Raw genomic sequence first — 72,089 nt, forward strand, 5'->3', positions numbered from 1 at the left:
CCAGGAATGGCTCCTCCCCTAACACCTAGGTCCGGTCACCATCCACTCCCCACCGTACCTGATACTGGGTGATCTGATCCCCACTGTTTCCTTCCTGGTTTCTTGCAAATCCATTGCTGACTATTGCCCTCTCTCCCCTGTGGTTAGATCCCCATTTCCTTGTTCTTCTGCTCCCTAACCTTGTTCTTCCCCCTAAAGCACTCTGTTGCTTCTCGAAGCACAGAGCCTGGGTGGATTAGGCAGGAAGTACCCTTGTCCCCATGTCTTGTGAACGCTACCTCGCCGTCATCAACAGAAAAGAGGGACAGCACAAAGTTTTCACCCTTTAATTATATCCATCTTCAGAGCAGATGCTATCCATACTCTGCTAGCTTCAAAATGTGCCCATCTCTCCAGGATTAGGGAAGTCAGGTCGCAGCCAGTTTACGCGTGAATAAGATGTGCATTCGCAATACAGCTAGCTGCCTGGAACCGCCCATCTCTGCTCACTATCATCGCTGATGGGCTCTGCCACATGTTCCTTGACCAGATGTGCATGTAGCAAGTCGCATCATCCTCCCAGAATCGCCTCTGTCTGCTCTGATCAGAGGGGGCACTTTCAAATGTTTGACCAACACACAGATAAGGGGGGGGGTTCTGGGAGTGACTCTCTCTACCGGCCTATATCCCAGGTTAGAGTCTCAACCAGATTCTTTAGCTCACCATCCCTTTGACAGAAAATAAATGTCCATACATATCCGTCTTTGTCCTGGCCAAGGGCAGTCCAGCACAGAAATGCCAGGCCTTCTCTTCTGACCAACACACAGAGATATATTCAAAGAGCCTTCTTGATAAAAGGGGTTGCAGGCAGAATGGTATAAATAAAGCATGCCGTTAAATTCTGTATAACTATGATCGAGGACACCTGCAGAGTGGGACCTCGTTACAGCAAGCCACTGCTCCACCCACAGTGTCCACCCTGAAGAAACACCAGGGTATAGAGATTAAGGGCCTCATTCCGAGTATGGCGGTAAGGGATAGCGGCCACCGGTAACGAGACCGGTGGCGGCTATCCCTTACCGCCATACTCTGAGTTCCCTTTGCGCCCTCGCCCTTAACGCCTGCTTTGAGCAGGTGTTAAAGTCGAGGGCGCAAAGGGGCCTCCAAGCCAATAACGGTGACCGTAATGAACGGTCACCGTTATTTGCATCTTCCCCATTCCCATTGAGCCCTATGGGGGCTCATTTGGGAATGGGGAAGAGCCTTGGTGAATGGGGAATTACCGCCCCGCCAACCTTGGAATGGGGCGGTAATTCCGCCATCCACCAAGGCGCTGCCGGTCCGGGTACGGCGTCAACCAAGGCGTTAATAGCGCCATTGGTTAGCACCGTACTCGGAATGAGGCCCTAAGTCTCATTAAAGGAACACTGCTGTCAGTACCGTGGTATAATCCAGTAGCACAATGCACCCCAATTCATCGGCATTCCATGCATCCAGCTGCTCACTCTTTGCAGCCCATGAGTAGTCCAGAAGCTCTGCTGCTCTTTCCCACTGCGCAGAAGCTGCGCAGACTAGAGTGGACAGCCAGAAAGAGTCCTATGCAGAGGGATGTGTAACAGAAGTTTATGTAAAGGGTGCAGGTTACTTGCCGAGAGGGCCTGGACCAACAAGGGTTCTTACTACAGAGTTCCTCCATGGAATTGTTGACAAGGAGGTAAGCCGATAAATGTTCCTAGTGAACCTGTAGGTCCATTAAGATGAGGTAACACTCTACAGGGTGGATGGGGATGGAGAAATTACTCAAACATCAATAATAACACCGACTCAGGATGTTGGCAAAGACTTTGGGGGTCATTACGACCTTGGAGGTGACCATGCCGCAATTTGCTCTGTTAACCCCTTACCGCCAAGGTTGTAATGACCCCTTTTGTCTATTTTAATAACAATTATATAAAACGGAGAGTACAAGGGACATCATCGGATGACATGCAGTAAGATCTCAGAATATTTCAGAAAAACACACTTATATACTAAAAACTCATCATCATTAACGTCACACTACATGGCAAACTAAGAAAACATATGTGCGACTGTGATTGGGTAACAGGGAACATCTATGTATACTTTTTATGGGGTTTGGTGTTGTGATTGCGTCTCTACTGGCAGGTGAACAACTGTGCCCATCCCTAGTGCAAGTGATTGTGAGCGTCATCAAATACACAATGTCTAATTGCATCTCTAACTATAAGGCCCTTTATAATTGGTTGGCACGCTTGTACCCTTCTGGAATAGTCCACTTGTGAGCAGCATGCAAGCTGGTACCCCAGGTGCCAGTGGGTCGGACGTGTCCATTCCTTCCCACCCAATTAGCCCATCATCTATCATCACTCAAGCTGTCTGCCATGAGAATAGTATTTTGAGCTTGGTCTTGCAAGTATCACTGCTCCTTGGAATAGAATGGAGTGTGAGCATGGCTTTATCTTCTGGTCTCCATGTAGCTTGCCCAAAGTCTATTTTCATCTGACCATGTGGCATGGAGACCACGGTTTGAGCTCCTTCATAGTATTTAATACCATTTAATGAATAAAACTTTGCACTCATTGTGCTTCCGCTGCACCTTAATAGGAGCTCAGCTCTCCCCTTCTCGTTCATTGTATCTTTCCATGATAGATAACCAGTTTCTTGGCTGCACCAATCCTTGACGTTGGGCCAGGCAAACCTTCTCGATTCTCCTGACATCTCCAGCCAGGCTTATTCTGTGCACCAAACTTCAAGTCCTTTCATTCACAGGGTTTTCCGTTCGCTAAAAGTATGATGTGGAACTTCCAGATTCCTATGCATATATATACCTTGGCAGAACTGCCTGTACTATTTACTACATGTAGCCAGCCTTATGATAACTTTGTCTACTTGCGTTACTGCCTCTGTACAATTATAAATTGGTTTTCATTTTCTTCTGTGCTTTACACATGCAATTTTCATTCCGCATATGAAAGTTTACTTGATTCTTACTTCGTCATCAGATCCTAAATGGTCTTTCCACCTTATTTCTTGCCAGCTCTTCTGAGGAGTGTCATTTTCTTCATGTGACGCCACCAGTCTCTCCTTTCATCCGTCTTCATGTGCTCTACAGGGATCCTTCCCAAAAGACTGTCAGCTTTTTGTGGATACATAAAGAATGGTTTTCTTAATGGATACTTTGCTTCAAAGGCTGCTCATGTTATAGGCATCATTACAGGTGTCGCCTCTGTCACTATTTCTGTTTCCCAACAGATAGGCAAGTTAGGGGCAGGACCTCCGATGGAGGCATTTGGCTCCTCCTCTACACTCCCCCCTCTGGTTGATTCATCAACCACTCTCTCACTAGACTCCGCACCTAGACATCCTCTCTTGAAGAAATGCTTTTCTGGAGTCCAAATCTTCATCACTCCTTTCAAAGATCCTGCTAATTTTACATGTTCATCAACACTCCATGTCATGTGGCTGCACTGTCCACTCGGGCTGCAGTGGATCCATCTTCCCAAATACTTCTTGTGGTCTCTTGGATACAGGAACTTTGTTTCCTCTGGTACATGGACGCTGGCCTTTATATAGTCTCAGATCTCTTCATAGGTCAGATCCCTGGGTTCAAATTCAGATTCAACATCAATCATAATCTTCATTCCTACTGCTTTCTTTGCTGTCTTCTTGCACTGTTTGATTATTATCTTGATCACACAGAATCCAAACATTATCATCAGCAATAATGCTCCAAGGAACTTGAAGATATTTGCCATCCATTGTGGTATACACGGGAAGATTGATGCAAACCAGCTGTCGTCTGCAATATCTTCTACTTCATCTTCCATCTTGGTATGCAAGGTTGTCAACAGCATTATGGCCTCTGTCAGGATCCCATTATCTTTGTCGTGAGCATGTTTGAATGTGCAACATGATTCTCTGATTTTGGCTCAAACACCTCGATCCATGGCTGTAATCATATCCAGGACATATCTGTTCTGGAGAGTCATCACTCTTATGGCTCTCAGCTCTTCCTTGATAGCATTGAATCCCTTTATGGCAGTGTTGATTGTCTGCAGAAGCTCCCATCTGGTTATCTGTAACCATTTGGCATTCATTATCACTTGGATCCTTGGCATGAAGATTGTCATGAATATTGCTGAAGTCTGACTGAACAATCGATGTTCATATGGAATGGCATCAAAAGCTTCTATTGATTTAGCTGAGAAATAGTTCTCCCTCTTTGTTCGATCGAGAACTTCAAGTGATCTTTTCTTCCTCAGATGAGCATCAGTCTTTGGAAACTCCACAATGTTCAAGTCACTTTTTGGAATCACTAGTGCTTGAATGTGAATAATCACTATGGAACACAGTCTTCCCCAGTCCCTGGGTAGCTTCATATAATCTCTGGATCCACAAGCCCAGTAGTGGTCCATTATCACTACTGTCCCATCCTTCATTCCTGGTACATCAAACATTCATCCATGTTGTTGGTATTCTCCAACTTTTCTTGTACCATTGTTTCTGAAGCACAGCTCTGCGTTTGCCAAAGGCACAATCTGCACTGGGCCTCCTCTATCTTCAACCCATGTCAGCAGCTTGGCAAGCTTCAGCCAGAGAGGTTTGTATCCCTTCTCCACGCGCGTATAACTGGCTTGTGGTGTTCTGTAACTGCCACTGCTCTGCATACGACTATGCCTTCTTCCCAGCCATCTGGCAAAAGTGCTGTTCCCCAGATTTGCATCTGGCCTCTCTCCTGATATATTCATATTTCTTCAGCAGTCTTTCCTTGGCAATTAAGCTTTCTGTTAATCTCCCATCTGATTCCTGTTCCTTTCATTCTAGGCTGTTTGTATCTTATCACATGATATCTGGTGTGTGGTCTTGCTCTTGTTTTCAAATCTTGAGCGTGGTCATCTTATTCTGACCTTTCTGTCATCAATACCAAGGATGCTGTCCGACCCTGGAATTGACCTCTTGTATGGCAGAGTGTAAGGTGCATCAGGGAATGAGCTGTCTGGACGTCTATTTCTATAGCTATGAATATCTTAGAATTGCCCAATGCATAGGGTAGGACAGCACAAACATAGCAACTCTGCTCAGAGGTTCTTTTTCCCACTTCTTTCACGTGTTGATACCACAGTATCCCCAAGTGTGCTGTACTGTGTAGATATTTATTTAACTCATAATCATCTTCTCTTGCACTTCTCTTGGGTCTCTTTCTTTCCAAAAGAATATGTGCAAGATGCTCATGAAGTACATCAGAAATCATCCTTCTTACAGGGGGGATCATAGGGACACTTGTCAGAGAAATCAGTGACCTTGCACGTGGCATTGGTGTAGGAAGAATCACATATGGTCTTGGCCTTCGTGTAACAGATATGTCTGCAAGGGTCACTGATGAGGGAAGGATCAGGGGGACTGTTGCTGTGTTGCTGTCTTAGTCCAGTAAGGTAGGCAGCATGCATTAGTAAAAACAGGAAACCAATAATAGATTCTGTGCAAACATATATTAGGCACCAATACCTTAGTCCCTACAGTGGCGATTTTTCATACGTCGCTGAGCTTGCTCGTTTCCTGCCACTGTATCACTTTCAGGATCCCACATTATGCCTGTGTACTATTTTTTAAGGAAGGAAAAAAACCTTTCTAATTAGGCAGATTTGTTCAGTGCTCTGGTAATTTCAAAATTTGCTCAGTGATCTCCCCAAGTAACTGACTGATCGCAGGACGATTTATAGGATCTCGCTTGAAAACATAAGTTTTGGTGTTACAAGATAAGGATGAACTCGAATTATGTCATAAAAGACTATAATAAGTAGTTTGTGGGCATCGACAACAGATAGGACCATTTGGGTGTCCAAAGAGAAAGAGTAAGAAATGAGTCGGGAAACTGCTCCCTCTTCCAATTTTTAACCAAATGTTGTCATTCATGCATAATCGTGTTACATCCACAGCTATCTAATGTTCATTTTCAAAAGATTCATGTGGCTCAAGAACGATTGCTTTCACACCCCTGCTATAATATCTATAAAGAGTGTCCCATTAAACCACAGTCCAAATGCACACTTGCATTTATTCAAGCAATACTTTCAACGTCCTTCTTCCTCATCATCGAACGAGTCTGCACATGCTGAACTACTTTGTTTTTACTTGCTTCCGAATTGGGTGGGGGTGTTCCGGTTTCCCCAGCATATGGCTTGACATCACCAATGTGAATCCATGTGCCTCGTTCTTGGACTTTTACTGCTGAGGGAATGACGTTTTCCACAATATAGGGTCCACTGAAACGCGGCCTGTGCCACTTCCTAGTGAAGTATCGTACTAGAATGGCATCTCCCTCAAAAAGTTTAGGTACTGATAAAAGTTTTTCAGGTCTGGTTGATGAATGGTCTTCATCTGTGTCCTGTGACCGACACTCCTTGCGCGTGAATTGATCTGAATTGACACAGATACTAGCGGTCATAAATGTCAAAAACACAAGTAATTCATTTCCTAACATTTCTGCTGTCTTCTGGGCATCACTTCTAATCCTCGATGCTGGAGTAAGAGGCGTTCTCATCCGCCTCCCTGTTACTAGTTTGTGGGGTGTGAGATGGTGGTCCGACCCAGGCTGATTCCTTACTGCATATAATGCTAACGGCAGGAAATAGAGCCACCCCTTTTTCAGTGACAATTTTGATTTAGCAATTCTCTCTTTGAGAAGACTGTTGAGTCACATACCCCATTCGCTTGCGGGTGATAAGCAGAAGAAAACTTGTGTTTTATGTTCAATAACAAGCATATCTGTTCAAATAATTCATTAACAAAATGTGGGCCATTGTCAGATCTTAGCACCTCACATACTCCTCATCTTGGAAATACTTCTCGTACTAAAAACGTCACTGCTCAAGTGGCGTCAGGGTGTGTACATGGACCTGCTTCGATCCAACTCGAAAAGGGACACTCCACCACTATCATATACCTGGATCCACAACATACTTGCAGCATGTCAACATAATCGATATGTAAATGCTGAAAAGGACCATTTGGTCGAGGGATTACTCCCCTGATGGTTCGCAATGTGTGCCCTGCAGTACACTTTTGACATACGATGCAATTTACTACATAAAAAGCAACGTGTTCTAACCAATTTGGTACAAACCAATCCTCCGCAATAGTTGCTGCGAGGCTTTCCCTAGTTACATGTGCAGCTGTTCAAGCACCACCCTTAAAAATGCTACTGGCAATACTGGCTTCCCAGTGCTATCTTGCCGTCATAATGCTTCAGACGGGGATAAGGAGCACCCCTCCGTTTCCGTAATGCTTGCTCTTCCTGCAGTGCACTGGCTTAAATTTCCATGAACTGTGTTTTCGGCAAATGATTAAAACCTTCTTTCATTATCACAGCCATAATTTCCCCCTTTCTTATATAAGGAGCATCAAAACTCGAGATGTCTGAAGAAGTTGCAACCCTTTTGACTTCTTCATCCATGGCGTCATTTCCGCGTGAAATAAAATCAGCTCCCTTAGTATGTGCTGCACATTTAACTATTGCAATTGCTGCTGGGAGCTGTAGTGCCTTAATAGGTCTGTCCAATAATGTTGCATGTTGCACAGGAGTGCTGTCCGCTCAGAGGTAGCCCCTCCTTTTCCAACATGCTATCCCTGCAGGCACGGTTGATGTCACATAGGCGAAGTCACTGTACACGTCACTTCTTTCCCTTTGTATTTCGCAATCGCGATAATAAGAGTCACCAATTCTGCTGCCTGTGCCGAAAAGTGAGATGGCAGCCTTATGCATGCCACAATTTAAAATTCCCCATTTTCTCTATGCCTCACTACAGCTGACCTTTTCAGTCTTTCTCCATTAATTTGATCGATTTTTGACAACCCATCAATAAAGAGAATCTCCCCTCCTGACAGCGCATTTTCCTTTACACACGGTATGTCATCATACGACTTTTTTATAACTTGCGCAGTCATGTACATGCTCACCCTCTGTCACTGGCTCAGCTACGAATGTGGCAGGGTTCACTATTCTGAACCTGACTATCTTAATCACAGCATTAGATATAACAACTTCATCTGCAGATGCTCTCTGGGATGTCAAATTATCCTTAGGTTTTTCCAAAATGGCAAACAAAGCATGATCAACAAATAATGTCATGGAACACCCCATTACAATGCTCATAGATTTCTCAATGGCAAATGCGACTGCTGCCTAGTGATTGTTCGCAAGGAAAGTGTCCTCTCATAACTGGATCTAAAATCACACTGTAATATGCCAGAGGTTTGTACCCCAATGTGGTCCTCTGTGGAAGCACTGCACTCATAACTGTCCCATTCGCACGCGAAAATAGGTAGAACTCCTAAGAATAACTCGGAATTCCTAAAACTGGAGCTGTACAAATTGCTTTCTTTAATTCTTCAAACACCCCCTCCATTTCCTCAGTCCATTCTTTTTTATCCTTGTTTACCTGTGCCTTTTTCAGAGCCTGCAGCAGAAGTGGTCTTGTGTATGAGCTATAATCAAATACCCATGCTCTAACATAGTTGCATAATCCCTGGAACTGCTGAATATGCTTTTTTGTGTGTGTTTTTGCTGTTTTCATAATTGTCTCAGCCCTTTCAGGTGTGACTTTTTTTCCTTCTTGTGAAACCAACTGGCCTATGTACAACACCTCTTCTCGACAATACTGTAACTTCTCTGTGTCCACTTTATATGCCTTGTCTACTAGGATAATTATTAACTGAATTGAGTCTGGTCTGCACTCATCTTCTGTCATGCTACAAACCAAAATATCTACGTACTGCAGCACAACACTTTTCAAATCAATATTGCCTAGGTCCATCTGAAGGACCTTATTAAAGATTGATGGAGACGCACAGTACCCTTGAGGTAAACAAGTGCTTTTCAGCTTAGTTTGGTGGAAAGTAAATGATGTCAAATCTTGGGAGTCTTTATGCAACAGGATTGATACAAAACACATTTTTCAAGTCAATCACTGTAAAATATTGTGCCTTAATGGGGATACTACATAGTATCATCAAAGGATTTGGAACTAGAGGAAATTCTGCCTCTACAATCTGGTTAATTGGCCTCATGTCCTGGATTAAATGCCATGATCCCCCCTTCGATTTTATCACAGGGTACACTGCAGTATTGCACAGTGACTCTGACATCACTGAGATACCCTGTTTCATTAGGGCAGAAATAGTTTTAAAAATACCCTCATCCGCCTTTCGAGACATGGGGGATTGTCTTGCTCGAGGTAAAATTGCTCCTGGGTTCAGTTTAAGTTTAACTTCTCCTACCCCTTCAATAGGCCTACAGCATAGGGGACTGTAGTCCATAACAAGACAGGCACTTTTTCTAAGTCCTCGTCAAAATATGCTGGTCGCTGCCGTACTATCATTTGCTGTGGGACCTCTCTTTTCTATATTCGGATCCAATATGTGATATTGATTCCAAAGATGATTTCATCGTCTGCTGGATCATCTTTAAACATATCCTCATCTGTGATGTCAGTCAGTCTATACCATTCCCCAATGGCAATCACTGTTCTCCATAGCCTGCCTTTACCAAATCCTTCAAGCATGGCCAATTCCCCTTGTACTATGGCTGCAACTAGTTTTAAGGGAAGAATCCGTCCCCCCTCTTCGTCCATAGGTATCTGTGGCCTGAGTAAAAACTCATCAGGTATTCTCATAGTCTTTCCCACTAAACCGGGTAGCCATGTTAACAAAATGCATATCCCATAAAGGAAGACCTCAGGTTCTATTGACACTCCTCACAGAGCCATATGCCCTGTAAATACCAAAATAAATTTGTCCACATTTAAATTGTGTATCCCTGGAGTAGAACACACTATACCATCATCATTGAAAGAGATCATCATATTAAGCTTTGTCATTAAATCTCGTCCCAGAATATTGACTGCCATCTGCCATTAATACAATAATGGAATAGACATGTCACATTCTCCTATTGAGACTGGTAATTTATCAGTAAAATGAACTCTACTTGTAGATCCAGAGAATCCCTGAGCATTCATGGCATTTCCCGATAATGGACATTTTCCCTCTCATATACATGAGAATGTTTTGCTTCTTCTATCGTCACATCAGCCCTTGGTTCCTCTTGAGGGTCTAGTGTTACTGATAGTACTGAACACATCAAGTCACCCTGTGAGCTATCCTATTGTGAATATATGCTCATCCATGTACCTGTCAATGGACTTCCTCCCACCACAGAAGCTCCCCCTATTCTAGGAGTCAATAACTGCCCTGTGTTTGCGTTCTGCTGTATCCGCATGGGTGCATGCTGTGACTTTCCTTGCGGTGCATTCAATGGTGCTTGTGACTGTTGTGCTTGTTGCATTTGCAGCGCTTGCGCTTGATACACCGTCTGATCTTGTGCAAACCCAGTCCTAGCCTGTGGCTATATGCAGGAGGATAAGCTGTCCCCCTCTTAAAAAAGGGCCATTCTGTGCAAACCCTTGGCTTCCGCACATGCGTGCAACGTGTCCTGCCATACCACACATCGAACATATGGGAGGTGTTCTTCTAACTTGCCCTCCTTGCTTAAACCCTCCTTGCATATTTTGATTATCATTTTGCATACTCTGAAAGCCACCTTGATTATTTTGAAAATGACCTCTCCCTCTTAAGCCCATCCCTCGGCCTCTCGGCATGAACCCATTTCCTTCTTGGTCCATCTGGCGTCGATTATTTGCCTGTGATGCACCCATTGCCTGTTGCTGCATTCCAAACCTTTCTCCGCTTGTCAATACCGCACCCTCTATGGCGTATTTTGACAGTTTCTTCTGAACTAAATTGGCGTCCTCTAGCTTCCTAGCCTCTTCCTTCTTCTTATTTTTCTCTTGCAATAGTCGACAGTGGTGCACTTTGGACAACTGTATCTCTGCCCAAGGCCTTGCCTCCATTCCCACTAATTTCTTGAGCTGTCTCTGTACTTGCTCCGGTAGACCCCGACATAAAATATAAAATGGGGTAAAATACTGTCACTGATTTCCCCCACGGCTCATGAGTTTCCAAAGTCCACTGTTCCTGAATATTTTGAATGTAAGCAAGCAAATCTTCGCCTTCTTGCATCTTACGTGCCATAATTGCACCCATATCTGACGTGTCAGGATACTATACCCTACGAGCCCTACACACGTCTGCTCTACAATTATTAAATGGTGCTCCATCATGAGCTGTATTCTGTGCCATGACACTTGAGTAGCCTGCTCGTGTCCAAATGTCATCAGCTCTTTCCCCAAGAATGGCTGCTAGGAGACCCTTGATGCCCCCTATGGTGTTTCCTCCTGTCATTTTTTCCAGTTCATAAATCAATTTTCCGGCACCTGCCATTAATCTAGGGAGTTTACATCGTAAATCATCCTTATCATCTGCGGCCATGGGATATACTGTGGCCTAGTTCCTCCCTTCTCCCATAACGGGAACTGCGTGAACCCAAATTCGCAATCAGCTCCCATTGTCTGCCTATCCATAGCAGGGACAATGTTTCTGCATCGCCTTCTACCTGGCAATGACCTTAACTTGTATGTAATAGGCCATCTGACATGTAATGTGTGCCAAATATTCATCTATCAGACAGCACACCAAGAGTGGTTTTACCCATACAGTAACTGCCCAGGGGGCACAGGCAGTCCGGAAATATATAAATATAGGTCATCACGGAAAAGTACAAGAACAGCACATGGAGGCACCTCAGACACACTGCTCTGACATCACACAACGCCCATACCCCCCACAGCTCACATTAGTGAAGTGGCCCTCGTGGAGAGCCTATGCACGCAAGGCTCTGGTAGGCCGTTTTTCCCTTCCTGTTTCCTATTCCCTCTCTTCCCATTGTGGTTCACTGTATTCACCTTTTTACACAGTGGATCCTTGGCTCTGTAACCTTTGACAGCTCTCTTGGCAGTGCCGGATTGCATAAATGGGGCTATGCAGGGAGTGCTTAAGCTACTAAGTCACTTCGCGAGCTTCCCAGGCTCGTCTATCAGGTTAAGTTCTACGGTCTTGGTATAGTGCAGCTCCCACCCGAAGGCATCTTGGCGCTGTGGCAGGATAACACCCGCAGGGAGCACATCTCACCACATAACCATGCGTCTGTTCATTCGTGTTCTAACTGAGCCTCCCAGTTTGATGGTACTTATTTTTACAATACTTCCATCTGTATGTGTCCACGTTTCTTTTTTAGCCAATGTAACTGTATGTGTCCACATTTATATTTGCTCTGTAAAAAAAACATGTGCAACTAGTGCTATAACACATGAATTCAAATGAAATTAAAACATCTGCGCTTTGATACATGAAATGTGGAGCTACTCATAGAGCTCGGTTCCTGCACAGAAATTCAAGATGCTTTTTCACCTTAAAAATATACTCTTGCTCCTTGTGTTAATGTGATAGACAGCTCGATAGCCCTGCAAAGGGCAATAAATCACTTTTTTAACCTCTTCATTGTGTTACTTGGATAGTCATTGGCCTGCCAGGTGTAATTGACAACCTGAAGAGCTAATCAAAATATTTGAATTTCAAAAATACAAAAATACAAAAATACAAAGGAAGCAGTGAAGCTCAAGGAATTGTTCATATTGCCTGCAGAGAGTTCAGACCACTATGCTCCAAGCTTACCAGCAGCCAGGGTGTACCCGCAAACTAATCCCCGCGACTGCCCATGCTGATTTATTAAAGGATAGTTCCGGGACTTTTTTTTTATTGTCCCTACGGGTCGGCCATGTGTTTGTAAGCATAAATCGGTAGATCGTAGGAAACTTTCCTATGGACCTTACCCGACTTTTCGCCCATTATCGCACTCGAAATCAGCCTCCATTTTGTGATAATCCTATCATTCCGCCGCATCGACCTGGCTCACCTGCCTTTGCGGCACTAAATCAAATCCCCCGCCCCTGAGCCTGACATCAGCAGACGCGTACTGCCCATTTCAAGCACGTCTCGTGTCAACAATCGCTGCGCCTCAGCTATTGACGTGTTGCCATGGAAATGGCAGGACGCCTCTTTCCCCAATAAGTATAAACAGACCGTTTCACAACATACAGCAGCAGATTTTCGATTCCATTCCTCTCTCTGTGTTACTTTGAGTATTCTGTGACTCGTTTCAGTGCTCTGGTCAGCTACCTTCGCCGCTTGTAGCCCGTGTGAACACCTGTACCATCTCTGTAAATTATTTTACTATCTTTACCGCACAATGGCCACAATAATGCCGTATATGTACGAGCCCGAGTACACCGAGGAGGAACTACTGGAAAGGCAAGCACGCGAAAACGATGAGGATTCGGACGGCAGTTGGGAGGACCAGTCAACGGATGAAGAGCCTGGACCATGTCGCATGGACGGCGTCTCCACCTGGTGCACGTGCAATCGGTGCGAGCTAATGCCAACTGAGGAGGAGAACTGCTGCTGCCGTGAAAATTCCGGGTGCTTGGCCTACATTTCGGAAAGCGAGCAAAGTCTGCAGGAAGGCGAGCAAAGTCCGCAATGCATCACCGAGCTGCCAGAGTTCAGGGAAGCCTGCCTCTCACGGACAGTGTTGAGGATGATGATGGTGCTTATGCACGAACTTCGTGGCACTGTTCGTCCGCGTAATCCGAGTAACGAGTAAGTATACTCTGTTTGTGATGTCAGTGATGCCACCACTATTTCATGGTCGTCTCCCACATATAAAATTACATTTACATATCATTCGAACGCATGTAAATTGGTTCCATATAGTGCATTTTCTAGATATAATTTTTTTCTAAGAAAAATGACATGTGTTACCTGAATCGACATTGATAAGAAAGTTTGGTCAGTTTAATACAGTTTGCATCTTTTTTTTTCACAGGTGGTACAGGCTGGTGGCCTATCGTTGCTTCACCTGGTGGCTTCACGGGAGGCTCGGACACCGCGTTCGGAGAGTAATACCTGCCTGTGCGGTACTTGCCATTAGACAACATTTCCCCAGTGACAGTGGACAATACCGCGGATTTTCCCTCGATGTGCTGCAACCTCAACTTTACAATGTGTAATGTTTATTATTTATGTTTAATTAAAATCTAAAATAAAGCCCAACATATATTTTAACAATGGTTGTTTTGATTTTTTAAATGAATCTAGTGTGTCTCCGTTGAATAGCCTTCCAGTGCCTTGTCTTGTCACACCACATGTCTCCGGCCAGCATCCTCCCTCACGCTGGCCGCACACCTTCAATCCACATAACCGTTGAACCCATATATGCAGCAGTCATACATATATTATTTTGTGGGTTGGCATCAAGCGTTGGCAATAAAAAGCTGTTGGATTTTATTGATACAAAACATGGTTATAGGTAAATAATAAATATGGTTGATCATAATAAATCCTCTTTTTGGGCACCGGGTACAGAGATGACCCCCATATATTCTCCTGGGAGGGTGAGGTATTTATAAACTCACCCCCCTGCCTTCCATTTAGTAGATCCTGCAGCCATCCTCTTACATTCAGTTAGATGGCCTCTCCTTGGTGAGGCCCTGCGGCAAACGGGTCTTGTCTGCACGACCACCGCCCGATCCACCCCCCGCCCTATCAAAGGCAGTTCGCACCAGGGTACTTGCGCTGCTGGCAAGTGGAGCTGTCAGGGAGCGATAAAGGCCAAGAGGTGCCAAAGACCATGTACACTTCAAAGTGGTCTATAGAGCATGGGTTGTTGTTCCCATGTCTACCTCCAGACCCCGTGTCTCCTGCCAAGCATCCCCCCTCACGCTGGACGCCCCCCTGCAATCCACATAAGTGTGTCTCCATTCACGAGTCTTCCTGTGTCTTGTCTGCACGACCACCGCCCCGATCCACCCCCCGCCCTATCAAAGGCAGTTCGCACCAGGGTACTTGCGCTGCTGGCAAGTGGAGCTGTCAGGGAGCGATAAAGGCCAAGAGGTGCCAAAGACCATGTACACTTCAAAGTGGTCTATAGAGCATGGGTTGTTGTTCCCATGTCTACCTCCAGACCCCGTGTCTCCTGCCAAGCATCCCCCCTCACGCTGGACGCCCCCCTGCAATCCGCATAATGCCACGACATATACACGTCATTCATTCACAAACACACCCCTGTTTCGAATTCTTTATAACCCACTTCATATTTCTAATGAGAACTTCTTTGCGCTTTGCTAGTCAACCCGTGAAGGTGCTGGTTATCTGCTCTTCGTCTCTGTGAACTTCCGTGACCACTTTGAGCAAACTCGTCAGTTTGCAACCTGTGAACTGCTCCCTGTTCTACGACAAGAAACTACTCTGATCCCTGCATCTAACTGTTTGTTCGTCAAGGTAAGTCCATGTACCATAATCATTTTGCGTCCAATTTTTTAATTTATATCTATTTGCTAGTAGTCATCAAATTGCATCCATGTTTTCTTTTCGTTCACGACAGTACATGCAAGGAACTAGTCACATGTTCTGAGTTTAGTCAAATTACTTTTTCTATTTTTTGAAAGTTATTGAAATACTTATCCGCATGTGAATAACGTGTATAGTTCCAAGAACCAAAACGGACCTTGCATTGAACCTTTTATGTGTCATTTAATGTTTTAACACATTGGTATTCATAGAGAATTGTTGATCTTTACTTTTCAGAACTTTCCATAATGCCTGCCTGTTCCATTGGCGGTTGCCCTTCGAAGACCCATAACAAATCTGAAGATACTATAATGCATGTTTTCCCTAAGACAATAGATCAGATAAGAGAATGGGTCCGATATTGCGGATATCCAGCCTCTGAGCTAGAAAGTAGAGTCCTTGAAGTCTTTGCGGACAAGAGGGGTGATCGATACCGCATCTGCAGCAGGCACTTTAGCCCAGACATGTACTCCACATCATTGCTAATAAAGAAGAAAACACCGCGAGCGAGGCGAAAATTGCTCTCAACCGCTATTCCCACTCTATTCGTCCACATCCCTCCACTGGTGAGTCAAGTTTACGTATTTGTCTCTCGGCCTTGCGGTAGTGTGTAGCATTAGCTAACAATAATTTCCCCATTTATGTATCCACTCAATATGAAGGCGGAAGATTCTCCATCCGTGTCGTTATTGCAGTCATCAGCCACTTCAAGCGCCTATCGGGTAATCTTACTTAGCTATTCTGACACTGACTTGTTTTAGGCATGTAAATCAATAGTTTTAATTGATCGTGTAATCATTTTACCTAATGGTACACCACAGTACTCGTCCTCTAGTCTTTGTTTTCAGTTATAATTATTGTTATCCAAAATAATGCAAGTACTGTCTTTCAGGGAGATGCTGAGGAGTCCAACGCATTGACGACAACCGTAGATGTCACTCAGATGCTCGAGGTACGTTTCCGGACAGTTCCATCGATGGAGATCATCAGATCTTGCATTCTTGTAGCGTGATTGTTACACACAATGTTTCTTTCGTTTTTAGCCATTGGTATGTCCTTCTGTCGTCGCCCTCCTATGTGTCTTCTTTTTTCAATATTGTGTTCATTACTAATGAAAGTCCTATGTTTCAGGGAGTCGATGGAGCATTAGTCCAAGAAGAAGGGGGAGCATGCAGTTACGGGTCGGCGCAACAGCTTGCAGAAGTGTGCACCGCAGTTACAGCGTCCCTTGATGTTCTTATGCATTTCGAGGTATGGATACTGACAGATCAATCATGCGAGATCAAATGACGTGATTACATCCGCTATACTTCCTTCTTTATTAACGCAAGTACTATGTTTCAGGGAGCTGACGGAGCTTCTTCAACAAGAACATCACCCCTAGTAGTTGATGCAGATCTCTGGGTGGTGACACTTCCAACGATGGAGCAAATCGAATCATATTTAGATATCCATTATTTATTTTAGACAACTGATCCTTTGTGCAGGTCTATTTAGATGAGCCGTTGACGCCTGCAGAAAGTTTATGTTCTTTTAAACAAAATAGAAAACCATACTAATGCAATTACTGTGTTTCAGGGAGTTGCTGAAGCGTCATCTTCAATAATATCATCAATGGAAGTCTATGCGGAGCCCGAGGTATGGATCTTGACAGTTCCATCTAACTAGATTAACAATGCGTGAACTATTGTCGTTTGAATGTTCTACACAATGCGTTCATTCGTGTTTTGCTATTGAGATGTACGTATGGGTATTGGTCCCCAAGTACATTTTGTGTTTTCAATATTATTATACATACTAATGAAAGTTCTATGTTTCAGGGAGTCGATGGAGCCTCAGTGAGTGATGGATGTGCTTATCATGAAAATATAGTCGTTGCAGCGCGAGAGGAAGTGGAGACATGCACACACGAGTCGGAGCAACAGCGTCCAGATGTTGAAGTTCGAGGCAAGAAAGTTTCAAAGAAAAGAAAGCAAAAGAAGGTTGGTGTCCTGTTCACTATATTATGTTGTCTTTCACTGTCAATAGTTCAATACTGTAAGTTGTGTTTAAACTGAACATCCCTTTCCCAATCTGTCCTCTAGTTGCGAGTGGGTGTAAGAACTAGATCTACACAGACAGTGAAGCGAACGAGAGATGTTGCTTGTCAAACCTTTTGGCAGGGACTTGAGACTGGAGATGCATCGTGCCAATGGGAAGAATATGAAGTGATTGACAACGGAGCTATACCACCACCAGCCATTGATAGTGAATGTCCTCCTGGTAGTTTGGATGCAGTCGGAGATCAATTCACAGAATCCACACCCGCAAAAAATAAGAGCGCGCGAAAGTTGAAGACATTGTTTTTTTCTCCCATCTCCGGACAAGGAACAGATGTTGCAATGGAAGAGAATGAAGTGGACGACAATGAAACACCATCAATATCACTCAGCATAGCGGAAGACGATATCAGAGATTGTACCTTTCATGCGAGTGACATGTCCTCAACGTTACAGGCCGAACCAGCTGGGATGCAGAGTGACAGTATAAGGAAAGAGGCCAAATTCATTGTATTCGATAGCTGTTTGATGGATATTATTATGATGATGAAATGTGGGCATTGGGTTGGTGGGGAAGTATGTGGGGAGCCATTGATTAATGTGACTCGTGCAATTCGAGGCACTAACCTTAAAATACATGCCACCTGTACACAATATCATCCGTTCGCATGGTCTGCACAACCCATGCTGGGGCAACTGCCAGCAGGCAATCTACTTTGTGCAGCGGCCGCACTTTTTAGTGGTTCAAGTTTTAAAAAGTTACAGTATTTCTTTCAGTTTGTGGGAATCCATTTCATTGCGAAAAGTCAGTTCTACAAATACCAAACCGATTATCTATTTCCAGCCATCAGCGAAGCTTGGAGAATGGAAAAAATGTCAATGGAAAGTACATTCGCGGGCAAACGCTTCAGGCTAGCCGGTGATGGACAGTGCGACAGCCCAGGATTTTCAGCCAAGTACTGCACCTACCACTTTCAGGACATGGAAAGTAAGAAAATTGTGAGTTCGGTGGTCGTGCAGGTGTCACAAAGTACATCCTCAGTGGCCATGGAGAAAGTTGGCTTTGTAGCATCATTGCAAGAACTACAATCGCGGGGAATGGTGATCGACCTGATAGCCACGGACAGACACGTTTCAATTGCCAAGACAATGAGAGAAGAGTACAAAAATATAAATCACCAATTTGACGTATGGCATCTTGCAAAAACAATCAATAAAAAATTGTCGGCTGCAGGAAAAAAAAAAGATATGCAAGGTATTTCACAGTGGTCCAAGTCAATCAGCAACCATCTTTGGTGGAGCTCAAAAACATGTGAAGGGTCGTTGGAAATTCTACTGGAAAAATGGCGGTCAGTAATGTTGCACTGTAGCAACGTACATCGATGGTCGACAAATGAGCATTTCCACAAATGTGAACATGGCCATTTGTCCACAGAGGAGGCACGGAAGAAGAAGTGGTTTATTCCTTCATCACCCACTCACAAGGCCATTGAAAAGATTGTATTTGATAAAACTATAACAAGAGATTTGAGGGGACTCACGGAATTCTGCCACACAGGAGATTTGGAGGTGTTCCACAATATGTGCCTAAAGTACAGGCCCAAAAGATTGCATTTTGGCATGGAAGGCATGATAAATCGGACTCTTCTAGCGGTCTTGGCACATAACCATAATGTTGGCCGTCAACAAAGTAGGACGACCGGAACTTTAGGGACGCTTCGCTACAATAAGGCCTTCACTAAAAGAAGTAAACAATGGGTGATCAAACCAGTGTTTGAGGATATGCAATATGAGTTTATTGAGAGACTTATCGTAGATGTCCTCGATAGGCACATACATGGAGTGGTGAACGAACCTATGCAGGGGACAACTGCATTGCCACCCAACATTGCATCTGTTCCATGTCCACCTAAAGCAGAGCTCGTTGAGAAATACACATCACGGTTTAAATGATTGTAATTTGATTGTCTGTTCTCTCGAGTCTCCTCATGTTGCAGGCCCATTGCAATTAAACCAAACAGTAATATAAATCATTTTTACAAAAATTATAGAATGTTTCCGTATTACAAACACATGGCCGACCCATAGGGACAATAAAAAAAAAGGCACGCAGACAAGATGCCCTTACACTAACTGGAGCTAACTAGAAATGTGTGCTCGCTCAAAGTGAAGGTCAGCTGCTTTGATGTTTTGCTCGGGTGGCGGAACGGCCCACGACCCAGTATAAGGTTCTATTGTGATTTGACCTTGACAGGCCGGGACCATCCTGAAAGACTAAGAAAAGATAATGAATAAAATTTCAGAAACGAAACGATGAGCCACGTTCATTAGAAGAAGTAACGTCGGCAAAGAAGGAGTGGTGTTTCGGGTCTGCCCTACACAGAGACACAATGGAAAATGCAAATATAATGTAAGTAACTTTTGATGAGTTTATACCGCAATTTCATTACTATACAGTGGCTTTAAAGACGGGTTCAGTTGTACTTGTTCGTTCTATGTGGCATAGTGTTTTCTACCGCGCACTATCTTGAGGAGAAACATCTGCTTTTAATGAAGCACCTCAAAACCTTCCTCTTTGCTTCTGCTTTCTCTCTCCCTCTCCCCTGCTACAACTGGTCCACTGTCTGCGACCTCGGTCCTGGGCCCTTCCACTCTCCACCTGCACTGCCTCCCTGTCAACCCCTGCACTGGGGGACTGTCTCAGTATCCTACAGCCCCCCCTTCCCAGCACTTGTTCTGCACTTACCTTGCACTTGCCACCAGCTGGCCCTATTTATTTATTATTTTATGCTACTTACCTTGTACTCCACTCCCCCCCCCCTCCCTGCCTCGCCACGCCTTTAAACACTTGTGTACACCCAGTAGCGCTGTCCTCGCTATGATTTTAATAAGGATCTGATGGTGAGACTAATTTCATTTTTTATGTTTTTAGGTACATCATTCACTACTGTCTGTGTCACGAGTACCGGACACCGGCGGACGGCTTCTACAGCCGCCAGTTGCTTCTCCGCGTGAACAACGTTACCACCCTGACCATTTTATGGGACGATCGCCAAGTACAAGTATGCCCTTACGCGGTACTAACGGTTAGATGCAACATACCTACCGTTGTGGTGGCCTAGTGCCTCGTTGTTGGAACAGCCATGCGATTATCAGTGCGACCGAAGAGCTTATTTTTATCGTAAACCAACACCCTGTGTACTGCACACGAACATCGCTTCCCTCAAGACGAACTAATTTGGATCGAGAGCAAAGAAAAATGCAAATCGCTGAATATTCTCTAAACATTTGATGTCCAATAAACGTACTTTGCCAAATGTACAATCTTGCCGTTTGCTTTTAAACCACGGTTTCACATTCCGAATTGTGGCGCTGTATTGTGAGATGCTCTAAGACCCTGTGTACAGCAAAGGACCATCGCGTTCCTCAATACGAACTTTTTGGAACATGAGCAAATAAAAATGCAAATCGCTGAATATTCTCTAAACATTTGATGTCAAATAAATGTACTTTACCACATTTACAATCTTGCGGTTTGATTTCAAAGTACAGTTTCATATTCCGAATTGTGGTGCGCTGTATTGTGAGCTGATCTGTGTTGATTTCCGGGGTCTGTGTGGAGTCGCGTAGAAGACGCCTGGGCGCGTTTGCCTACGCAGCTCAGTCACGTCACGGATAGAGGCGGGGAATATGAATGTTTTGATAAAGTCTGTTTCAGGGGCGGGGGATTTGATTTAGTGCCGCAAAGGCAGGTGAGCCAGGTCGATGCGGCGGAATGATAGGATTATCACAAAATGGAGGCTGATTTCGAGTGCGATAATGGGCGAAAAGTCGGGTAAGATCCATAGGAAAGTTTCCTACGATCTACCGATTTATGCTTACAAACACATGGCCGACCCGTAGGGACAATAAAAAAAAAGTCCCGGAACTATCCTTTAACTAATTCTGCCTGGGAGGAGGTAGGGAATTGGCAGCAGGTACAATAACTATGTATTTTTTTTTACTTTGAAGAGCGACACGGTTTATAATAGTTCTATAGAGCCTGCCCTTGGGTCATAACACAACTATGTTTTCACTCATTTCTACTACTTCCTTCCAAGGTATATATATTCGCCTTCACTGGAAAATGCCTGTAACCACAAGATGTCTTATTTCCCCCTCTTGCTACATCACTAGTCAATCTGATCCTCCCACCTACCATTACACATGAACCCCAACAAATACTATTCAAGTGCCGCTTCTTCAACCCTTGCGTACCCTCCAAAATAGTGAGTTTTCTGCATCCTTTCCAATTCCCAGGTGTCCCTTTTCCTCACTTTTGCCCCCTTTCCTTCCTCTCCCTCCACAAACCGGGACGGGGCAAATCACGCTATCTCCTAGGACTTGGGGCCAGGGCTGATATACCACTATGATCCGGCCTGGGACAGACTAAACCCCTTATAACATGACATGACGTACATAACATAAGATCCAGTTCACTGATGCCGCAATCCCAGCCGGGATAACACAGGCGCGAGCATTCTCCTTCTTGATGGCAGTCCAAATACACTGCAAGCCACGCCATTCCGGATCGTGCGTGTCATGTATGTCTGGGGTCCCTCTACACCTGTTTGCATTGCTTTGCATATAATAATTCTCTTCTATATTACGAACGATTGAGGTCGTGTCGCGCCATCAGTCGCAGGATCCAATGAATCTTCTACCAAATATTGACAATTTCCGATTTTCTTTGAAAATCGCAAAGACTTTGTCAAGCTCAGAGTTTCAAATGTTAAAAATCTATCATGAATTAATGACAAAAGAGCGCCAAAAAGCCAGACGGAAGTTGTGTTACGCAAGAGCACCTCAGACTACATCCATTGAACCGTAAGGGTCCATCTAAATCAGGGGTCTGTAGCCTGTGGCTCTCCAGATGTTTTGGACTGCAACACCCATGATCCCTTGCCATTGATTATGCTGTATAGTCTCGGGGGATAGCTCAGGGGCAACATGCTCATCTTGGAAACAAGACGATGCAACACAGGTTCGATCCCTGGGTCCGTGCTTAGAAACCTCTGGTTATTACACGCGTTATAAATAACCAATTATAATAATAATATAGGGCTGCTGGGAATTGCAGTACAAAGCTCCTGGGGAGCCAAAGGATGCAGACCCCTGATCTAAATGATATTGCACTGCGATGTTGCAATAGTTATATACACTGGTGTGCTGCTTTTTTGCAATTTGTGTGCAATATAAACCATCCATTTTTTAAATATATTTTGGGTGTTTATTGAGGGTGGACCTAGCTTCACGAATCATCAGAGCAATGTGCATCAGTGGGGTTGGTTACAGGTAGTTACCAGTGCTTACCCCATGGAATGCATTACCCACATATCATTTAAGATAGCAAGGAATCGAATTTAAAGACATCTGTGACCATGTGACAGGACTGATGTGTATGCAGTGCAACAGGAGGGAAGACTGTAAAGGGTGGTCATCAGGAGGGATACCCCGCTTGGTGAATTCAGAGGAGGGGCATCTAAAGGCACGTGAAGAAGATACTCCTCGGAGGAGGGTCTTGATTTATTTAGCATGATGGTGGGAGCGAACGAGGTTCTGCAGGTGTGGGGGGAGATCGAGAATTCTAGTTTTCCTGGTTCTTCTGCTTTGCATTTCTGCTGCTCTAGTCTGGCCAGGTCCTGACTTCTAGTGATGCACTGCCCACCAGTGATGGTGACTGTGTCCTCCAGGTGGGAGGGAATGTGCATGGTGACAGCTTTATTGTTATTATTATTATTATTATTATTATTATTATTATTATTATTATTATTGTATCTATTAAGCGCAGACCTAGCTTTGAGAAGCAACAGAGCACTTTACAGAGGTATACAACAGTACAGCTGTATAACGAAGCACTTTAGAGAGGTATACAACAGTACAAATGCATAACAGAGCACTTTACAGAGGTATACAACAGTACAGATATATAACAGAGCGATTTACAGAGGTATACAACATTACAAATGCATAACATAGCGCTTTAGAAGGGTAACAACAGTACAGATACATATCGGAGCACTTTACAGAGGTATACAACGGTAGAGATGCATAAAGATGCACTTTACAGATGTATACACAGTACAGATACATAACAGAACACTTTACAGAGGTACACAACAGTACAGATATATAGAGGAGTGCTTTACCAAGGTATACAACAGTACAGATGCATAACAGAGCACTTTACAGAGGCATACAACAGTAGAGATACATAACGGAGTGCTTTACAGAGGTATACAACAGTACAGATGCATAACGATGCACTTTACAGATGTATACACAGTACAGATACATAACGGAATGCTTTACAGAGGTATACAACAGTACACATATATAGAGGTATGCTTTACATAGGTATACAACAGTACAGATGCATAACAGAGCTCTTTACAGAGGTATACATCAGTACAGATGTATAACGGAGTACTTTAGAGAGGTATACAACAGTACAGATGCATAACAGAGCACTTTACAGGGTTATACAACAGTACAGATACATAACGGAGCGATTTACAGAGGTATACAACAGTACAGATACATAACAGAGCACTTTACAGGGTTAGACAACAGTACAGATACATAACGGAGCACTTTATAGAGGTATACAACAGTACAGATATATAGAGGGTGCTTTACAGAGGTATAAAACAGTACAGATGCATAACGATGCGCTTTAAAGAGGTATACACAATACAGATACATAACGGAACACTTTACAGAGGTTTACAACCGTACATATATATAGAGGAGTGCTTTACCAAGGTATACACCAGTACAGATGCATAACAGAGCACTTTACAGAGGTATACAACAGTACAGATATATAGAGGAGTGCTTTACAGGGGTATACAACAGTACAGATGCATAACAATGCACTTTACAGATGTATACACAGTACAGATACATAACAGAATGCTTTACAGAGGTATACAGCAGTATAAATATATAGAGGAGCGCTTTACAGAGGTATACAACAGTACAGATGCATAACAGAGCACTTTAGAGAGGTATACAACGGTACAGATGCTTAACGATGTGCATTACAGAAGTGTACAACAGTACAGATACATAACGGAGTGCTTTACAGTGGTATACAACAGTACAGATGCATGGCAGAGTGCTTTACAGTGGTATGCAACAGTACAGATACATAACAGAGCACCTTAGAGAGGTATACAACAGTACATGTATATATATATAGGAGCGCTTTACAGAGGTATACAACAGTACAAATGCATAACAGAGCACTTTACAGAGGTATATATGCACTTTACAGAGGTATACAACAGTGCAGATACATAACAGAACACTTTACAGGGGTATACAACAGTACAGATGCGTAACAGAGCACTTTAGAGAGGTATACAACAGTAAAGATATATATATATATAGGAGCGCTTTACATAGGTATACAACAGTACAAATGCATAACAGAGCACTTTACAGAGGTATATATGCGCTTTACAGAGGTATACAACAGTACAGATACATAACAGAGCGCCTTAGAGAGGTATACAACAGTACAGATACATAACGGAGTGATTTACAGAGGTATACAAAAGTCCAGACACATAGAGGAGCGCTTTACAAAGGTATACAACAGTACAGATGCATAACGTAGCGCTTTACAGGGGTAACTACGGAACATATACACAGCAGGGTTTAGGGGTACAGCTGTACAGGGTGGCTGTGAAGAGAGGGGCGGACAGCATCTAGCGAGTCAGGTGGCGCGGAGAGCGGCGGGAAGCTACATGAATTGCTGTGAAAGAGGAGGTCCTTTTTCACTAGTCATCCTGGTCATACATGGAGATGTGTGCACGGTCTGAACTCGCCCCTTTTGCGGCCACCCACACATCGAAAGAGCCAGCCTCATATGTGCTCCCATCTGGAGAGCCAGGAAGCTGCACGCGAACTCAGCACATTTCCTGGCAAGCCACTAGGAAACGTTCGATGTGGGGCAGATTTGCATAATCTCACACTTCAGTGATCATTTATTTATCATCTTATTCTAGCCACATTACTTATTTATGCTGTTTAAGTGCCTATGCAAATTATTGGTTGCATATTAAGCCCAGAAAGTTGATAGCTGGTAATAATACCCTTGCATGAAGCCTGGGAGCAGGACAGGATCTCTAGTAGAACGCCGGTGCAAGCTGCACAGACTCTTCTAGGCGTTGGAAACCCTCCCATCACTGAGGGTCAAGGGCCTTGCCCGGGCGGCCATCTTACATCAGCAAAGCCTGGGTCTCTGACATGGTGGCAGCCTGCACTCTGTAGTTCGAACGTCACAGTTCTCCCAAGATCAATACATTGAATACCATTAAATGGGGAAATAATAACACCTGCTATAAAAGTGATTGGACGCGGGAGGAATACGCCATGAAACGCTATAGAAAACTCAAATAATTATTCTACTCGCATGATGGAGTTTACTCACCCATGCACCTTTCTGTGTCTACTGAAATCGATTTACCTCTAGAATTATTCCATTCAGTGGGTGTCTAAAAGTGACCAGGATCTGAAGAAAGTGATGTACAAAAGGATAACATTAGAGAAAGAAAGGCAGTGGCAACAGCTTCAAGCTGGACAGAGTAAGGGCAGCATGGCCAGCAGGAGGCCTGATATAAGATAGTCAGACTAAGACCAAGTCCCACAGGAGCAACAGCAGCAAGCTGCAAAGTAAGGGCAGCATGACCAGCAGGAGGCCTGATATAAGATAGTCTGCTTCAGTCCAGGTGCCATAGGGACAATAGCTGCAGGCTGCAGAGTAAGGGCAGGATTACCAGCAGGAGGCCTGGTATAAGATAGTCTGCTTCAGTCCAGGTGCCACAGGGGCAATAGTTGCAGGCTGCAGAGTAAGGGCAGCATGACCAGCAGGAGGCCTGATATAAGATAGTCAGCTTCAGTCCAGGTGCCATAGGGACAATAGCTGCAGGCTGAAGAGTAAGGGCAGCATGACCAGCAGGAGGCCTGATATAAGATAGTCTGCTTCGGTCCAGGTGCTGCAGGGGCAATAGCTGCAGGTTGCAGAGTAAGGGCAGCATGAGCAGCAGGAGGCCTGATATAATATAGTCAGACACAGACCAAGTCCCACAGGATCAACAGCAGCAAGCTGGGCAGAGTAAGGGCAGCATGAGCAGCAGTAGACCTGATAAAAGATGGTCAGGCTAAGGACAAGTGCTGCAGGGGCAATATTTGCAGGATGGAGAATAAGGGCAGCATGAGCAGCAATAGTCCTGCTATAAGATATTCACGCTCATGCCAAGTGTCACAGGGGCAACAGTTGCAGGCTTCAGAGTAAGGGAAGCATGAGCAGCAGAAGGTCTGATATAAGATGGTCAGCTTCAGTCCAGGTGCCAAAGGGACTATAGTTGCAGGATGGAGAGTAAGGGCAGCATGAGCAGCTGTAGTCCTGATATAAGATGTTCAGCTTCGTTCCAGGTGCCACAGGGACAATAGTTGCAGGATGGAGAGTAAGGGCAGCATGAGCAGCAGAAGGTCTGATATAAGATGGTCAGCTTCAGTCCAGATGCCACAGGGAATATAGTTGCAGGGTGGAGAGTAAGGGCAGCATGAGCAGCGGAAGGCCTGATATAAAATAGTCAGCTTCAGTCCAGGTGCCACAGGGAATATAGTTGCAGGATGGAGAGTAAGAGCAGCATGAGTAGTAGAAGGCCTGACAAAAGATGGCAATAATTGTAGGCGTCAGAGTAAGGACAGCATGAACAGCAGTAGTCCTGATATAAGATAGTCAGGCTCAGGCCAAGTGCCGCAGGGGCAATAGTTGCAGGCTTCAGGGACAGGGCAGCATGAGCAGCAGTAGTCCTGCTATAAGATAGTCAGCTTCAGTCCAGGTGCCACAGGGGCAATAGTTGTGGGATGGAGAGTAAGGGCAGGATGAGCAGCAAAAGGCCTGATATAAGATAGTCAGCTTCAGTCGCGGTGCCACAGGGGCAATAGTTGCAGGATGGAGAGTAAGGGGAGCATGAGTAGCAGGAGGACTGATAAAAAATGGTCAGGCTCAGGCCAAGTGTGCATGGGCAATAGTTGCAGGCTTCTGTGTAAGGGCAGCATGAGCAGCAGTAGTCCTGATATAAGATGGTCAGGCTCAGGCCAAGTTGCGCAGGGGCAATATTTGCAGGCTGAAGAGTAAGGGTAGCATGAGCAGCAGTAGTCCTGATGTAAGATACTCAGTTTCAGTCCAGGTGCCACAGGGACAATAGTTGCAGGATGGAGAGTAAGGGCAGCATGAGCAGCAGTAGTCCTGATATAGGATACTCAGCTTCAGTCCAGGTGATAGAGAGACAATAGTTACAGGATGGAAATTAAGGGCAGCATGACCAGCAGGAGGCCTGATACAGGATACTCAGCTTCAGTCCAGGTGTCGCAGGGGCAATAGTTGCAGGATGGAGAGTAAGGGCAGCATGAGCAGCAGTAGTCCTGATATAGAATACTCAGCTTCAGTCCAGGTGTCGCAGGGGCAATAGTTGCAGGATGGAGAGTAAGGGCAGCATGAGCAGCAGTAGTCCTGATACAGGATACTCAGCTTCAGTCCAGGTGCCAAAGGGACTATAGTTGCAGGATGGAGAGTAAGGGCAGCATGAGCAGCTGTAGTCCTGATATAAGATGTTCAGCTTCGTTCCAGGTGCCACAGGGACAATAGTTGCAGGATGGAGAGTAAGGGCAGCATGAGCAGCAGAAGGTCTGATATAAGATGGTCAGCTTCAGTCCAGATGTCACAGGGAATATAGTTGCAGGGTGGAGAGTAAGGGCAGCATGAGCAGCGGAAGGCCTGATATAAAATAGTCAGCTTCAGTCCAGGTGCCACAGGGAATATAGTTGCAGGATGGAGAGTAAGAGCAGCATGAGTAGTAGAAGGCCTGACAAAAGATGGCAATAATTGTAGGCTTCAGAGTAAGGACAGCATGAACAGCAGTAGTCCTGATATAAGATAGTCAGGCTCAGGCCAAGTGCCGCAGGGGCAATAGTTGCAGGCTTCAGGGACAGGGCAGCATGAGCAGCAGTAGTCCTGCTATAAGATAATCAGCTTCAGTCCAGGTGCCACAGGGGCAATAGTTGTGGGATGGAGAGTAAGGGCAGGATGAGCAGCAAAAGGCCTGATATAAGATAGTCAGCTTCAGTCACGGTGCCACAGGGGCAATAGTTGCAGGATGGAGAGTAAGGGGAGCATGAGTAGCAGGAGGACTGATAAAAAATGGTCAGGCTCAGGCCAAGTGTGCATGGGCAATAGTTGCAGGCTTCTGCGTAAGGGCAGCATGAGCAGCAGTAGTCCTGATATAAGATGGTCAGGCTCAGGCCAAGTTGCGCAGGGGCAATATTTGCAGGCTGAAGAGTAAGGGTAGCATGAGCAGCAGTAGTCCTGATATAAGATACTCAGTTTCAGTCCAGGTGCCACAGGGACAATAGTTGCAGGATGGAGAGTAAGGGCAGCATGAGCAGCAGTAGTCCTGATATAGGATACTCAGCTTCATTCCAGGTGATAGAGAGACAATAGTTGCAGGATGGAAATTAAGGGCAGCATGACCAGCAGGAGGCCTGATACAGGATACTCAGCTTCAGTCCAGGTGCGCAGGGGCAATAGTTGCAGGATGGAGAGTAAGGGCAGCATGAGCAGCAGTAGTCCTGATATAGAATACTCAGCTTCAGTCCAGGTGTCGCAGGGGCAATAGTTGCAGGATGGAGAGTAAGGGCAGCATGAGCAGCAGTAGTCCTGATACAGGATACTCAGCTTCAGTCCAGGTGCCAAAAGGACTATAGTTGCAGAATGGAGAGTAAGGGCAGCATGAGCAGCTGTAGTCCTGATATAAGATGTTCAGCTTCGTTCCAGGTGCCACAGGGACAATAGTTGCAGGATGGAGAGTAAGGGCAGCATGAGCAGCAGAAGGTCTGATATAAGATGGTCAGCTTCAGTCCAGATGTCACAGGGAATATAGTTGCAGGGTGGAGAGTAAGGGCAGCATGAGCAGCGGAAGGCCTGATATAAAATAGTCAGCTTCAGTCCAGGTGCCACAGGGAATATAGTTGCAGGATGGAGAGTAAGAGCAGCATGAGTAGTAGAAGGCCTGACAAAAGATGGCAATAATTGTAGGCTTCAGAGTAAGGACAGCATGAACAGCAGTAGTCCTGATATAAGATAGTCAGGCTCAGGCCAAGTGCCGCAGGGGCAATAGTTGCAGGCTTCAGGGACAGGGCAGCATGAGCAGCAGTAGTCCTGCTATAAGATAGTCAGCTTCAGTCCAGGTGCCACAGGAGCAATAGTTGTGGGATGGAGAGTAAGGGCAGGATGAGCAGCAAAAGGCCTGATATAAGATAGTCAGCTTCAGTCGCGGTGCCACAGGGGCAATAGTTGCAGGATGGAGAGTAAGGGGAGCATGAGTAGCAGGAGGACTGATAAAAAATGGTCAGGCTCAGGCCAAGTGTGCAGGGGCAATAGTTGCAGGCTTCTGCGTAAGGGCAGCATGAGCAGCAGTAGTCCTGATATAAGATGGTCAGGCTCAGGCCAAGTTGCGCAGGGGCAATATTTGCAGGCTGAAGAGTAAGGGTAGCATGAGCAGCAGTAGTCCTGATGTAAGATACTCAGTTTCAGTCCAGGTGCCACAGGGACAATAGTTGCAGGATGGAGAGTAAGGGCAGCATGAGCAGCAGTAGTCCTGATATAGGATACTCAGCTTCAGTCCAGGTGATAGAGAGACAATAGTTGCAGGATGGAAATTAAGGGCAGCATGACCAGCAGGAGGCCTGATACAGGATACTCAGCTTCAGTCCAGGTGTCGCAGGGGCAATAGTTGCAGGATGGAGAGTAAGGGCAGCATGAGCAGCAGTAGTCCTGATATAGGATACTCAGCTTCAGTCCAGGTGTCGCAGGGGCAATAGTTGCAGGATGGAGAGTAAGGGCAGCATGAGAAGCAGTAGTCCTGATACAGGATACTCAGCTTCAGTCCAGGTGTCGCAGGGGCAATAGTTGCAGGATGGAGAGTAAGGGCAGCATGAGCAGCAGTAGTCCTGATATAGAATACTCAGCTTCAGTCCAGGTGTCGCAGGGGCAATAGTTGCAGGATGGAGAGTAAGGGGAGCATGAGTAGCAGGAGGACTGATATAGGATACTCAGCTTCAGTCCAGGTGCCACAGGGACAATAGTTGCAGGATGGAGAGTAAGGCAGCATGAGCAGCAGTAGTCCTGATACAGGATACTCAGCTTCAGTCCAGGTGTCGCAGGGGCAATAGTTGCAGGATGGAGAGTAAGGGCAGCATGAGCAGCAGTAGTCCTGATATAGAATACTCAGCTTCAGTCCAGGTGTCGCAGGGGCAATAGTTGCAGGATGGAGAGTAAGGGCAGCATGAGAAGCAGTAGTCCTGATATAGGATACTCAGCTTCAGTCCAGGTGTCGCAGGGGCAATAGTTGCAGGATGCATGGTAAGGACAGAATGAGCAGCAATAGTCCTGATACAGGATACTCAGCTTCAGTCCAGGTGTCGCAGGGGCAATAGTTGCAGGATGGAGAGTAAGGGCAGCATGAGCAGCAGTAGTCCTGATACAGGATACTCAGCTTCAGTCCAGGTGTCGCAGGGGCAATAGTTGCAGGATGGAGAGTAAGGGCAGCATGAGCAGCAGTAGTCCTGATACAGGATACTCAGCTTCAGTCCAGGTGTCGCAGGGGCAATAGTTGCAGGATGGAGAGTAAGGGCAGCATGAGCAGCAGTAGTCCTGATACAGGATACTCAGCTTCAGTCCTGGTGCCGCAGGGGCAATAGTTGCAGGATGGAGAGTAAGGGCAGCATGAGCAGCAGTAGTCCTGATACAGGATACTCAGCTTCAGTCCTGGTGCCGCAGGGGCAATAGTTTGTGTCCATGCAGAGTATGGGATAAAGCTAAAGGCTTGATAAAGAAGAGGGAAGGAGCAGCAAAAACAGGTTCAGCAGATGTAACAGCCACAGGTCAGGGAGGATAGAGGCAGAAGAAGGGCTGCTGTAAGATGGAGAACCCTGGATCTGTACAGCAGGAGCAGTAGGCCAGGTAGAGTCGGGGCACCGGTAACTCAGATACAGCACGAGAAGTACCAGCAGGCCAGGTAACTGTGGGGCAGATGTTGGCCCTGTACAGCAATGAAAGGGTATGCAGGGGTGTGGCGGGCACAGCATTGCGAGCAGCTATAGCAGTTCAGCAGTCCAGGTAGTTTGGCAGTGGGGAACCAAGAGCAGCAGGTTTTGGAATATTAGATGATGGTTGCAAAATTGACAGTGAGATCCAAGGACAGAGGCGCTTTGTGCTGCAAAGCTGCTGGAGTGCTGGGGAGATGGTTGCATAGTGTCACGGGGTCGGCAGGGTAAGGTGCCGGTAAGGTAAGGTACAAGGTGTAAGTAAGTACCCTGAACACTTCGGTGTTGCCTCCCACGTCCAGATCCTGTTACCGAGGCAGATGCGATAACGTCTTGCTCTAAGCCTTCCTTACTCAGTTTATGGTTATGGATAGGGTGTTTTCATGAATAGTCCAAGACGGACTCTAGATCCTGGAGTCAGGGAACAAATCGAGAATTTGACAAACATTGCTGAGACATAGGTGTGCCGGCTCCCCCTTTCCTTATTGTCGGCCGATCGAGCGCTTCCGGGTCAACTTCCTGCAGATACACTCTCAGGGCCCAATGGAGGGCATGGGGGGTGAGGTGCAGGGTGGGGGTGGAGGAAGGGTCACGCACAAGGGGAGGGCAGCCAGGTGGTGCCCCCGCCCACTTTGTTGTCATGGAGACATGGCCCAAACATGGGAAAGGTGCAAACGTAACCGGTGGGGGCCGATCGAGGGCCGGCCCCCCACTAGAATAACCAAGGAAGAAGAACTATAAGAATGGCCTCTTGGCAGAGGAGAGGCACATTCTCAACAGGGAGCACACCCCGCTCGGGTACAGCTCCTTGAGTCTTGGAAGGACTGGAGGATTTGTTGCAGCCGAAATTAAGTTAGCTGTGAAAGCGGAAAGAATTGGACTTTATTTACATTACGGAACGGGCAGCGGATGGCGAGCACACCGACATCGGGTAAAGCGGGCTGGAGAAGGCGTAGCCACATCGGGTCGAAGAGCTGGGAGAAGACCTGCAGTGAGGCCACACTGCATCCCGAGTCCCGAAAAGTAGCGGAAGGTCACCACCACAGCAGACATCCGGGGAGATCCACACAGTGCTGGGTGGCCGGAGAGGAGCGAGCGGTATCTCGACTAGACCGAGCAGAGGAGAAGAGGAAGGATAGCAACGACAGAATATTGGAACCCACATGGAGGAGAAGCCAGGCGGGAAGCAAGCTGCGGAAAGCGAGCAGGAAGCGTGAAGACAGCAGGGACCAGGCAAAGGTGAGGAGGCGTGGTCTGGGGCGGGCGAAGAGCTGCGAAATAAACACATTGCGTTCCATTCAGGCACAGCACGAGGCGTTGCCAGGAGACAGGAGGCGAACATTACAAACTTGTTGAAAAGTGTAGCTCAGGCCCACGGAGCCGCGAGAGAAGGGCCCGGCGCGGCAAACGTTCTAAAGAAACGATTTGGTAAGGATTTAACGATTTGGTAAGGATTGATAAGGATTTGGAAACGATAAGGATTTGGTGCAAGACACAACTGCAGAAAAAGGTACATAAAGAGAGGAAGTGAATTCCTTTTTTAACAGTATAAACTTGTTGGCAACTGCATCCCAGGCCCACGGAGCTGCGAGAACGTTTCAACACAAATGTTCGTTAAGGTCTTGTTACAGGACACAATTGCAGTAAAAGGAAGCACCAGTCCAGAATTTGAGCTTTGTTGGCTGAACCACAAAAAAGAAAGAAATCAATGTAAGAAGAACGAACGGGGCATGAGTGGAGGAACAGGCAAAGCACAGAAGGAACAGAATGTCGGAGGAAAGAGCCAAAAGGGCAAAAGAGTTCAAGGAATGGGCAAAGAAAGCAGAGCAAGAGTTTGGGACCCAATGGGTGGCAGAAACTCTATGTGGGGAAGAACAGGCAAGGGAGATGTCACCTTTGCTCATTGAGGAAACCAGCAGCAGTGAATCAGAGACAACAAAGGAAGAGGCGCTCCCACAAGGGCAAAAGAGGAGGAGAGAGGCGCTGAGGACAGCAAGAGAGGGAACAGAGGCGCTGAGGAAGAAGACAAGAAAGGAAAAGAATGCAGGTATTTTGAAAAGCAAAAACAAAATTGAAAAGCGCATTTTTCGCATGTTAAACACCGGCATCGCTGGTACGGGTAAGTCGCCCAGAACCAGCGCCAAGGTTAGGGTGGAGAAAAAGCACAAAAAGTGCAGGGAGGAATGGGGGGACTCAACCACTGACACAGAGAGCAGCGAGGATGAGGAATGAGACCACTTAAAAGCATGGGTTAAATGGAAGGGGGTAGTGAGTAAGGAACAAGAAAGGGGCTCTGGGCGGGAGGGGGCAGGTAAAGGAGCAGAGGGTTTGGTGCCCTCATCACAAGGTCATCCAGGAGACCCGGTACTCATACCATAAGTGGTACCACCAACCGTACCAACGGTGCCAGCAGGACCAAAATCCACACTGCAGGGGGCGCCAGCGGGATCTGTACCCACACCACAAGGGGCTCCAGTGGGAGCACCACAGGGTCAGGTGGAAGTGGGAAGCACGCCCAGGGGGGAAGAGGCACCCAGGGTGGAGACCACAACCACAACAGCAAAAGAGGGAGGGCCAGTGATGACGAAATACGGCAGGCCAACAATGGGTAAAGATGCGCAGGGGAAGTCTAGGAAAACATTGGCATGGTACATTGATGATAAAGTGAAGGAAAAGATTTGGAGGAAGGAATTTATAGACATTTTTCCTCTGTTGGAGTACCAGAAAAGGGTCTGAATGTGTCATGGGAGGACAGGAAAGAGGACGAGAAGGGAATACTAAGAAGGGTAACAGTAGAGAGGACCTTTGAGAACTCGGTATCAGCATTCCACATACTATCAACCATTATATTGCAAAAATACCCAGAAAATGGGTTGTCGTTGGTAGCATGTGAACAGAGGGTTTTTAAAGTGTACAAAGCGTTTGGGGGGATGCATGGAAAGAGTATGAGTTTAGAAAGGAAATGGATTGCTACCCGGATATAGAATAGGACGAGGAGGATTATAACTTGTACACATTTAATGTGCTAGAAGAGAAGTGGGAACACAGAACAGGAGAGCAGCAGAGGAAACCATACTGGCAGAATAATTATAAAAGCGAGTACAGGTACAACAACAGGAGATACGACAACAACTATAGGTGGACAGGGGAACAGAATTTTCGGGGCAGACAGTATGGCGTGCAGTGAGGATGGCAGAGCAGCATGCCACCAATGGCACAGGGGGGTGGCGGGGGAACTACCTGGACTCCCCAGGGCCCCCCCGCCCAGTGCTGGAAATTCGAAAGTGGGGTCGCATGCAGCTGGGAAAAAAACTGCAAATTTAGCCACAAGTGCCAAAAATGTAGCAGGGATCACAGCAGCACCAAAAGCACAAGAGCAGCAACAACAGGCAACTGGTGCAATGAGGGGAAATGATCCTAGGGAATGGGGCAAAATTCATGTCCCGTGACCTTGCCCTTTCATATTCAGACAACAATGTTAACAGTTGAGCAGAGTAAGCAGAATTCGCAATGGGAGGGCAACTCTTTCATAGACAAATGCCTCCCATGGGATGCGCCATCTCATGCCCATATTTTGAAAAAGTAAGTTCTTTTCTGCAATGGGCACTCACCAAAGAGATGGAAGAGGCGAGGGTGGTCCATTACCTGGACAATTCTCTATTCGTAGGGCCGCAAGGGTCGGGGCTATGTAAGGAAACTCTAGAAAATGTGTGAAGCTGACTGGGGAGTGGGGTTTTCCATTAGCAGGGGAAAAACAATGGGACCAACACAGCGAATACAGTTTCTGGGCATAGAAATCGACACAAGGAAAGGAGTATGTCGCATCCCGGAGGAGAAGGTTCAGACCTCTTAAAAACAATTGATGAATTTAGGGGAAGGAACAAGGCCACAGTGAAGGAATTGCAGTCATTGGCAGGGAAGCTAAACTTTGCCGGGAGGGTAATACCTCAGGGAAGAATCTTTCAGAGGAGCATAGAACTGAGGACAAGAGGGGCCAGGCTGGGGCATCACAGAGTGAGAATAGGGGAGGGAATCAAGAAGGACATGGCAGTTTGGGGGGAATTCTGAAAGGTTTTTAACGGGTCAGTTCTCTGGCACTCGCCTATCAACCAGGAGGGGAGGAGAGTTCTGTTCACAGATGCAGCATGAGCATTCGGCTTTGGGGCAGTGTTGGGCGCGGAGTGGTGCACAGAGGAATGGCCACGTTCGTGGCAGGAGATTGCATGGACAAAAAATATTACATTGCTGGAACTATTTCCTATATGGGTGGCATTGTGTGCTTGGCAGGTGGAGCTGAACAGCAAGGCAGTGGCAATCTTTTCAGACAACGTGGCGGTGGTGCAGGTGCTGAACAAAGGGAGTGCATCATGTCCGCTGGTGTTGGAGCTAATGAGACCCATCACGTTGGAATCTTTAAAAAACAATGTATGTCTAAGAGCTAGGCACATATCCAGCGAAGTGAATGTAGTGGCTGTCGCTTTGTCTCGTTTACAGTGGGACAGGTTCAGAAAGCTGGGGCCGGACGCCAGAGAGAAAAAACACCCACGCCAGAAAAGGCATGGGTTCCACTAATGGCACTGGAAGAAAAGGAAAGGTTAGCCATGAGGCTGACTGGAATGGCAGTAAAGGAGTACAGGAACCTGGCCGGGCCATAAAGGACCTCGCCCGGAACGGCTTGGCCCAAAAAACAGACATGGGCCCTTACAAATCAGCGTGGATCGTGGGTCATTTGTTCGTGACCCGAGCAGGCCGGTGGATCGAGGAAGTTAAGCAGGGACTCCATTTCCCCCGGACGATCACGTCATGGTGGGGCTTGGTGGGGAGGCACTGGGAGGACATACGCAACAGGCTTTCAGACTTGATTGGTTTCAGAGACCCCCCACAATACCTGGTGATACACCTTGGGGGCAATGACCTGGCCAGCACAAGTAGGGGAAGGCTGCAAAGGGACGTTTGTGAGTCACTACACAACATATCACACTGCTAGAGGGGGTCTGAGATTTTTATGTCATAGATGATACCACACAGAATTTGGTACAGGGCACATCGCAGACAGGCGGTGGAAACAGCAAGGAGGAAGCTAAACAAAATGGTGGAAAAATACTGCAAGAGCATGGGGCTCCATTTCATAAGGTATGGGCTTTCCCGGAACAACCCAGATATGTTCCACCAGGACGGGGTACATCTGTCCAGCAAAGGGATAGGGGTTTTTACAGACAACATATTCAAGGCTCTAGAGGAACGGGGATGTAGACAGGGGTACTTTTGGGGGAACCTGTGTGTCCGGGTGCCACCCACTCAGGTGTGGCGGCACGTGCCCAGGAGCCGATGCCTGAGGGACCTATAGACTTGCCAAAACAAAGCAAGGCATCAGCAACCCTGGGCACGGTGTGCCCAAAAGCACACCTGTTTTCTATACATTTGGTTTCTGTGTAATTTCTGTAAATAAGAAATAAATGCCTACGGCCAATATTTTGTCCACAAACTGTCTGTACTCATTCCAAAATAGGAGGTAGGAAATGGAAGCCTGGGGAGGCCCACACTACTCAGCCTATGCCACAGGCCCTGGGCCGTATGAAGTACGGCCCGATGGAGGGCGTGGGGGGTTAGGCGCAGGGTGGGGGCGGAGGAAGGGTCATGCACAAGGGGAGGGCAGCGAGGTGGTGCCCCCCCACTTAGTTGTCATGGAGACATGGCCCAAACATGGGAAAGGTGCAAACGTAACCGGTGGGGGTCCAGGGGAGGGGCACCCCCCCACTAGAATAACAAAGGAGGAAAAACTATAACAATGGCCTCTTGGCAAAGGAGAGGCACATTCTCAACAGGGAGCACACCCCGCTCGGGTACAGCTCCTTGAGTCTTGGAACGACTGGAGGATTCGTTTTCCCACCCAACGCACCCCAGATTTTGGAAGGAAAAGGAAGAAACAAGGAGACAATGCAATGCTGCGTACCAAGTTCGGTCACAGTAGAGGAGGTCATAGGCAGCAGGCGGCACGTGCCTAGGAGCCAATGCCAGAGGGACCTATAGACTTGCCAAAACAAAGCAAGGCATCAGCAACCCTGGGCATGGTGTGCCTAAAAGCACACCTGTTTTTATATAAGTTTGGTTTCTGTGTAACTTCTGTAAATAAGAAATAAATGCCTACGGCCAATATTTTGTCCACAAACAAACTGTCTGTACTCATTCCAAAATAGGAGGTAGAAAAAGGAAGACTGGGGAGGCCCACAATACTCAGCCTATGGCACTTCTGCTCAAACGTCATAACCAATTTCGACATACCTGGATACTGCTGGATCTTGGTTACGACATCGGAGACCCGTCTCCAACCAGACCCTTGATCGTCCCTGCACTGGTATGGAGGGGGCAGACGGGGCGGGCTTCAAGGACATGGTGATATGCATTCAGGGCCACTCCGGGCAGTCTTGTGGGACTGTGTTTGGGCGGGGCCAGTGGGCTTGCTCAGGGTGGGCCTCCCATGGGTGTCTTGTACTGGGAATCCTAGCTACTGTCGGACTCGAGTTGGGATTGGGGTTCTTACGGAGGGTTTGAAGGACAGGGAGGAATCCTAACATTTTCCTAATGTGTAAACATGAACCAGAATTGAATAAGTGAATACAGCTAAGAATAACAAAGACACTAAATCACATATAAAAGAAAGAAACATAACAACAAATAACAGAGAAATACTGCAGAGGACTGCTTATTTTTTTTTCTTCTACTTTTCATTTGGTGGCTTGGTAGCCGCCCAAGCCTCAGGTCCATGTAATTAAGAATCTTACTGAAAGTGAAGAGAATGTGTGGTATACAAGATGTTGTTGTGACTAAAGAGTAGCCCAAAGGTACTCGGTTTACTCGCTGCGCTAGCTGTGATGAGGTCCCATGGGAAGTGCAGTCTGGGATCAGCTGGGGGCCAGATCAGGTGACAGACCGCAGCCTTCCCAGATGGAAATATGCCGCATGGTGAGAAGGGAAAAGGATCCAGTGTCGGGTCTTGGGGCCACAAGCACAGACCGTGGCAGAAGAGCCTGAGAAAATCCACTCTGAGGAAACCCCTTATAGGGGTTCTCCTCACTGGCTTGCCCAGCGATGGAGCGGCGCTCGCCAGAAGGACAAAACTAGCACAGGACAACAGGCCGAATGCCAAAAGCCAATCCCAATTGTGCCAAAGGCAAGGAACTGGAAAGGTCATCCACAGTCATCACCTGAACGCGGACCGAGGGGAGTAGGTTTCTTGTCAACATGACGTGGAGTGCCAGCTCGGGATAGCCGCTGCCCGACAAAAGTGCCAGGTAGAACACCAGCTCTGGAGGCAGCTCTGAAGCTGATACTTTAGCATAGCAAGGTCCCCCCACCCCAAAGGCCCAGCAATCAGCATCTATATGAAAGGAGGTGGAAGCCCCTGCCTTTGGAAGATTATATGTTGGAGTTAGGATGGTAGGTAAGAGAGAAGAGGATGTTTCGCATTACAGAAACTGCATTAGCCAAGCCAAGAGGTCCTGAAAGCAATCCAGAACCAGAAAGGAGTGATCAATAAGAACCAGAATTAGCCAAGCCAAAAGTTCCCGACAGGTGGAGAAAGTCAAGCAGGGTGAGCAGCAAAGCTGAGCCTAAATTGGCCATAAAAGGAGGGAGAGCCAGATAAAGGGCGATAAGGAGCGGTGGCTGGGCTGAGTAAGCCACAGTATTAGAGAGGCTAGGTTGAGGGTTTCGACTTTCATTGGACACCTGATGAGAACCTGGACCTATTGAGGGGCAAGGTCCATACAGATAGTGGGCGTAAAGAAGGGGAAACAAGTTAGGGCGCTATAGCCCCAAAGGAAGTGAAATCGGCCAGGGAGCCAGATCCCTAAGGAGGCAAAACCAGTTTGGCTGTATACTCCCTCAGGAGGTGAAGTGAGACAGAGCACTACATCTCTCAAAGAATGTATAGCATGCAAGACACTCTATGCCCAAGTCCAGAACCTGGAAGAGTAGCCAGCTGGGGGCACTAGCAGCTGCAAGACCAAAAGCCAATACTAAAGAACCTTCCATTGAGAATCCAGCTAAAAGGAGGGGAACCCTACTTGAAAGTACCCAGGTAAGGTGTGGATGCTAGCCCACGTTGCCCAGTTACAGGGGCAACAAACCACAAGAGCACCCTAGGGCAAGAGGGTGAACAAGAGACATTTCCCAACAAACCAGCTATGAGAAAGCTTTAGAAAACAAAACGTGCAACTGGCAAAGGTCAACCTTTTGACCAGGAGATGGTGGAAGGCTAGGAAATGACAGAGACTCGCCCGGACGAATTGGATTTGCACGGTCAAGCCCCAAGGCCAGGCGGTTTGTATGGGCACTCCAACCTTCTGGGGCTGTGAGTGGTTTTGTTGGACATTGTCCTGGGTTTGAACACACAGGAATCTTGGGATTTGTGCAGGGTAATGGACTTTCAGACTTGGGACACTTAGGTCTTTTTACCTTTTTTCGGTTTTTTTGGCAAATATTGCGGGGAACCCTGTGGTTCTAGGATTTTATGCAATGGGAAGGAATGGGTTGGAAATGTGATGGAAAAGGAGCGCAGAACTCAACTTGGAACAAAACGGACACCTTCAGTCAAAGGAAATATACAGGGAGTTAAAAGGTACATCGAGGGCATAGAATGACTTAAAGGACCTGCTGACCTCTAGACTTAAGAACCCTTATCATCGTGGAAGTTAGAGGCTTCTATGCACAATGTGCACTGAGTAGCAGGGCTGGGACTGGAACCCGAATGCACGTCAACTTGCCCTGGAGCAGGTTAATCACACGCAGAAATTCCCCTCTTTCTGCCAATACGTTGTACAAGGAAAGCATGACTAATATGACCTTCGAAAGGAAATCAGTCAAGCAAACCTCCACAAATGGCAGAGGTTCCCTGAGTAATTTGACACATTAAGCATTTTTTGCCAAAACACAAAGTATAAGTGATCCTGTAGGGAAGGATTTTTTAAAAAGGGATATTTTTTAATATGGATGATGAGACGATGTAGGGATGCAGAAGTTAATCAAACATCAAAAATCAAAACGACTCAGGAAGTTGGCAAAGTTGATTGTTTTAATATCAATAATCTAAAACACGGAGTACAACGAACATGAACGAAAACACTTGATCTTCTCACTCAATTTTCATAAAAAACAGAGATTATATACCAAAAACGTGTCATTGTTGATGTCAATCTACGTATATACTAACGTCATCCTACGTGGCAAACTACAAAAACATATTGAAAAGAGTGATTGGTTAAGGGGGAACATATAGTGTATGTTCCATAATAGTCTAAGACAGTGATAGGCTTCTTAACATCAGGTGGGACAACTAAGCCCTCCCCTCAACATGTCACTATGAACGTCACTAAATGTACGACCTTTCATTGGTTACACAAACTATACGACCCTTAATTCTTAATTACGTGCCCCCCTACAATTGGTTGGCACTCTTACATTCGTCAGTACTTTTCCACCTACGTTAGCAGCACACAGGCTAAACTTCCAGGTGCTTGGTGAGCTGGTCACAACCATTGCTTCCCACCAATCCGCATACAATCTATCATCACCTCAGTCGTCTGCTGTCAATTAAGGCTTTGAACTTGACCTTGGAAATTTTCTTTGGTCTGGAGAATCCAGGGGAGTAGAGGCACACTCTGTCTCTCGGCGAAGGTGTGGTTCGTCATGTTTGTCCTATTTCATCCTTCCACGTAACTGAAGACCGCAAATTCATGCTCTGGTGCATTTAAAATAAAATTTTCTAATAGACCTCTGACGTCTTCTTCTTTTCCTCCATACCCTCTAAACAGGAGCTTCATTCTTTCACACAATTGTAACCACTTTCTGCTCATTTTAGCTCGATACGACCTTGACTTCTTGGGGCTGGTCCAGCCTCGCCCCACATAGATTCATCTCCATATTTCAATTGCTTTCCAACTGCGACACACTGAAAAACGAAAGGCCTTCTTTCTTTAATCCAGCACTGCTTTAACACGTAGTGGAACATCCATACTTTACTTGCTTCTATATATGTATACATTGGCGCATGCCGCAACTATTCACTACTTAGCTAGCCTCAAGATTACTTTGCTTGCATTACTTAGCATCCGTACGAGTATGAAATGTCTTCAGATCTTCATCGTTTCTGTGGCATAAGCTTCTTCACCTCGAGCCGGAGATGTCACTTATCTTTGATATTTTCTTGATGCCTTATAGAATATCTCCATTCTCTTGTCTCTGCAATTTTTCTAAGTATGTCAGTCTTACTTCGTGTGACGTCACCAATCTGCTCTTTCATTTATTTGTTCTGCTTCTTCTGGAATTTCATTCAACTGGCCATCATACTGTCTTGTATGCTGATATGGCTTCCTCAATGGGAACCTTGCTTCCAGGAATCTCCTTGGTATTGGTATTCTAACTGGTACTGCACGGTGTCAGGACATTTCGTCGAAAGACATTTCGTCGAAACCCATTTGGTCGACGGAATTTGGTCAAAAACCAAATGGTCAATTTTTTTTTATTTATATATATATTTTTTAGGTTTTAGTTTAGGGAAAAAGGGTTTTTTAGAAAAAAAAGGGGATTGGGGGGGACCCCCCAAAAAAAAAAATAAAGTGAAAATTAAAAAAAAAGAAATTCGACCATTTGTTTTCAACGAAATGTCTGGTAACCGTACTGCACGTGTCTCACACTCTGGTTCCCAACATATAGGAAATATGGGCGAAGTGGTTGATGTAGGGGCACTTGGCTCCTTTTCTACACCCCCCCTGGGAGATTCATCGACCACTCTCCCTTCATCCTTCTCAGCTAGACATCCTTGCCTGAAGAACCGCTTCTTTGGGACCCAGATCTTGATTACTCCTTTCAGGCATCCAGCTGATTTCACATGTTCATCTTTGTTCCATGTCATGAGCATGCACTGTCCACTGGGACTACAATAGACCCATCTTCCCTCATACTTCTTGTGGTTTTTGGGTACAAGTACTTCGTTCCCTCAGGTGCATAAATACTGGCCTTCACGAAATCTCTGATTTCTTCATCTGTCAGATCTCTGGCCTTCCATCCTGGTTCAACATCAATCATGATTTTAATTCCTACGGCTTTCTTTGCAGTCTTCTTGCATTGTGAGATTATTATCCTGATCACACAGAATCCAAGCAAAACCAGCACTATCAGGCCTCCAAGGAACTTGAAAATATCTGCCATCCATTGTGAAACCCAAGAAACAAGCGATCCAAACCAACTGTCATCAGCAATATCTTCCACTTCATCTATCACCTAGATGTGTAGCTTTGGTAGCATATGTATGGCCTCCTTCAGGGTGCCATTTTAATCATCGTGAGAAGGTATACATGTGAAAACATGATTCTCCAATTTGTGCACAAACACCTCCAACATAGCTGTGACCATGTCCAAGACGTATCTGTTCTGAAGAGTCATCAGTCGTATGGCTCTCAGCTGTTCTCTGATAGCATTGAATCCCTTTATGGTGGTGTTGATCATCTGCAGCAATTCCCTTCTGGTAATCTGCAACCACTTTGTATTTGCTCCAACCTGGATACTCGGCATGAAGACCAATGTGAATACTGAAGATGTTTGATTAAACAGACTGTGCTCATATGGAATGGCATCAACGACTTCAATTGAATTTGCTGAGAAATGGTTATCTCTCTTCATTCATTTTATCAGCTCCACAGATCTCTTCTTCTTCAGGTGAGCATCGGCTTTCAGAAAACTGTCAAGATTGAAGTTACTCTTAGGAATCACCAATGCTGGAACATGGACGTTTACTATTGAGCAAAGTCTGCCCCAATCCTCTGGTACCTTCATATAAGCTCTGGACCCACAAGCCCAGTAGTGATCCATTATCACTGTTGGTCCAACTTTCATTCCTGGTGCATCAAAGGTTCGTCCACAGTTCTGATGTTCTCCCATTTTCCTTGTGCCATTGTTTCTACAGCACAATTTTGCATTTTCCAAAGGTACTATTTGCAAAGGTCCTCTTTTATCCTTAAGCCATGTCAGTAGCTTAGCAAGGCTTGCATCTATATTCCACAACACCAATGGTTGATTCAGGACGTCGATTATCATCCATGCTCTGCAAATAACTACTCCTTCTCTCCATCCATCTGGAGAAAGCACTGATCCCCAGCTCTACATCTGTCCTCTGCTCTTCCAACTATGAATTTCGTCTGCAGTTTTTCCTGGACCCGCAAGTCTTCTTTTGACCTACAATCTGATTCCACTCCAGGCTTTTCATATCTGATCACGTGATTCTTAGTATGAGTTCAGTCTCTAGTTCTGGAGTCCTGCACATAATCATCTTCATCTGGATCTGTGTCATGAGCACTACTCCCGAGGAGCCAGGACTGGCCCAGCGCCCCCGGAAGCAGACCCTTCTTTCACATCTCCGGACCCAGCAGACCCCTACAGGGGCCCTTTGGACCGTGTCCTGGCGCCTTTGGCGCCAGGCTCATAAAGGACTTCAGTCCCGGCGCCATAGGTGCCGGGCTCATATTGATAAACTGTGTAATAATGCTTGGGTGGACTTACCTGAGGCAGACCATGCTGCATACTTACCCAGAACAATCCAGTCTGGCTGAAGTCCCCAGCCATCAGGGCTGGGAGGAACTATTTCCTCTATTCAGGAACTCTTTTCTTACCTGGGTGGGGCCGGTGGAAGAACACACACCTGAAGCACTTCTCTGCTATTTAAACCACGCCCGATGGAATACACGTGCTTCGGGTTATTCTGCATCAGCAGCAGGACGCTCACAGAGTCTGCTCCTGCATCCTGGCTCCTGACACACCCGCCAGCACCCGGAACACCTGCAAACAGACAAGAAAAGAGAAGGCGAGCATTAGAACTTATACTTACCGGAATCCGGCCTCAGCAATCCTACCTCCGACGATCCTGCAAAGGAAAGGTACAAGATTAGCAGCGCTCTCAAACGCTCGCAGCCGCGCCGCCTTGCCTTACCCATCCGTGGCCTCGCCGAACTCCACCGCGGCCACGACGCCGGCAGCATCTGGCCACCTGAAAGACAGAAAAAGACAGTCATTAGAGGTGCCCGCTCTAAACCGGCCACATTTCTTCCTCTTACTTACGTGCCTCATCACGCGCGACAGAGGCTGTGTCGCCGGCAGCATCTCGGCACCTGTAAGCAGAAAAAGACAATCATTAGAAGTAAGCAGTCGCTTTTCTTTCACTTATCTTCCTCCATCGCGGCCACGACGCCAGCTACATCCCAGCACCTGCATAAGAGGAATACATGGTGAGCAATAACTAAGCACGGAGAACAAATACTCACCAAGAGACTTACCTGCTTTAGGTTTCTGGGCCCCGGCTCCTGTGGAGAAAAGACACTCATACTTACGGCTACCGCAAGAGAGACGAAAGGACACAGTGTCCGCAACTATTTCCCATCCAGTGACGTAACTGGATTCTACGCACCCCTGCACCTGAAGCAGGATGGAGAGCTCATCTTTACAATACCTAAGGTGAGAGCTCGCAGAAACCAAGTTGGGGGTCACGAAGAGTGAGAAACGGGAGATTGGTGGGAACACATATCCACCCCAGTTGGTAATCAATCCCTTTTCTTCCACCTGCAGAAAACTTACTCTACAAGCCAGGCAATCCAAATTCGGAGACCCCGTCCAGAGCATCTTCCAGGCCCTGCACCTCACGATAGAAGAAACGGTAGCAGTCCAGTTCGGGTCAGCGTCTCTGTGGGAATCAGGTGAGCGTTACAGAACGCAAAGCCTACCAATAATCTCCTACCCAGGCGCTATGGAAACTTCTGATACAGATCAACTGGCCCAGCTACTGGGGGAAATAAGGGCTGAAGTTCATGCTGTTCGCCAGGAGACGAATGCCCTCAGGAGAGAGTTAATAGTGTCAAAGGAACGAACTGACGACCTTGCCAGACAGATATTACAGAGCCAAGCGGGGCAAACCCCTCTGCCCAATCCAGGGGGGAATTTTACCCCAGTTACTTCAACCAATCCCGTTCAAATCAACCTACCTGGAAATGTGCCACTGGCACCACCTGAACGTTTTGCTGGAGACCCTAAAAGATTTGCAGTGTTCATAAATCAATGCCGATTGCACTTTCTCTCCAGGCCCGCGGCCTTCCCGAATGACCAGACCAAGGTAGCATTTGTACTTTCGTATCTTAGCGCCACTGCCGCCGATTGGTCAATTCCACTGGTTACACAAGATGATCCAATCCTTCGGAATTTCCAAGCCTTCCAGACGAGTATGGAAAGACTTTTTGCAAGGCATTCCCAGGGGCAGGCCCTGGACAATGAACTCCTTTCCCTATGACAGGGCAACCAGGATCTCTTAGCCTACATTGCATCCTTCAATAGGTTAGTTGTGGAAACTGGATGGCCCGACGAGAAAAGAATCACGCTATTTCACAGAGGTCTACGCGGCGAACTCAAAGACGTCCTGGCCCAGGTCGTAAATCCACCTCAGGACTGTTCGGATTTTATTGATTTGGTGGTCCAATTAGATCACAGGCTTCAAAACAGGAAGGCGGATCGATCCAGGTTTGAAACCCGAATCTTCACTAAGACTCAGAGCAACTCCAAAAGTGTCGATGGCACCGAACCTATGCAGATTGGGGTTGTAAAGGGCCCCTTAACCCAGAAAGAGCGTGACAGAAGACGGCAAATGCAACTGTGTCTCTATTGTGGGAACTCAGGACATTTCCTTCGAGACTGCCCTATAAAACCACCTAAGAAGACCGTAGGAGCTTCCGACAAGAATTCCGAAAAGTCTGAGCCGGGAAACGACCTTGCCCGACAAGCGTAGACGTCCGCTTGCCGAGCTTAAAAACCAGTTCTTTGACCTCGCACTTCATTATGCCAATGGTCCTCGTAAATCCGAAGCAGCCAGAAAGATTGCATGCAATCAAGGCATACGTGGACAGTGGAGCTATAGGAAATTACGTGGACCGCGAGTTGGCTTCCAGGATGAACCTACCTCTTTGCCCAAAAGCTGTTAAAGATGTCATCACCACTGTGGATGGGACTGAGACCGCCTCCGGGACGGTAACCCATACCACTACTGAAGTGACATTACTAGGCCAAGACGGGCATCGGGAGGTAATTGTGTTTGACGTGATCAAGGCTCCGCAATTTCAAATAATTCTGGGAATCCCTTGGTTGGAAAAACACAATCCTCAGATTGATTGGCGAGCAAAGACGATAACGTTCCCAGAGTGTGCACAAACCTGCCATCTACGATCAGACATTGGCCTAGCGTCAGTAACGGCCGACAGTTTGCAATTACCGCTAGAGTATCGAGAGTTTCAAGATGTTTTCCAAAAGGAACAGGCTAACACCTTACCGCCCCACAGGTCATACGATTGCCAGATAGATCTACTACCCGGTGCAACTCCTCTTTGCAGCAGGATCTACGCCCTTACCGAGCCCGAGAACCTTCACCTGCGACAGTACCTGGACCAGTACTTGGCCAATGGTTTTATTCGTCCGTCGAAGTCCCCTACATCCTCGGCTCTGTTCTTCGTGCCAAAAAAAGAAGGTGACCTCAGAACCTGTATAGATTACCGCGCTCTGAATCAGATAACTGTAAAAAATAGATACCCTTTACCTCTGATCCCGGAACTCCTTGACCAGGTGAAGAATGCTTGCATATATACAAAACTAGACCTACGGGGGGCTTATCACTTGGTACGGATCAAGGAAGGCGATGAATGGAAGACAGCGTTTCGCACTAAATATGGGTTATTTGAGTACCAAGTAATGCCTTTCGGACTATGTAATGCACCGGCCGCCTTCCAATATTTTATGAATGATGTCCTCAGGGAGCTCATTGACGTCTGTGTTGTCGTCTACATAGATGACATTCTTGTTTAAACCTCTTTGGAAGCAGATCACCAAACCCATGTTAGAACAGTACTTGAAAAACTTCGCCAACACAAACTATTTGCCAAACTTGAAAAATGTGTTTTCCATGCCACTGAAGTCGAATTTCTGGGTTTTATCCTGACACCCAAAGGAGTCCACATGGACTCGCGAAAGGTGGACGCTATTCTCAAATGGCCATCACCTACTTCTGTAAAAGGCGTTCAGAGCATGTTAGGCTTTGCCAATTTTTATCGCAGATTCATTCCGGAGTTTTCACGAGTGGTACAACCCATCACGGCTCTCTTAAGAAAGAATAAACGTTTTGAGTGGTCTGAAGAAGCTGAACAAGCCTTCCAAGAGCTAAAAGCCAAGTTTACTTCTGCGCCAATACTGAAGCACCCACGCCCAGATCTCCCTTATATCGTCAAAACCGACGCATCCAGCTTAGCAATGGGAGCGGTCCTCTCACAAAGAGACCCAGAGACTAACCAATTACATCCCACGGCGTTCTGGTCTCGAAAATTCTCGGCGCCTGAGGTTAACTTCGCCATCACAGACAAGGAACTGTTAGCTATTAAATCCGCCTTTAAGGCCTGGCGTCATTATCTCCTTGGGGCCAGACATAACATCACGGTGATCACCGATCATCGGAATTTACAGTATCTGAAAACCGCCAAGGCTCAATCCTCTCGACAGCTCCGCTGGGCCCTGTTCTTTGCCGAATTTGACTTTGTGATCACTTACCGCCCCGGCAGCAAAAATGGCAAAGCAGATGCTCTTTCCCGGATTGGAATGGGAGACACCATTGTCAACCCAGAGCCTGTACCAATAATTCCTGAACAAAGGATCTGGGCCTGATTTCTTCACAATCCATCGAGGACATTGAGGCAAAAGTTAAACAATTTCTGAACCCAACAGACTTGCAGAACTGGCTACAAAAAGGAATGGATTTCACTTTAAACAATGACTTGCCTTATTTCCGAGGACGATTATTCCTACCACACGCCGATTTGCAAAGGCAAGTAATCTCCTGCTATCACGATTCATTGATAGAGGGCCACCCTGGCATTGCCAAAACAGAAGAGAAAGTGAGAAGACAATTCTGGTGGCCTTCGTGGAGAAAAGACATAAAAGAATTTGTGATGTCCTGTGGTGTGTGCGCTCAAAACAAGGGTCAAAAGAAAAGACCGGCTGGTCTTCTCCAACCATTAGACATTCCACCGTCTCCCTGGCACACCCTTTCTATGGATTTTATCACAGACTTACCCTCCTGCTCCGGGTACAACACTATTCTCGTTATTGTGGATTTGTTTTCCAAGATGGCCCACTTCATTCCGTTAAAAGGCTTACCCTCAGCTTCGGTACTAGACAGAGAATTCCTTGAAAACATTGTCCGGTTACACGGATTCCCATCGGTACTAATCTCAGATAGAGGAAGCCAGTTTATTTCCCATTTTTGGCGTAGTTGCTGTCAATTGGCTCAAATCGATGTAAGACTCTCAACCAGCCATCACCCCCAGACCGATGGTCAAACTGAAAGAACTAACCAGACTCTCAAACAATATTTACGATGCATGCTACAACAGTCAGAGAGCAACTGGAAGGACATATAGCTGAGTATGCATACAATAATTCCGTTCACTCTGGAACCGGGCAAAGCCCCTTCTATACTTTGTATGGAATTCATCCTCGAACTTCCAACCTCGATCCACCTCAAGATCTTGGAACACCCGCCGTGGATCAGTTACACACTGCTATTACCAAAGCCTTCAAAGAAGCTGCTGCACATTTACAACAAGCTAAAGAAAGGTACAAGAGAGGAGCAGATCAACACCGAAGCGAGGCCCCTCAATACCAGATTGGGGACCAGGTCTGGTTGTCCACCAAACACTTATCACTCAAAGGACCTCGCACTTTTAATCCCAAATATCTGGGGCCATATCCAGTTACGGCCATAATAAACCCAGTGGCCGTTAAACTAGGATTGTCAGCTCATATGCGAATACATCCTGTTTTTCACGTATCGCTTTTGAAACCCATGCAATCTGGAACAAGACTAACCAAACCTCCAGAACCAATTCAAGTGAATGGAGAACCTGAATTCGAGATTAAAAACATTTTGGACTCTAAGATCATCAGATCAAAGCTGTTCTACCTGATTGACTGGAAGGGTTACGGGCCTCAAGAGAGGTCATGGGAACCCTATGACCACGTCCATGCTCCTCGTCTAATCAAGAAATTTCACCGAACCTTTCTGGATAAACCAAAACCCCCGGGGAAGACAATTTTGGGAGGGGCCTTGAGGGGGGGGGTGCTGTCATGAGCACTACTCCCGAGGAGCCAGGACTTGCCCAGCTCCCCCGGAAGCAGACCCTTCTTCCACATCTCTGGATCCAGCAGACCCCTACAGGGGCCCTTTGGACCGTGTCCTGGTGCCTTTGGCGCCAGGCTCATAAAGGACTTCAGTCCCGGCGCCATAGGCGCCGGGCTCATAATGATAAACTGTGTAATAATGCTTGGGTGGACTTACCTGAGGCAGACCATGCTACATACTTACCCAGAACAATCCAGTCTGGCTGAAGTCCCCAGCCATCAGGGCTGGGAGAAACTATTTCCTCTATTCAGGAACTCTTTTCTTACCTGGGTGGGGCCGGTGGAAGAACACACACCTGAAGCACTTCTCTGCTATTTAAACCACGCCCGATGGAATACACGTGCTTCGCGTTATTCTGCATCAGCAGCAGGACGCTCACCGAGTCGTCTCCTGCATCCTGGCTCCTGACACGCCCGCCAGCACCGGGAACACCTGCAAACAGACAAGAAAAGAGAAGGCGAGCATTAGAACTCATACTTACCGGAATCCGGCCTCAGCAATCCTACCTCCGACGATCCTGCAAAGGAAAGGTACAAGATTAGCAGCGCTCTCAAACGCTCGCAGCCGCGCCGCCTTGCCTTACCCATCCATGGCCTCGCCGAACTCCACCGCAGCCACGATGCCGGCAGCATCTCGGCCCCTGAAAGACAGAAAAAGACAGTCATTAGAGGTGCCCACTCTAAAGCGCCCACATTTCTTCCACTTACTTACGTGCCTCATCACGCGCAACAGTGGCTGTGTCGCCGGCAGCATCTCGGCACCTGTAAGCAGAAAAAGACAATCATTAGAAGTAAGCAGTCGCTTTTCTTTCACTTACCTTCTTCCACCGCGGCCACGACACCAGCTACATCCCAGCACCTGCACAAGAGGAATACATGGTGAGCACTAACTAAGCACGGAGAACAAATACTCACCAAGAGACTTACCTGCTTTAGGTTTCTGGGCCCCGGCTCCTGTGGAGAAAAGACACTCATACTTACGGCTACCGCAAGAGAGACAAAAGGACACAGTGTCCGCAACTATTTCCCATCCAGTGACGTAACTGGATTCTACGCACCCCTGCACCTGAAGCAGGATGGAGAGCTCATCTTTAAAATACCTAAGGTGAGAGCTCGCAGAAACCAAGTTGGGGGTCAAGAAGAGTGAGAAACGGGAGATTGGTGGGAACACATATCCACCCCAGCTGGTAATCAATCCCTTTTCTTCCATCTGCAGAAAACTTACTCTACAAGCCAGGCAATCCAAATTCGGAGGCCCCGTCCAGAGCATCTTCCAGGCCCTGCGCCTCACGATAGAAGAAACGGTAGCAGTCCAGTTCAGGTCAGCGTCTCTGTGGGAATCAGGTGAGCGTTACAATCTGTCCATTCTTATGCCCATTTAAGAAAGGCTGTTCGGCCCATGAACTGCCATCTTCTAAAGCAGAGTGCTATGTGTGATAGACAATGTGCTGTCTGGATGTCTATTTCAATAGCTATAAAGATTTTAGACTTCCACATGCTATATGGTAGGAGTGCACATACAAAGCATTCCTCCTTTGAGGTTCTCCTTCCCACTTCTTTCATATGTTGATACCATATGTTATTCCCCAAATGTGCTGTACTGTCCAAGTAATTATTTAACTCATGGTCATCTTCTCTAGCATTGCTCTTGGGTCTCTTTCTCTTCTTATGAGCTCCTTTAATCATGTCATTATGTTTCTCAGCATAATTTCTTCTTACAGGACCAACCATAGAACCATTTGTCAGTGGACTGGGTATTTTATCATGTGCTACCTCTGTAGGAGAATGTTCTAAATGTCTCACTCCATTCAGTTGTCTTTCCTTAGCGGCAGAGAATGACAGCCATATAGAGTCCACTATAACCTTCATGTATGTCCTCCCTCCGAAAGGTAACCCAGCCTTATCTACCTCTGGACTAGATACCTTTGAATATGCCTATGGTGTATGAATAATCACATAAGGTCTCGGCTGCCTTATAGTTGCCACATCTGTACCCTCCTTCTGCATAGGAAGATACGTAGGACTCCTTGCTTTATTTGAAACAAAATAGTAAGCAGTACGCACTGTAAGTGAGAGAAGTATCACTGTAAACAAAAAACATGTGTAAATGAAGTATATGTACATCCACTTTTTACAACAGTAGTTTCTTGCAAATCGTGGAGGTCTGCCATGACATTATTACTGTTGATGCTGCCCATTCTTATCTTTTTTAAGGAGAGAAAAAATTACTTTTATTCGGGCAACTTCATGCAGTACCCGGGTAGCTGCTGAATTTTTTCGACGAGTTCCTCAATCAGCTGACAGATTGCAGGACCCTTACCAGGGTTCTTTATGTAGACAAAGGAATCGTGCCTTCGCCAGACAAAATGCAAATGTTTCTCCAGTAAGTAATAAGGCACAAAAGAAAGTATGTTTTCAATATCTGTACTTGAAAGCCTCATTTAAAATGTTCTCAGTTTTCTCTCAGAATAAAGATTGACCGGCTCAATGATATCACATAATAGTTTGTTAAGTGCAACTGTATTTTCTGGATCTCTCAAGAAGGATCGGACACCAGTTTGTCTCCCAACAAAATGTGGGCATTCTTCAATCAGGTAATGGAAAATGAGGCCAACTAGTCTGTGTGCATTATCATCTGATAGAGGCATTTGTATTTCCCAAACTGTACTCAGGAAGCTGAAGTACTTGCTCTATTATAGCCGTGAGCAATCTCCTCACGATTGGACCAGATTTAGGATCTTGCAGGAACATATGAATGTTACAAGTTCTCCCAGCAATACAGGGTGAGAATTAAGAACGTAGACAAAAATAGCAAGGATGATCCGATGAACGTTGTCATTAGGTATCACCATGGACACCCCCGAAAAGGAACTCAGTGTGAAAGGAATCTGGGAACTGCTCCCATTTCCAGTCATCGAAAAGTAAATCCAAATCTGGCATTCTTTCCTTCCCGGTCAAGGCTTAAACATGCCTCAGTCCAATGTTAACAGGTTCCTGTGGCTTAAGAACAGATAGCCCTCTTTCACTCCTTTTTTAGTAGCTTAAAAGAGTGTCCTGGAACAAGCCACAGTCCAAAGTACTCTTTATCTGCCTTTATTGGACAGTCTGTGCGTCGTTCTTCCTCGTCATGGACCGAGTCTGCACGTGCTGAGGTTCTTCCCAGATGCTTGCTTCCATTGGGGATGGAGGTGAAGGGGACTGTCCAGCATAGATCCTAATATCTCCAAGAAATATCCACGCACATCTTCCAATCACCTTTACTGCTGATGGTGTGACGTCTTCCACGATGAATGGGCCATTAAAGCGTGGCTCATGCCAATTGCGAGTGAAATTCCTAATCCGAATTGAATCTCTGGGGAAAAGTTTAGGAAGACATAGTTCTTTAGATCTGGTAGTTGGATTGTCTCCATTTGTGTTTGTTGCCCCACACCCCTTCCGTTTTAGCTGAGCTGAAGTGACAGAAATACTTGAATTCATACAGGTCGAATATACACATAACTCCTTTACTAACAATTCTGCTGTTGACTGGGCATCATTTCTAGTTCTAGATGGAGGTGTGAGGGGTGTCCTCATCCACCTTCCTGTCACTATTTCATGGGGTGTAAGATGGTGGTCTGAAACTGGCTGATTTCTCAGTGGTAGGCAATGCAACCATCCATTTTTCAATGTAAGCTTCAATTTGGCTATCCTCTCTTTCAGCAAGTTGTTGACCCTCTCACAGACACTGTTTGCTTGTGGGTGATAAGCCAATGAAAATGTGTGCTTTATACCAGCAACAAGCTTATTTGTTCGAAAACTTCATTAACAAAATGAGGACCATTATCTGATATCAATACTTCACATTTCTCCCACTAGGTAATACTTCTCGTACTAGAAAGGCTCCTGCGCAGGTGGAATCTGGATGTGTACATGGGCCAGCTTCAATCCACCTTGAAAACTACTACAATCATACATCTATATCCATATCGACATTAGGTCTCGGGATAATTCCTCTAACTGTAAGCAGTGTGTGCCCAGCAGTAAACTTTTGACATACAATACATACAATGCAGTTTACTATGTAAAATGCAACGTGTTCTACGCAATTTGGTACAAACCATTCCTCTGAAATTGTTGCAGCAAGGCTCTCTCTAGTTGTATGGTGCATCTGTTCCAACACCACACTTAATAAGGCTACAGGCATCACCGGTTTACCAGTGCTGTCTTGTCGTCATAATGCTTTGGAAAGGGATACACAACACCCCCTCCGCATCCGCAGGTCTTTCTCATCCTGCGGCACTTTGCCTTGTAACTCCATTAACTGACTGTTAGAAAATTCGTTATAACTGTCAGACACACTCATCATCACCACCATACTTTTATTCACATCAGTTGTGTTAAATTCCAAAATATCTTCTGAACATGCAATACATTTCGCTTCCTCGTCGGCTGCTTGCTTTCCATGTGAGATAAAATCTGCCCTTTTAGTATGAGCTGCACATTTACCAACTGTGATGGCTCCTGGGAGTTATAGTGCTTTAATAAGCCTGTCCAATAAGGTGGCGTGGTGCACTTAAGTGCCATCAGCTCGGAGGTAGCCCCTCCTTTTCCATTGTGCTAGCCCTGTGTGTACCGTTGACATCACGTAGGCAGAGTCACTGTACACCATTACTTCCTGGTCTGCATGGCTCTTGAGCAAGAGTATCAGCGCCACTAACTCCTGTGCCGAAAAGTGAGACAGTAGTCTTGCACTCTCTAATTTTTCAAACTCTCCATTAGCTCGGTGCAGTATCACAGCGGTACCTGTATATCTCTGTCCATCATTTTGATCGATTCTTGAAGAACCGTCAATAAAAACAATTTCTCCTTCTGCCAACATTCTCTTTTATCCTAGGGAGTTTGTCATAAAATTCTTCATAGTTTGAGCAATCATGTGCATGTTCACCTTTTGTCAGGGGTTCAGCTATGAACATGGCAGGGTTCACTATTTTACATCAAACTATTTTAATCGTTGGATTCGATATGACTACTTCATAGGCAGAAGTCCTCTGAGATATCAACGTACCCATCGGTTCTCCAAAAATTGCAAAAAATGCATGTTCAATAAACAATGTCATAGAGCAACCCATTACAATGCTTGCAGCCTTCTCAATGGCGAACATAGCGGCTGCCAAAGGCCGTTTGCAGGGAAAGTGACCACTCATTACTGGGTCCAAAGTCCCACTGTAATATGCTAAAGGCTTATACCCCAACATGGTTCTCTGCGTGAGTACTGCTGTCATGACAGTGCCATTCATATGTGAGAACAAAAATAATTCCTCGGCATAATTAGGAATCCCTAAAACTGGGGCCATGCAAATTGCTCTTTTCAACTCATCAAACCCTTCCTCCATTTCTGTTGTCCAGACAATCTTTTCCTGAGTTGTCTGTGCTTTTTTCAGAGCCTGCAATAAGGGCCATATGTATGAACTGTAATCAAAGACTCTCACATAATTACACAATCCCACACATTTCTGCATTTGCTTTATTGTGTGTGGCTTTGCTGTTTTTAGAATAGTCTCAGCTCTCTCTGGGGTAACCTTCTTTCCTTCATGTGAGATCAACTTGCCTATGTACATGCACTTCCTCTTGACAGTACTGCAATTTCTCTTTATCAACTTATATCCTTTATCAGCAAGAATAATCATCAGCTTAACAGAATCACGTCTGCACTCTTCCTCTGTGGTGCTACAGACCAATATATCATCTACGTATTGCAAAACAACACACTGCAAATCAATATTGCTTAAGTCCATCTGCAGGACTCTATTGAAAATCGATGGAGACTCACAGTACCCCGAGGTAATCTCGTGCTTTTTAACTTAGTCTCTCTGAATGTGAATGACGTCAGATCTTGAGAATCCTTGTGCAATGGGATTGAGAGAAAAACATTTTTCAAATCCATCACTGTGAAATATTGTGTCTCAACAGTGATACTGCATAGAATTGTGGCAGGATTAGGAACTAGAGGTAACTCGGCCTCTGCAATCTGGTTAATCGGGCGAAGGTCCTGAATTAAACGCCACAACTCCCCCTTAGATTTCTTGATAGGGTACACTGACATATTACACAGTGACTCTGATGTTACTAAGATATCTTGTTCCATCATGGCAGATATCTTCTTAAGAATGCCTTTGTCTGCCACTCGAGACATGGAATATTGCCATGCTTGAGGTATAATTGCTCCTGGTTTCAATGTAATCTTAACTTCCCCAGCCCCTTTCAACAGGCCTACGCCATAGGGGCCTGTGGCCCATAATGAAGCTGGCACTTTCGCCATGTCTTCATCTAAAAACTTGGGAGGACTTAATGCTAGCGTCATTTTCTGAGGAATCTCACGTTGAATTGCTCTCACCAAATAAGTAATACTCATTTCGAATACTACTTCGTCATCTGATGGATGGTCTCTAAACATATCCTCATCAGTGACGTCAGTCAATCTATAACCTTGCACGATGGCAATCACTGTGCACCATCGTCTGCCCTCATTGTCTATTCCATCAAGCATAGCTAATCCTCATTGCACTATGGCTGCTTGTAATTCTAAGGGAAAGACTCATCCTTCCTCTTCATCCATAGGTATTATTGGTCTAAATAAAAATTCATCAGGTATCCTCACAGTTTTACCCACTAAACCTGGTAGCCATGTTAACAGAATGCGTACTCCATAATGAAAGACTTCTGGATCTAACAGTACTCCTCGTACGGCTATTTGCCCTGAAAATATCATTATAAAATCACTCATGTTTAAATAATGCATTCCTGGCATTGAGCATACTATGCCCTCATCAGTGAACAATTTTGTCATTAAGTCTCAACCTGATATATTACAGGTGTCTGCTTTGAATATAATAATGGAACAGACATATCACATTCTTCTATAGAGAGTGGTAATTTTTCAGTGAAAGGAACTCTATGTTGCATACTAGTCTAAGACAGTGATAGGCTTCTTAACATCGGGTGGGGCAAATAATCCCTCTCCTCAAATATGTCGCTATGAACGCCACTAAATGTACAACGTCAAATTGGTTACACAAACTATAGGACCCTTAATTACGTGGCCCTATACAATTGGTTGCCACTCTAACATTCATCAGTACTTTTCCACCTACGTTAGCAGCACACAGGCTAGACTTCCAGGTGCTTGGTGAGCTGGTCATAACCATTGCTTCCCACCAATTAGCATACAATCTATCATCACCTCAGTAGTCTGTTGTCAATTAAGGCTTTTAACTTGGCCTTGGAAATGTTATTTGCTCTGGAGAATCCAGGGGATTAGAGGCCCTTTCTGCCTCTCTGCATAGGTGTGGTTCGTCATGTTTGTCCAGCTTCAGTCTTCCATGTGACTGAAACCACAAATTTGAGCTCTGGTGCATTTAAAATACTATTTTCTTATAGACCTCTGATGTCTTCTTGTTTCGCTCCATGCCTTCTGAGCAGGAGTGTCATTCTTTCACACAATTGTAACCACTTTTACAGTACGTCTGATGTATTTTTATGCACAATTGCCACATTTCCGACCATGTTGCTGCTATTAGAGGATGGATTACGTCTGATGTATTTTTATGCAAAATTGCCACTTTTCCGACTACGCTGATGCTATTAGAGGATGGAGTACATCTGATGTATTTTTATGCAAAGTTTACATTTTTCCGACCATGTCGAGGCTATTAGATGATGAAGTACGTCTGATGTATTTTTACACACAGTTGCCACGTTTCCGACCATGCTTATGCTATTAGATGATGGAGTATGTCTGACGTATTTTTATGCAAAATTGCCACTTTTCCGACTACTGTCTGATGTATTTTAATGCTAAGTTGCCACTATTCCGACCATGCTGATGCTATTAGATGATGGAGTACGTCTGATGTATTTTTACACACAGTTGCCACGTTTCCGACCATGCTGATGCTATTAGATGATGGAGTACGTCTGACGTATTTTTATGCAAAATTGCCACTTTTCCAACCAAGGTGATGCTATTAGATGATGGAGTATGTCTGACGTATTTTTATGCAAAATTGCCACTTTTCCAACCAAGGTGATGCTATTAGATGCTGGAGTATGTCTGGTGTATTTTTATGCAAAATTGCCACGTTTCCGACCATTCTGATGCTATTAGATGATGGCGGACGTCTGATACATTTTTATGCAAAGTTGCCACTTATCCAACCAAGATCATGCTATTAGATGATGGAGTATGTCTGATGTATTTTGGTCCTGAAAGGTCACAGTGAAAGATCATGGTACGTTAGACACTAGACCATGGGTGCACAACATACGGCATGCGGGCCAGTTACGGCCCGCCATGCCGTTTTGTCTGGCCCGCCAGCAACGAACACTCTCCTAATTGAGGGCGGCCCGCAAGCAGCATCAGCCACCCTCCATTCGGAGAAGTCTTCGTTGTCTTCCGGGTCGGACAAAACACTGGCCCTCATTGGCTCAGGGCACACAAACCACGTAGCTCCTACGAGCCATGTAGAGCGTGTGTGCTGCACCAATGGAGGGTCAGCACTACTGCTAGCGTGGCCAGTAAGGCATGATGCCAGAAGGCATTTCAGCCTTGCCACGCCAGCCGTAGTACCAGACCTTGCCAGCGTTCCAGCTAGCCTGCCTTAGAGCACGTCGTCCGGTAAGTACAGATTTTTTTTGGGAGGGGGGGTGTTTGTGTGGGTGTATGTGTGTGTCAGATCTTTGTGCTGCTTGTATTTTGAGATGCGGGGGTAGGGTGTGTGTTGCGTCTGCCTGAATGTGTTTGTGTGCAAGTGCAGTGTGTGTTGAGATGCGGGTGTAGGGTGTGTGTCTGGTCTTCCTGAATGTGTTTGTGTGCAAGTGCAGTATGTGTCGAGATGCTGAGGTGGGGTGTGTGTCGGGTCTGCCTGAATGTGTTTGTGTGCAAGTGCAGTATGTGTTGAGATGCTGAGGTGGGGTGTGTGTCGGGTCTGCCTGAATGTGTTTGTGTGCAAGTGCAGTGTGTGTCGAGATGCGGTGGTCGGGTGTGTGTCGGGTCTGCCTGACTGTGTTTGTGTGCAAGTGCAGTGTGTGTTGAGATGCGGTGGTCGGGTGTGTGTCGGGTCTGCCTGACTGTGTGTTTTTGTGTGCAAATTCAGTGTATGTTGAGATGCGGGGGTGGGGTGTGTGTCGGGTCTGCCGGAATGTGTTTGTGTGCAAGTGCAGTGTATGTTAAGATGCTGTGGGGCTGGTGGGGTCAGGTCTGCCTGAATGTTTGTTGTTATTGTGTGCACGTTCAGTGTATATTGAGATGCAGGAGTGGGGGGTCCGGGTCTGTATGGTAGCATGCTTGTGAGTGTGTTTGGTGAGTTGGGGGTGGGGGGGGTTCAGGTCTGTATGGATGCATGGTGTATGCTTGTGAGTTTGTGTGCTGAGTCGGGGGGTTCGGGTCTGTAAGGGTGCATAGTGTATTGGTGTATGCTTGTGAGTTTGTGTGCTGAGTTCGGGTGGGGGGTCGGGTCTGTATGGGTGCATGGTTTATGCTTGTGAGTTTGTGTGCTGAGTTGGGGGTGAGGGGTTCGGGTCTGTATGGGTGCATGGTGTATGCTTGTGGGTTTGTGTGCTGAGTTGGGGTGGCTCGGGTTTGTATGGGTGCATGGTGTATGCTTGTGAGTTTGTGTGCTGAGTTGGGGGTGGGGGGTTCAGGTCTGTATGGGTGCATGGTGTATTGGTGTATGCTTGTGAGTTTGTGTGCTGAGTTGGGGTGGGGTTTCGGGTCTGTATGGGTGCATGGTTTATGCTTGTGAGTTTGTGTGCTGAGTTGGGGGTGAGGGGTTCGGGTCTGTATGGGTGCATGGTGTATGCTTGTGGGTTTGTGTGCTGAGTTGGGGTGGCTCGGGTTTGTATGGGTGCATGGTGTATGCTTGTGAGTTTGTGTGCTGAGTTGGGGGTGGAGGGTTCAGGTCTGTATGGGTGCATGGTGTATTGGTGTATGCTTGTGAGTTTGTGTGCTGAGTTGGGGTGGGGGTTCGGGTCTGTATGGGTGCATGGTGTATACTTGTCAGTTTGTATGCAGGGGTGGGGGGTTGGGGTCTGTATGTATGCATGGTGCATGCTTGGTGGCATGGGGCATAGTGTTTGGTTGGGGGTGGGGGTCATGGTGTTTGGTTGAGGGGTGGGGGCCATGGGGCAAAGGGTTTTCTTGAGGGGTGGGGCTATGGGGCATAGTGTTTGGTTTGGGGGTGGGGGCCATGGTGTTTGGTTGAGGGGTGAGGGCCATGGGACATAGTGTTTGCATGAGGGGTGGGTGTCTTGGGGAATAGTGTTTGCATGATGGATGGGTGTCTTGGGGCATAGTGTTTGCATGAGGGGTGGGTGCCTTGGGGCATAGTGTTTGCTTGAGGGGTGGGTGTCTTGGGGCATAGTGTTTGCATGAGGGGTGGTTGTCTTGGGGCATAGTGTTTGCATGAGGGGTGGGTGTCTTGGGGCATAGTGTTTTCATAAGCAGTGGGTGTCTTGGGGCATAGTGTTTGGTTGAGGGGTGGGTATCTTGGGGCATTGTGTTTGCATGAGGAGTGGGTATCTTGGGGCATAGTCTTTGCATGAGGGGTGGGTGTCTTGGTGCATAGTCTTTGCATGAGGGGTGGGTGTCTTGGTGCATAGTCTTTGCATGAGGGGTGGGTGTCATGGGCATAGTGTTTGGTTGGGGGGTGGGGACCATGGGGCATAGTGTCACACTCCAAGAGTGAACCCAAACATAAAGCTAAAACAGGCACCGTTAGGAGATGTACATCCTTTGCTTTTTGTGAAAACCTGACTCAACAAGGACCATACTCCTCCTGGGCAATCCAAACAGCAAAGTATAGCAGTCCAAAATAATGGAATGTCCAATCAAGTGTCAATAAAATATATATAATTTAATTAAACAGACAATATGCAATAACTAAATATAAATAAATGATAACAATGGAAAATGTGAAGTATAAAATGTAAGTTTGAAATGCAAATTAAAATCATTACACCTCAACAACGTATTCTTTTTTCATGTGTTTAATAAAAATTGGGGGTTGAAAAAGCCTCTTGCCACGCCACGCCCCACTGAGCCTACTGCCCCACCACATTTACTTTTTCGGCCCACTATAACCATCATGTAAGGTACTTTCGGCGCTCTGTCAAAATCAGTTGTGCACCCCTGCACTAGACTCTATCGGCTTGCAAGACAAAGGCTTCCATTAGGTTGTACCCTTGTGACAACTCATTATGCATGGCCATGCCAGCGGTGATGGGCAGAGCAGTTTCAGAACTAGGGAAGGAGCTTGAGGGTAATTCCCCCACCTCTGGCATCTTTCAAATCCCTATGTTCACTCCCTCCCCCCCTTGCCACACGCAAAGTAGTGAAAATATATAGATTGGTGCCCTCTTTGTTTTATTTATTTATTTTTACATGTGTAAAGCTCTCTAACCGCGTTGGCATCAAGGCGCTAGAGGAGGAACCTTTTTATGTGGCACCAACACCTCCCTATGTCACTGGGGCAGAGGCTCCCACTAGCAGGGCTTTCCTTACCAGCTGGAACTTGTGTCCATCTCTCTGGATATCGGTCAAAGCTGTATTTGCATGGGTCAATTTTCCCTCACTACTGGGATATGTGGGGGCTCTGGTACATAAGGAAAATAACACCCCAAATTAGACTAGACTTTGCTGGTCCAATTGAGGGGCTCCCATAGGGATCAAGATTAATGGGTACACTCTCTATTGGTGGGGAACTTATAGGGCTCTTTGCCAGGGAGGATGCCACGCAGCGCTTCCTGCAATAGAGTAATTTCAACGTGACTGATCTATAGACGGGTGGAATTACTTTCTGCAACTCATAAGGGTGCAGAAGTGGAGGCGGGACACAAAGTCTGACCTTTGCCAAAAGATATCTCCCTCCCCCCTTGGTCTTCTCTTCAGTTATGTGGGTCCCAGACTCCTTTCTCTGGTTTATAATCTCTTACTGAATTGGTCCCAGAGGGTTCTGGTTCTCAGCAACACCGTAAAGCTTCGCTGGCTTCAGCTGGGCTCTCGCGGTCTGCTCTCGGTTTTTGGCGCCTCTGCTATGCTGGGTTCTCCTTGCACGTTGGGTCTCACCTGGACCAATTGGATGGCTTCCTTCCTGCACTTGGATGTCAGGTTTCCCAGCCTTCAGGTGAGCCTTAGCCCTGCTCAGTCTTCTCGACAGTTGACTTCCTTCTCCAACATCCAGGTCTGCAGCGCGTTCTCTCTGTGCGGCTTTGCTCCCCAGCTTGATGCTACTCTGGGTCAGGACTGACCCTGAAAAGAGTCCTTCATCAGTTTCTATGGTAAGTCATCTTTTTGAATCTCAGTTAGCTTGTATGCTTATCTTTCTTCCGCGCAGGGCTCTTTATTACCCTGCTCTTCTTCGTGTCAGTACTTCCGGAGCCATCTACTCCCATTCTTTCCTCACTCTTCCTTGTCACAGTTGTTTATTTAGTCTCACAGTCCCAGACAGACCCAGAGGAATAAGAGTCTTTCCAAACCACACGCAATGAAGGAGTAGACAAAGTGCAAGGCAAAATCCAGCTTTATTATCATCCAAACAAAGCCGGGACAGTATACAAGCATTGAAATCTTGTCACTCTCGACGTGTTAATATGAAACAATTCAATCAATCAACAAAGTTTTATTTGGCGTGAGCCACAAAACCATCATTTACATGCAAGTAATTTACAATTATATAGTTACAATACATCATAATAAAAACATCAATAGCGTGGGACAGCTCAGGAATCACAATATAATCAGTTTGCATGGGTGGGTACAATCAACGAAATCTCTGTGTGAGCGAAGAAAGTGCTGTTCTGGTGCAGTTATTTACATATTATTCACTACTCAAATATTAGCCCCAACTTAATCTGTACATTTCCAACCCACCACATAATAGATATTCTTAAAAGGACAAATACTCTGCAAAAACGACAGAAGGTGTAATATTCAGTGCAGTGTTGGCCATTTTTCTATTTCAATACACAGCTACCATAGCTCACACTACTGGTGTGCCTCAGGCCTTGACCAAGCTGTCTCTATGCATGGTGTATATATTTAGCCACCAAATTTAGCACCAGTATTTCAGTTGTATTTTTACAACAATCTATCGCATCGGCAACACTAGCGATGCATACAAGCATTGAAGTCTTGTCGCTCTCAACATGTTAATAAAATAATTAAAAAAAATTGCTTAAATACTAAAAAAATGTCATCAATGACGTCATAACATAATCTTAGTTTATAAAACCTAGGGGGAACAGGGATAGGTTACATATAGGTTCCATAGGGGTTAAACATTTAATTGTCTTACACATATCTGATGTCTCCACCTGGGACCACCCCAAAATTGATAAGGTAAAAAATACATCATCTCTATGACAAGTGGTGGTTGGTTGGTTGGCATACAACTGTATGGGTGGCATGACACTTGGGATTCTGATAGGTTGGCTCCTTGCTAACCAACCTTAGACACGTGGTAGGTCATCAAGCTATGAGTCTGACTTGAAGCAGGGGGAGAGAAGCCCATGGACTGATCTTTGTTCAATTAAAAGGTACCATCCCTCATTCTCATACCATGAGCCCGGGCAATCCCTTTCTACTTAGCCTTGTGTGGCATCTTGCATCTGTGTGTGGATATGGGGATTATTGCAGGTGTCCTATCTATGTTTATTTCTAATGAATAGTCAGTGTTCTCTATTCATGGATTATGTGCTGGAACACCGTGCATGAAATTGAATTGCCTCCTATTTATTGAAGTTTTAGCTAATATTAACGTATGTACTGTGTTTGCTGTTGCCACCAGAGAGACCCTTCAGCTATTTTTCGTAGGGTCTTTTGGCTTACTATTTTACTGCACCTGGCTAGCAGAGACTGGTTGTACTCTTATAAAACTTTAAGTAATGTAGGAGTGAACTGCTTAGGTCTTGGGAATTATCTCGTGCCTTCGTTCTGCAGTTCCAATACTCCCTTATTTCACTCTAACCTTGCCACTAGTTGACAGCTGCTGCCTGAGCTCGGCACGGATATGTATTTCTGTGGATTCAGCTCTTTGAGTTTTCCCAAGGACATGAGGCCTTTGATCATTCAAAATCCCTGCTGTGGCTTCCACTTTTAAGAAGATGGCTGCCCAATTACACTCTTGTTCCAGTGTTGGCAAGCTATATTAGCATGTTGTTCATGTTGCATTCACCTTATACATTTGTTCACCTTAGTGTTCTTCATCTCTGTGGATGCGTCATTAATATTCTTCATGTATAAATGCATATATTCCCTACTGTATTTGTTCTTCATTTGGAGTGCATGTTTTCTTTATGTCTAATGCATGTGCTTGTTTCAGTTACAATGTTAGTTTAAATGTTTTTGCCATCTTCGGCTTAAATTGTCTCCACATGATATGATATGGCATTTATAACGCACCTATACACAAGTGTTTCAAGGTGTGACAAAGCAAGGGAGGGTCAACAGAGGGAGGACAGAGACAGCGATCTTACTAGGAAAAGTAAAATTTAGATTGTTCAAGTGCGGGGAATGAGGAGGGGAAAAGTGCCAGGGGAAAGGGGAGGGGGCAGTGCTGTACATAGGATCAAAACAATAACAAGACGTGCAGGCAGCAGGTGTCCAAAAGTGCAGGTAGGGGGACTGTAGGGTTACAGATACAGACCCAAGTGCAAGGGTTGCCGGGAGGCAGTGCAGGTGTGCAACGGAGCGGGCAGGGACCTGGGCCCGAAATCAGAGGGTAGCCAGGTGACCATTGCCGTATCAGACAGGAAATCAGCAGGGTAGATGAAGAGAGAATGCAGAAGCTAAGAGGAAGGTCTTGAGGTGCTTACAGAACCGGAGATGTTTTTCCTCAAGTTTCAGAGAGGAAGGGAGGCTTGAACTTAATACTTGTAGCCACTGCGAGCCAATGCAGAGATTTCAGTGCTTGAGAGATACGATCCCTGGGCTTGCGGCCAATGACTAGTCTCGCAGTCCTGTTCTGGATGAGTTACAGAGGACATAGAGTAGAAGCAGGCAGATTTAGAATGCAACTGTAGCAGTAGTCCAGCCTAGAGTGAACCAGTACTCTAGAAACAGTGAGCTTCTGGGGGAAGGAGAGGAAAGGAATAATACCTCTGAGGTCATGCAGTTGGTAGTTTGATTTCTTAGAGACATCAGAGATGCGAGCAGAAAAGGAGAGCTTGGAGGCGAAGATGACCCCAAGGTTCAGAGCCTCACAGGGAAGAGGGCCAAGGGAGAGCAGCCAGAGAGTGACAGGAAAGGAGGGTGCAGGTGTGCCAATGAGGACAATCTCTGTCTTGCTGGCATTAAGGCAGAGATTGTTGGCGGCACACCACTCCTGGATAGCAGACAGACAGTCAGAGATGGGAGAAGGAGAAGAGGTGGCAGAGGTGAGCCTAAAAATGAGCTGAGTGTCATCTGCACAGCACGGAAAGTTGGAGCAGAGAGCGTGGGCGAGAGGTGCTAGGTATTGGTTGAACAGCCAGGGAGAGAGGTGAGACCCCTGTGGAACACCACATGTAGAGAGTGAGATAGAGGAAAGGAAGCACCCCAGTGGGACCTGGAATGGTCAATCAGAGATGAACGAGGTCAGCCAGGCCAGGGCCTGATCAGTGATACCCAGGTTATCACAGAGACAATTGAGCAGGATGGCATGGTTGACCATGTCAAAGGCAGAAGAGAGATCGAGTAAGATGAGGAAAGAGGGGAGATTGCAATTAAGGTTAAAGAGCAGGTCTTCACGGATGTTTAGGAGAGCAGTTTCCATGCTTCTGGCTGCTCCGAAGACAGACTGATGATCATGGAGACAACCAACAGATTCAGTGTGAATATTAAGCTTGGAGATGGCCAGCTTTTCAAGGAGTTTGCCCAGGAAAGGAGTGATAGAGATCGGGCGATAGTCGGGCAGGAGGGTTCAGCTGAGGTTTTCTTGAGAAGAGGGTGCACAAGAGAGTGCTTCGGGAGGGAAGGCTCCAGTGGCAAAGGAGTGGTTGCAGAAGTCTGTGAGGGCAGGAGCGAGGGTGTTAACGTGGTCTTTGATGGTTTTGGAAGAACAGAGAAGAACCTGTTTTGATGAGACCTTCATAGATTGGACATGTCTAGAAACCTTTTCAGGGGAGAATGGAGGAAAGGAAGAGAAAGAGGGAGGAGGGGTGGCCAAAGGGGGGCCAGAGGTAGAGGAGAGAGTAGAGGGAGGAGGAGGAGAGGACGAGAGGGTGGACAGGATGTCCTGGGTTTTAGGGATGAAATGAGAAACCAGGGCCATGCAGAGAGCCTGGGAGGGGACAGGAGAGGTAGAGACTGCAGCAGGATTGGGCAGCTCTTTGCATATTTTAAAGAATTCAGCTGAGTTGTTAGATGGCACAGGGATGTGGGCTTGGATGTGGGCTCTCTTCTTAGTGTGGACAGAGAGCCGGTATTGCCTTTGGAGCAGGCGGCAGACCAGTTTGTCAGAGGATGAGCAAGAAGCTAGCCATTTCCTCTCAGCCACCCTGCACTTGCGTTTAAGGGTGATGAGGTCAGATTCATACCAGGAGTTGCACTTGGCTTTGGGCTTCAAGTAGATCCTCATGACAGTATGACCTCATGACGGCATCCTGTTGTACCTGCCTGGGATAATAGAGGTATGGTTGTCTTGGTGAGTAACATTTCTCACCTTTGCAGTATCGGGCCGGTGACTGGGCAGAAGCTATGGATGATGGATTAATTTGCCTCGCAACACAGTATTGTCTATCTGATATACAGGGCTACTATGCATGAAGTAACTAGCAAAAGAAAGCAGAGATATATAGGGTGGGGGTGCTTGGACCCTATCCATGTTGTGGGGTAAATCATGCATGGCGGTATGGTGGTTGACAAACCGCATTCTTCCTTGATAGTCTTCCCTTCTCCTGTAGAGATGTCCACTCCCATAGGATACTCTCACTGAGTACCACCCCCAGGGGAACTATTGGGTAGCGGCCTCACCTCCCTGCCCCTATGCGAAGGGTCCCCATCCGGGGGAGAAGTGATGACTTCAAGGGATTCGTCACAAACCCCACTTTTTCCAGACATTAGTGCCCAGCAGACTACATTTATTGTCTACCTATGTGTGAATTAATGCACACAGTGAGGCATGGCCACTCTGCGTTTCAAACGCAGCAGAGCAGGAGGCGCCAGCTTCCCGGTCACTGCTGCACGACTCTGGAACATCCTTCCGTCCCACTTGTGAGCCTTGCTACTGGCCTTTCAGGAAACAACTAAAAACCTGTCTCTTTAACTGACACTAACCTACACTTTTGAGTTGATGCACCGATCCTGGCGGTGCCCATCTTGAACATGGTATTGTAACTCTCTCCCTCTTCATGCTTTCCGCCTCCCTTTCTGCCTTAACACTAATAAGCCAAACTAGGAAGAGATACAATACTATCGGGACGCACGCACCAGACGCAAGCGGGTCCTTTACTCTAACTAGAAAGTTTACCGTTACACTAATATGAACGAGACGCGCGTGTAACGAGATAAATACTACAAAAGATGTAGTATATCACACGCGACTCAAACGAAAACAAAATCGAACTAAACAACACTAACCATCGAACTCTAACTAATCAAAAATTAAAACCACACAATACTATAATATACGAACACGGAGTCACGAGAAAAACGCAAAAAATAATTCTTTCACAAATACTTGCACAGTGCAATTAATAGTTCTTTTAAAATAAAACAAAATGCAGATAGTAACAGTTTCTTTGTTAAAAAACTCTTAAATGAGTACAGTCAAAAAGATGACCTTTTCACTTTGAAAACTTAGCTTGCTTCATCTGTAAATATTCTTGTATTTAAATGATGATTTCTTCTTTCTGTAGTAATTCTCTTTAGATCTTCTTAAAAAGGATTTCTAAATTTTCTTAAACTAAACATCTATGGAGCTATCAAATCTGCAACCTTTCTCTATGGGAACTGGAATGAAAGGCAGTTTAGAATCTTGATGAAAGTTCCAAGCTACCTCACAGAATTATTCCTACAATCACAGTTATGGAACAGAGCCACCATTTTGACTTGGGAAATTAGGCACTTCCTGCATAGTTTAACATTAAGGAATTTTAGGTAAACAATAAGATGTGAAATTCAGAACTAACACTCAAACTTCACTCAACCATTACTCTTACATATATATGTGATGATGAAATTTCTTAAATGAACATTTTCTAGTGTAATGTCTCTTTAACAATGTGGAAATATGCCATGGGATCCTGACACTGCCTCCCTAAGTGCTGTGCCTTGATGCCTGTTGTAAATAAATGAAGAGTCTTCTACAGGTAAAAATAAAATCCAATATTGTTTGTAGCTCTGTGTGGCTTCTATGGGGTACATATAGTATTCAGCATTGCACCAACAAACATTGTCTAATTGTGGCATATATTGACCCACTCAACGGCATTTCCTTACATCACTGAGCTGCCTGTGCGCAAGAAATAGTAACCTAGCTGAGCTGGCTCCTGTGCACATCAGGACCTCAAAACTGCTTTTGGCAGCAACAACTTTGGGCAAATATTATATTATAATTTACCTGTCTTACCTACATTCTTTGTTTAGATTGTTACTGGGGATTTTACCCCGTTACTACTACATGGACATAAGTCATAAGAACTGGTTACATCCAATTTCGGGTAAGGACATGCACTAAGTTGTCAGTTTGTCTCAAGGGACCATTGAAGAATTTGGTTATATTATTCAATGAATTGAAGATCAATGATTACTAATTGATTCTTCTTTCTTCCTTTTTGTTTTTGTTTTTGTTTTCTTTTTCTGTATATCTAAACATAATAATGTATCATGATATGCTTGTCTATTTTGGTACACCCATGAATCCTTCCCTTTTGCCCATCCTTGTTTTTCTGTCTAATTTCTTTCATGCTATTATGCATATTCTTTGGTCATGATATTTGAAAACTGGAATTATGTTTTACTTTATAATGCCACTCATACAAATTGTTCTTTGACTATGATATATTGTATGTCCTATATTATAATTTTGGGTAGCCTGGATTTGAAAAAGGCTCAGTGGAGCCGAAACATGTTATCAATTATGGGCTCAATGGTTTTTGATGATTAATAAATCAGTAACCATGATATAAAATCGTTGGCGCAGAGTCCTGTATTTCCATTAATTAATTTCTTCAGTCTATGGGACGGTTAGGCTTTTCACCGTCCTTATACAGTTGACCTGCGACTTCACTGATCGGATTTTGAAACTTTTACTTTGTACGAATAATTATTGGGATTGTAAGGAGTCGCCCTTGTGGAGCAAGGTTCTTCAAAGCCACAGTTCTTCAAAATATATTCTGTCATAGGTTGGGTTAATTCAAGACAAAGTAAGAAATGAAACCATTTAAAACACAGAGGCTGGAGTTGCAAGCTCTCAAAAACCTGTTACCAGCTATGAAACTCCTCCTAGGAAGGGAGATACACCCTAAATCCAGGACACTTAGGTGTGAAGTACCAGCTTGAAAACATTTGAATGGGATAGGACAATGAAAGTTCACATGCTCATCAGACATTCGTCTTTGCTCCAGGCTGGGACAATAGCAGTCCTGGGAAACTCATCTGTCAAGTGTGAAGGGTAATAAAACCTTCAATTAAGAGAGAGGCCCCCATCCTGCTTGGAAGAAACTTCCAGTTGGTGTTAGCTAGGAAGACAAAATGACAATGACTCCCATTTGTCTTAAGACTGTTTTAGAAAGAACTTTAAAAAGACTTACATCTCAGCTGTCAAAATTGGTAAAAATGTGGACTTTTCACAGCGTAAAAGTGGAATTGTGGGCTGTGTTTGAAAACTTGGTAGAATGTCGTGAGACGCTCTGGACAGAAACTGTGATATATGTTTCATTACCAGAAAAGCATCCATGTTGCAAATGTCAAATTTTGTACATATATCCCTGGGGACAATTCGCATCTGCGTATACAAATGGGGAATTGTGGGGCAAATTTTTAATGTGTAAAATTAGCAAAATGTGTCAGAAAGGCGAAACAGGGTTGCACAGACTGGAGGTTTGGACTAATCTGTGCTGCACAAAATATGTAACCTGTGTATCTGACTTACTAAGAGGTTGCAACTGCAGAAGTATGTGTTTTTGGCAAAATCAGATTTTCAGTAAAGTAAATGTGGGAGTTTCTAGATACAGTAAAAATAACCTCATAAACATGACGTCACTTTTCTGATATTCAACCAATTGTGAGCAAGGTGGAGACTATGCCCTTGCCCAATCCTATCGTTAGGGGCATGGGTAGTGAATCCTGCCCCTGTCATATACTGTAATGATGTCATATGGCATTATAAATAAGGGCCCCAAACTAGCACTCAGGACACACACTGAGGGCCTCATTATAAGGCTGGCGCTCCCGGAATGAAGGCGGCTGGTACAGCACCGGCCCCCTTCATTCTGGGAGCACTGATTACAAGCTTCCCATTGCGGGACCCGGATCGCATGCCTGGTAAAACCAGGGGTGCTTTCCGGGTGCTGCGTGGGTAAGAGGGAGGCAATAACGGGCCAGATGTAATCTACCTGTTATTACCTTCCTCTCCATTCCCATTGAGCCCTATGGGGGCTCAAATGGGAATGGGGATGGGTTCCTGCATGGAGGATTTACCAGGTCCTCCTATCTCAGAGTAACCCGGTAAGTCCCCATTACAGGAACGCAGTAAAGGAGCCCGGAACGGAAGCAGTCATGGAGCTAATAGCTCCTTGGCTACCTCCATTCTCGTAATGAGGCCCTTATTCCTGATTCCTACGCCAGCGTCCTGTTCCTGTCTGTTCCTGTCTTCATCTTGCATCTATCCATCTAAACTCCATATCCCAAACACAAGGCCAAGTAATTGCTGATCCTGCTTCAGCTTGGCCTCAATTCTAAAATAATCCCCATAACCAAGGGAAGCGCTGTGGTGTTTTGGGGAAGCATCCTGAATTTACCTGGCTTGCTGCCACTCACTGCTATGCTGCTATCCTGATGCCCTATAGGATCCAGTAACCAGAACTGCCAGTCCAGAAGTACTATCCTTCGGTATCCAGTCCCTGCCCTGATGACTCTGCCCCACTGAGTTTGTTTGGCTGCCCTGTGTTAGACCAGATCCGTGTGGTGATCCAGAGCGCTGACTGTCCAAAATCCAAACTAAAAGTGGAATGTGAGTATCAATAGGAACCATGGAAACATAGTAAACCAGGCCTTGCTTTGTTCCATCCCAATCTCTAAATCATCCAATCCTTATTCGGATAACTGTAATATTGTCACAATCATTCTTGAAACTCTGCCTTTGATTCCTTGTGCTAGTGCTAACTTCTTTAATAATTTTGTCTTGTGAAATCCTAAACACTTAATCCTCCCTCGGGTGATTGGACTGGGTCCGCCAGGGCGGGCGCGGAGGTTCTAGGGTTGATTCCGCGGATCAACTCCGGAGCTTACTGTGTCTCAATCTGGTAGTCTAGCCTTAATGCCCTAGTGTAAAGTAAAACTGTCCTTTTCAAAATTGATTTCTGTTCCTTTTTTGCGCCTTTATTTTTCCAAAAATGCACCTTATTCTATTTGGTATAACTCGCTCAATTTAACAGCTAGAGGCCTCATTTCACTTTCATATTGAACCTAGAATCCATAGCTACATCCCAACCCGGTTTACAATATTTCACCCGTTTTTATTAAAAACCGTTTTGGTAAATTCATGCAGGATTTGCAAAAGGGTGTAATTTTACAACGTGTCATTTTGGTTATAAACGGTTTTCAATATTCCATTCAATTTCAAATTGTATGCATTTGCAATCCATTGCTTGTGATTATTAGTATCTTTCCAGTGTTGCTCCAGTAAAGAATTGTTTTTTTTTTCAAGAGTTTTAGACACATTCATTGTTTATCCATCCATTTCCGAGTGTCATTTTAGCATTGCCAGGGTTTAAATCCGTTTTTCTCTCTTGTTTGTGGAGGGAAAGTCGGATTTCTATTCTGTTTCTTATTTGTCATTCCTGATTACCTGCTGATTCTGTTTATCCACTTAAAATTAATTATATGTGGGTTGAGGGAACGGTGCAGGGGGAAATTATAACTCCAGTGCTATTTTACCTAAAATCAAAAGTGTTCCTATTCCCTGGTGTTTTGTAGTTGTGTCAATAGAAGGTTAAACTAAGTGCATTGCTTACATTCATTGCTCTTATCACCCCATTGGTGATTGCTGCCCCATATATTAAAAAGTGTGGGATTTTCTTGCATTTTCAATAAATAAATAAATA

This window comes from Ambystoma mexicanum, chromosome 8 (assembly GCF_040938575.1).
Source record: "Ambystoma mexicanum isolate Mex_15411 chromosome 8, UKY_AmexF1_1, whole genome shotgun sequence".
Taxonomy (NCBI): Eukaryota; Metazoa; Chordata; class Amphibia; order Caudata; family Ambystomatidae; genus Ambystoma; species Ambystoma mexicanum.